At 53.8% G+C, this 69292-nt stretch overlaps 8 long non-coding RNA genes across 20 annotated transcripts; all 8 read right to left on the bottom strand.

Annotated features, from left to right (window-relative positions):
- Window positions 1-3549: 3549 nt before the first annotated feature.
- Window positions 3550-8700, bottom strand: LOC143173731 (uncharacterized). 4 transcript variants are annotated; one of them, XR_012997737.1, is made up of 4 exons: window positions 8647-8700; window positions 7802-8153; window positions 7602-7711; window positions 3550-4119 (listed from the first exon to the last, which is right to left on the bottom strand). It is a non-coding gene; the product is annotated as an uncharacterized LOC143173731 (long non-coding RNA). The 4 variants fall into 4 exon arrangements; XR_012997738.1 differs by lacking the exon at window positions 3550-4119 and adding an exon at window positions 5804-5824; XR_012997739.1 differs by lacking the exon at window positions 3550-4119 and adding an exon at window positions 7303-7412.
- A 2271-nt stretch (window positions 8701-10971) lies between these two features.
- Window positions 10972-13595, bottom strand: LOC143173732 (uncharacterized). 2 transcript variants are annotated; one of them, XR_012997742.1, is made up of 2 exons: window positions 13375-13595; window positions 10972-11185 (listed from the first exon to the last, which is right to left on the bottom strand). It is a non-coding gene; the product is annotated as an uncharacterized LOC143173732 (long non-coding RNA). The 2 variants fall into 2 exon arrangements; XR_012997741.1 differs by lacking the exon at window positions 13375-13595 and adding an exon at window positions 13083-13180.
- Window positions 13596-21329: 7734 nt separating this feature from the next.
- Window positions 21330-26480, bottom strand: LOC143173734 (uncharacterized). Of its 4 annotated transcripts, none has more exons than XR_012997743.1 (4): window positions 26427-26480; window positions 25582-25933; window positions 25382-25491; window positions 21330-21899 (listed from the first exon to the last, which is right to left on the bottom strand). It is a non-coding gene; the product is annotated as an uncharacterized LOC143173734 (long non-coding RNA). The 4 variants fall into 4 exon arrangements; XR_012997744.1 differs by lacking the exon at window positions 21330-21899 and adding an exon at window positions 23584-23604; XR_012997745.1 differs by lacking the exon at window positions 21330-21899 and adding an exon at window positions 25083-25192.
- A 2271-nt stretch (window positions 26481-28751) lies between these two features.
- Window positions 28752-31001, bottom strand: LOC143173737 (uncharacterized). The gene is made up of 2 exons (XR_012997753.1): window positions 30904-31001; window positions 28752-28965 (listed from the first exon to the last, which is right to left on the bottom strand). It is a non-coding gene; the product is annotated as an uncharacterized LOC143173737 (long non-coding RNA).
- Window positions 31002-39168: 8167 nt separating this feature from the next.
- Window positions 39169-43641, bottom strand: LOC143173738 (uncharacterized). 2 transcript variants are annotated; one of them, XR_012997754.1, is made up of 3 exons: window positions 43402-43641; window positions 43202-43311; window positions 39169-39719 (listed from the first exon to the last, which is right to left on the bottom strand). It is a non-coding gene; the product is annotated as an uncharacterized LOC143173738 (long non-coding RNA). The 2 variants fall into 2 exon arrangements; XR_012997755.1 differs by lacking the exon at window positions 39169-39719 and adding an exon at window positions 41404-41424.
- Window positions 43642-46571: 2930 nt separating this feature from the next.
- On the bottom strand, window positions 46572-49195 carry LOC143173735 (uncharacterized). Of its 2 annotated transcripts, none has more exons than XR_012997748.1 (2): window positions 48975-49195; window positions 46572-46785 (listed from the first exon to the last, which is right to left on the bottom strand). It is a non-coding gene; the product is annotated as an uncharacterized LOC143173735 (long non-coding RNA). The 2 variants fall into 2 exon arrangements; XR_012997747.1 differs by lacking the exon at window positions 48975-49195 and adding an exon at window positions 48683-48780.
- Window positions 49196-56948: 7753 nt separating this feature from the next.
- LOC143173736 (uncharacterized) lies at window positions 56949-62080 on the bottom strand. Of its 4 annotated transcripts, none has more exons than XR_012997749.1 (4): window positions 62027-62080; window positions 61182-61533; window positions 60982-61091; window positions 56949-57499 (listed from the first exon to the last, which is right to left on the bottom strand). It is a non-coding gene; the product is annotated as an uncharacterized LOC143173736 (long non-coding RNA). The 4 variants fall into 4 exon arrangements; XR_012997750.1 differs by lacking the exon at window positions 56949-57499 and adding an exon at window positions 59184-59204; XR_012997751.1 differs by lacking the exon at window positions 56949-57499 and adding an exon at window positions 60683-60792.
- A 2271-nt stretch (window positions 62081-64351) lies between these two features.
- Window positions 64352-66598, bottom strand: LOC143173739 (uncharacterized). The gene is made up of 2 exons (XR_012997756.1): window positions 66501-66598; window positions 64352-64565 (listed from the first exon to the last, which is right to left on the bottom strand). It is a non-coding gene; the product is annotated as an uncharacterized LOC143173739 (long non-coding RNA).
- Between the last annotated feature and the right edge of the window lie 2694 nt (window positions 66599-69292).

The following is a 69292-nucleotide window of genomic DNA, read 5'->3' as shown; positions in this document are numbered from 1 at the left end:
AAGAAATGATGAAGAAATAAAAACAGCAAACAGGATAAAGGAAGAAAGAAAGAAAGATTAAGGAAATAAGGAAAAAATTTAAAGATAGCAACAGCGAACTACAACAGAGACGTAGAAAGAAAATCTAAAAAGCGACAGCACTAAGGAAAGAAGAGAAAAAATTAAAAGAAAAGAGAGAGAACTAAATAAAGCCAACGGCATAAAGGTAGAAAATATGAAAAAGCAACAGGGATTAGGGAAATAAATGGAAAACATTGAAAATAGGGACAGCGAACTAAAACACAGATGTAGAAATAAAATTCAAAAAGCGAGGGCACTAAGGAAAGACAAGAAGTAATTAAAAAATAAAGACAGTGAATGGAATAAAAGCAGACAGAAAATTTTAGAAGCAAATAGGATTAAGGAAATAGGAAAAAGTTAAAAGTAGCGATGGCAAACTAAAACAGAGTCATAGGAAAAAAAATTAAAAAGCGACAGCACTGAGGAAAGACAAGAAATAATTTTAAGAAAACAGCAAATGGAATAAAAGTAGGCACAGAACGAACATTTAAAAAGCAATAGGCATTAGGGAGATAAAGGAAAAAATATGAAATAGGGACAGCAAACTAGAACAGAGACATAGAAAGAAAATTTTAAAAGGGCTGCACTAAGGAAAGACAAGAAATAACTAAAAAATAAAGACAGTGAATGGAATGAAAGCAGACAGAAAATTTTAAAGGTGATGGGGATTAAGGAAATTAAAAAACCCTAAAATGTAGCAACGGCAAACTAAAACAGAGACGTAGAAAGAAAATTTAAAAAGCAAAGGGATTAAGAACAGAGAGAAATAACATAAAATACAGGGTCAGCAAACTAAATAAATGAAGACATGAAAACAAAATTTAAGAAGTGATGAAGTAGAGGACAGGCAGGAAAAAATAAAAAACACAGACGAGGAACTGGATAAATGGAGACAGAGGGAGAAAATTTAGAAAGCGACGGGGTAATGGCCACAGGGCTAAGAAGTGAAATATTGGTAAAGGGAGCCGGATAGACAGCCACAGGGAAAGGACATGGGAAGAGTGACAGGGTGCAGAGCAGAAGACGACACTGACAGCAGAGACAGGCGGCCGGGTAGAGGGAGACCTGGAAATGCAATCTTCACAAGCAATGGGGAAGAAGGCAGCATGGGAAGAATGAAACGATAGCGGGTGGGGAGCCGGAAAGGGAGATGATGGAGGACAAGAGAAATATATTTAGACAAATAATTAGACAATTATTGTGAACCAGGTGTTTACGTAAATCATTACTCTGTCATGTATATGTAGATAATTTGTGTTACATTTATATTCTGTCATGTGTTTGATAAAGAGCAGATGTTTGTGCATACCAATTAGTCCTGACCCTCTAAAGATAAAGAACCCTGACCTTCTGAAGATAGAAGACACAGGAACTATAAAAACAGTTTGTTGTAAGGTGGATAATGAGACGGTCTGATAAGCATAAAGGACCTTCAAGCTGTCAGCAATATATTCAAAGATCAGCGAAACCTGGCGCCAACTAGGTGAAAGGGGATGAGGAAGACTACCAGCCTTCACCGCAAGGACCCCGGCCCAGAATTATTTGGAAGATCTGCGCAGACGCAACTAATTAGCAGCTAATTAGCATGAGGAGCGAGGATAGGCGTGGTTAGATAATGAATATGTATAGGCATTATTAGAATATTCATTACTCAATTGTATAAATGAGATGTAACTTTTGTTGTGGCCATGCATGATAGGTGGAGAGATCCCCCGTGCATCCAGCACGCTGCAAATAAAGAATATACTACTTGGACAAATTCGTGAATCAGAGAGGCAGAGGAAGGAAACGAGGAAGGTAACGGTGTACAGGGCAGTGCTGGCAGAAGAGCAAAAAGCTTTGGGGAACCGGACAGCCCGAAAGGGAGACGGAGGCAGGGACAGGCAAGGAGGCAGGCAGAAGTCTGGAGAAGCGTGGCAGAGATGGGCCGGGACACAAGCGAGGGGACTCACGACTCACCACAGTTCCTGGCACCAGCAGGAGACCAATACCACCCTGAGGCTTCTCTCTCTGCCTCTGCCTCCTCTGCAGTGCCGGCTGCCCGACCCTCACCCACCCAGGAGGAGGAGGCGGGTGCCTCGACGCTCCTCTCCCACGAGGCTTTCCGGATGCAAGGTGGCTTACACTTGCAGCCAACAGAGGCACTGAGCTCCCAGCGCCATGTCCCGGAAGTGTGCTCTGTCGGGAACGGCTGGGAGGGATCCTTCCTCGCTGTAGGGACCAACCGTTCCCTGCTGGAGGCAGCTGCCTGTGGAAGCCCCTTGGTTTCACTCCTCAACCAACTCCTGCAAGCAGGCATGCCCAGACAGCCCCCTCAGCAGACAGACCCCTTGACACAGCAGGGCCAGCCCCATCCTCAGCCTCATGGGCGGCACCTGGGGCTGCCCTGGCCCATCCCCACCTGCAGCCTTTTTAAACCCTTGGCCCAGCCCCATCCTTACCTCATGGGTCTCACCTGGGCTGCCCCAGCCCACAGCTAGAGCCCATTGGGAACAGGGGGCCATCACCCCCTCCCCTGTACCAGTCCACAGGCACAAGCTCTGCACCCAGGGGCTGCAAACACATCCAGGGGAAGCAGGAAAAGTTTATTCGTTAATGCGCATAATAAATCCTGGCAGTAAGTTGGCTACAAGGCTCAGTGCCCAAATGCAGCAGGACAGAGGGAGACAAGGGAAGAGAAAAACAGGAGGAAGGACAGAGCGACATAGATAAGAGGTGTGGGACAGGGAGCCAGAAAGCAGGACTGTGTGAACAAGAAAGGGACAGGGAGCAGGACAACGGTGTAGAGAGGGGAGAGCAGAGAGATTGCGGGAAAAACACAGGGAGAAAGAGACAGAGGAATAAATAAGAGAGACAGGGAGCAGGAGAAAGAGGCGGAAGGGACCAGCAAGACAACAAGATAGAGACAAGACAAGGGATGGGGAAAAATTCTAAAGTGGTAGGGGAAAAGAAACATAGGCAAGAAATAAAAAATAGAAACAGGGAGCCAGATAGAGGTAGACATAGAAAGAAAATTTCAAAAAGCAACAGGGTACAAGAAACGTAGGCAAGAACTAGCAAATAGGAACAGGGAGATAGAAAGAGGGAGATGTAGAAAGTAAGTCTAAAAAGTGACAGGGTACAGAACAGAGAGGGAAGAATTAATTACAGACAGGGAGACGGATAGAGGGAGACAGAAAATTTTGCAAGCGACAGGATACAAGTATCTTCCACAAGAATTAAAAGATAGGTACATGGAGCTGCACAGAGGGAAGCGTAAGAAGAAAATTTGAAAAGTGACGGGGTACAAGAAACACCGGCAAGAAATTAAAATTAGGTCAGGGAGACAGAGAGAGGGAAAGGTAGCAAGAAAATGTAACAAGTGACTGGGTCCAAGAAACATATGTGAGAATTAAAAAGATAGGGATGGAGTGGTAGAAAGGAAGTTTCAAAAGAAACAGGGTACAAGAAATATAGGCAAGAATTAAAAATTAGAGACAGGGAGCCTGATGGAAGGAAACTGTGGTGGGTTGACCTTGGCTGGCTGCCAGGTGCTCACCGAGCCGCTCTGTCACTGCCCCTCCTCAACAAGACAGGGGGAGAAAATACAACAAAAAAGCTTGTGGGTCGAGATAAGGACAAAGAGATCACTCACCAATTCCTGTCACAGGCAAAACAGACTCGACTTGGGGAAATTAATTTAATTTACTGTCATTCAAAAATCAAAGTAGGATAATGAGAAAAAACAACAAATCTAAAACACACCTTCCCCCCTCCCCCCTCTTTTACCCTGGGCTCATCTTCACTCCTGACTTCTCTACATCCTACCCCCAAGCAGCGCAGGGGGACAGGGAGCGGGGGTTGCAGTCACACATTGTCTCTGCCACTCCTTCCTCCTCAAGCTCTTTTTCTGCTCCAGTGTGGGCTCCTCTCCATGGGACCACAGCTGCTGACAGGAGCCTGCTCCAGTGCAGGCTCTCCACGGGGGTCACAGCTTCCTTCAGGCGCATCCACCTGCTCTGGCATGGGGTCCTCCACAGGCTGCAGGTGCATGTCTGCTCCACCGTGGACCTCCATGGGCTGCAGGAGGACAACCTGCGTCACCATGGTCTTCACCACGGGCTGCAGGGGAATCTCTGCTCTGGTGCCTGGAGCACCTCCTCGCCCTCCTTCTTCACTGACCTTGGTGTCTACAGGGCTGTTTCACACTCACATTTTCTCTATCACAGCTTCTGCACAGCACTTTTTAGCCTTTCTTAAATGTCCCATCACAGATGCACTACCAGCGTTACTGATGGGCTCAGCTTTGACCAGCAGCAGATCCATCTTGGAGCTGGAGCCAGCTGTGCCTGACATGGGGGTAACTCCTGGTGTCTTCTCACAGAACCCACCCCTGCAGCCCCTGCCCCCCCACCCCAGCTAACAAAACCTTGCCACGTAAACCCAATACAACAGCGACCGGCTACAGGGCAGAGAGGGGGGATTGAAAAATAGGGAAAGGGAGCCACGGGGAGACAGGAAGAGGGGAAAAAAATAGCAACGAGCTATAGGCCAGAGAGGAGGAAGGGACAGGGAACCAGACAGAGAGATGGAGAAAAACAAAGAATAGTGATAGGCCACAAGGCAGAGAGGGAGGAATTAAAGAAGGGAACAGTGAGGTGGACAGAGATAAACTGAGAAATACCAAAAAACCTCCATGAGCTGAAGGGGAGAAACAGAGGAATTAAAGAATAGGGACAGGGAGAGAACAATAAAGACAAAAATGGGCTATGGGACAGAGAGGGAAGAAATTAAAACATAGGGACCGGCACCTGGAATGGAGAATCTAAGAAAGACAACATATATCTAGAATACAGGGCAGAGAAAGAGGGATTTAAAAATAGGGACATGGAGCCAGAGGCTGGGGGGGGGGGGAATTGTGAAGGGCTAAAGGGCAGGCAGGGAGGAATTAAAAAAAATTGGGATAGGAAGACAGACAGATAGATGGAGAAAGACAAAAATAGTGATGGGCTGCAGGACAGAGAATGACCAAAAAAAAAAAAAAGAGGGACAGGGAACAGGACAGAAGTGCAGAGAGAAAAAGCAAACTGAGAGGTAGAACAACAGAGAAAGAGGGGGACTTGCAGAATGAGAGAGGGAGAGGTGCAGGGAAACAAAAAAATTACAGCAGTGAAAGAGAAGAGGGGGCAGAGAGTCACCGGGATGCAGAAGGGGGACGACACGGCTCCAAGGGTCCAGGATTCTCCACAGCTCCTACTCTTGGAGCTGCAGGGAGAATTTGACAGTTTGGTCATGTCTTCCTCTCCCTCCCCCTCTCTTCCTCCTCTGTAGCTCCAGTCACTTGACTGTCATCCACCTAAGAGAATAGATTGCTGTCTTACAATATGAGGCTTCCCAGATATGCAGCCTCACATGTGCACACACTACATGGCCGTACTGTGCTTTTGGTTACGCATACAGACCCTGCTGTGCACATTGGTGATCGGATCTGCTGAGGACTATGCTAAAAGGGATCCTTCCTCACCTGGAGAGAGGCAGGCTGTCTCCTATCTGCAGGAGGAGGCAGCTGCCAGCTGGATCCTTTTTATTTTATGCTTTACCTTTTTCTGGCCTCTCCAGCTTCAGCCACAGCAGTTCCTGTCCACAGCCAGTAAGTGCTCCGCCTGTCCCTTTTCGCCCATGCCACTAGGAGAATGAGGCCAAAAGCAACACACACAAACCTGAGCCGGCTGCAGTCAACAGCATCCCCAGAAAGGAACTGACAACTGAGTCCTCAGTACTACCTCTGGGAGAGGAAAAAAACCAAGCAACTGTTAGCAGAGTGATGACTGTAGGAACCCCTCCTTCTGCAGGAGCTGCTGGAGACGCCGCTCTTTCCCCAAACTGATGCTAATGGCACCTGCATTTATGGAGAATAAAGCATATTCAAGGGCCAGCGTGCTGCTGTGAGGACAGGGTTTGGGGGCAGTCTGTGGCTATAGGACAGGCTTCAGGGGAGGTGCTGGAGCTGGGGGCAGCTGCACGGGGTGAGTAGGGCTGGAGGAGCTTTGTTGAGTTGGGGAGGCACCCAGCGCCTTTCCAGGGGGTGGGAAGGCCTCCAGGTACCCGGGGTTGGGGTGGGCAGCCATCTCCTGCCCCTCTTCCTCCTTCCTCTCCACCAGCTCTCAGAAAATCCCTGGGAGGTGCCCTGATGGGGCCTGACTCCAACTGACCATGAACCTCTCAGCTGGAAACATCCTTGCAGCTCGTCAGCATTCTCAGACAGGCATGGCCCAGCAGGACCACCTCCTGGGGCTGCAGCCCTTTTACACAGAGGGGCCATCACCATCAGCCTCACTGGCCCCACCTGGGGCTCCTCCAGCTGCAGCCATGGCCCCTTACACCCAATATGTAACCTGCTCCACTGGACTCTCTGACAGCCCCTCACCAAGTACAAAGGACTACAAACGCAGCCATGAGTGCAAAGGAGACAGCAAGTGTTTTATTCATTAATGTGTATAATTCCTAGGAGTGAGTCTGCTCCAGAGCTCAGTGCCTGTACACTCACCCTTGCCCTGGGACAACTCGGCTGTCGTTACTGGAGCAGCAAATACAGAGAACAAAAATACAGCAAAGGGGAGCAGGACAGAGGAACAGAAAGAGAAAAATAAAATGAGGGAGAAGGACTGAGGAGCAGAGAAAGAAAGGTACAGGGAAAAGGACAGTGAGATGGAGAAATCAATAAAAAAAGAGATGAGGAGCCCTGCAGTGACATGGCGGAAGAAAAACAGGATCAGGGAGCAGGACAGAGGGAAAGAGAGAGAAAATAATGAACAGGGAGCAGAACAGATGGATTGGGAGAGAAATTGAATGAGAGGAATAAGGAAGGAGGGAGGGAGAGAAAAAGATAGGGAACAAGCCAGAGGGACTGAGGGAAAAGAAGAGGGAGACAGATCAGGATAAAGAGACGGAGAAAGAAAAAACAGTGACGGACTGCAGGATGAGAAAAAGGGCCAGGGAGCAGGACAGAGGGGAATAACGGGGCAGCGAGCTGGGCAGGGGGATATAGCGAGACAGGCAGTGGTATGGAGATATACAGACAAAAATGTTAGGGGGAGAACGGAGGACAGAATAAAAGAAAAGGGACAGGGAGCGGGGCAGAGATGGAGAAAGAAACATTCGAGGCAGAGAAAGAGGGACAGGTAAGACAACAGATAACTGGAGGAAGAAAGGAAAGGGAACAGCACAGAAGGTCACAGACAAAAAGAGAGGGATGGGAGAAAGAGAAAAAGAAGACAAGGGAAAAGGACTGAGGAGCAGAGAGAAAAAGGTACGGGGAAAAGGACAGAGGTGGAGAAAACAAAGACAGGCTAGAGGCAGAACAAAGAGAAAGACTGACAAGGACAGGGAGCAGGACAAAGTGATGGAGGAGGAAAAAAAATAGTGATGGACAGCGAATAGGACAGAGGAAGAGAGAGAGAAAGAGAAATAAACAAAGAAACAAAGAAATAAAGAAATAAAAATCACAGCAGCGTGGGAAAGAGGGGGGGCCAGGGGAGGGGCAGGGAGGGCCCAGGACTCACCGCAGCGCTCGCTCTCGGCGCTGCCAGGAGAATTTGCCAGTTCGGACGCTTCTTTCTCCTTCCCTCCTCCCTTCCTCTTCCGTAACTCTGGTCGCTTGGCTGTCCTCCACCTAAGAGAATACATGGGTGTCTTACAGCTCTCACAAGATGAGGCTTCCTAGACATGTAGCCTCGCTCACTCACGCACTACGCGGCCGTACCATGCTGCTGGTGACGCATACAGACCCTGCGGTGCATGTGGGCAGCCTGACCTGCTGCGGACTACAAAGAAGGATCCTTCCTCACCCGGAGAGGCAGGCTGTCTCTTGCCTGCAGCGGGAGGCAGCTGCCACCTGGATGTCCTTCAGTTTCTTCTTCTTAACCTTTCTCTGGCCTCTCCAGCTTCAGCTGCGGCAGCTCCTGTCCACAGCCAGTAAGCGCTCCGCCTGTCCCTTTTCGCCCCCACGCCGCGAGGAAAGCGAGGCCGGGCAGACAACCCACGCAAGCCTGAGGCAGGTGCAGTCAACGGCATCCCCAAGGGAGGAATGGAAAACTGCGTCCTCAGCACGGCCTCTGGGAGAGGGAAAGAAGAAGCAGCACCCGTTATTACCGTAGATGGCCCCTGGCCAGACCCCCTGCTTCCGCAGGGGCTTCTGGAGATGCCGCTCTTTCCTCGCGCTGGTAACAGCACCCGCGTTAAGGGAGAATCACGCACATTCGAGGGCCAGCTTGCGGCCTTCACTACAGGGCTTGGGGGCGGCCTGGGGCTATGGGACAGGCTTCAGGGGAAGTGCTGGAGCTGGGGGCAGCTACACAGAGCGAGCGGGGCCGGGGGAGGCTCAGAGGGAGCTCTGGTGAGTTGGGCAGGTGCCCTGCGCCTGGGAGGGTGTCCACCTCCTTCCCCTCTTCCCTTCTGTCAGCTCTCGGGTAAGTCCCTGGGGCTGACCTGACCCGGCTCGCCTGCAGTGGATCGGGAGCCTGCCGCAGCAGGCGGTTTGAAGCTTCCCGTCCCGCCACCCTCGGGCAGCCATCGGGCAAGAGACACGCGCCGAAGGGGCTCACTCACCTCACCGGTTGCCAGCGCGCCGCCATGCTGCTGCCGGGCAGTGCGCATGCGCAGGACGCCGACGGCGCGCCGGAGGGATCAGAGCCGGCGTGCGATCGCCGGGCTGCAGTACCGCATTTCGGCCACCAGGGGCAGCAGGGAAGGCGGCGGCGGCGCTGCTGCGTACCTGGGCAGTGGCGGCGCTGCAGTACCGGGCTGCGGCCACCAGGCGGCAGCAGCAGGGAGAACCCGCCGGGCGGCGCGTGCCCGGGGCCGGCACCGGCGCCGCGGTCCCGCGCTTTGCGCGCCGAGCGGCCGCCGACGCTGCGCACGTGGGGCGGCAGCGGCGTTTCCTTACCGGGAGGCAGCAACGAGCGCGGCGGCATCGCCTCGCGAGCACCGCAGCGTCGCATCGCCGTTACCGGCGGACGGCAACGTGGAGCGCGGTGGCGCCGCCGCCCATGCGCAGCGCCTACCCGCAGTACCGCTCCTTGGTTGTCGGGCGGCAACAGCGAACGCAGCGGGGGCGCGCACCACCGCCCATGTGCGGCACCCGTGCTGCAGTCCCGCATCTTGGTCTCTGGGCGGCAGCAGCGAGAGCGCAGTTTAGCGACCCACCCACCGCGCGCCACTGCGCATGCGTAGCACCCGGGCTGCACTACCGCGCTTCGGTTGCCCGGCGGCAGCAGCCAGCGCGGCAGCGTGCTCAAGCGCACATGCGCGGCGCCCGTTCTGCAGTACCGACTTTTGGTCACCAGGTGGCGGCAGCATGCGCGGCGTTCCACCTGCAGTACCACGTTCCTGTCACCGGGAGGCAGCAGCGAGCACGGGGGAACGAGCCATTGCGCATGCGCGGCACCCGAGCTGCAGTACCGACCTGTGGTCGCTGGGAGGCAGTAGCGAGCGCGGCGTGGCACCCCCACCGCGCATGCGCGCCGTTCCACCTGCAGTACCACGTTCCTGTCACCGGGAGGCAGGAGCGAGCACGGGAACGAGCCACCGCGCATGTGCGGCACCTGAGCTGCAGTACCGATTCTTGGTCGCTGGGAGGCAGTAGCGAGCGCGGCGTGACACCCCCACCGCGCATGCGCGCCGTTCCACCTGCAGTACCGCATTTTGGCCGCCCGGCGGCAGCAGCGAGCACGAGGGCATGCGCCACCCCGCATATACAGCGCCGCACCTGCAGTGCCGCAAGTTGCTCATCAGGGGGCAGCAGCGAGCACGGGGGGGGGTCGCGCGCCATCGGGCATGCACGGTTCCCCACCTGCAGTACCGCATTATTGTCGCCCGGCGGCAGCAGCGAGCCGGGCGTCGCGGCGCTCGTTCTGCAGTACCGGCTTTGGATCGCCGGGCAGCAGGAGCGAACGCGGTGTAGCACTCAACTCCGCGTGAGCGGCGCCCCTGCTGCAGTGCTGCGTTTCGGTCGCCGGGCGGCATTGCGAGCGGGGCGGCCTCGCGACAGCGCATTCGCGGCGCTGGAGCTGAAGTACCACATTTTGGTCGCTGGGCGGCAGCAGCAAGGGCAGGGGCATGCGCTCGCGAGGCGCGGCCGCACGGCTTGTCGGGGACCGGGCGCAGCGGGAAGGCCGCAGAAAACCACACGAAACCAGCAACAAAACTACACCTCGTGCCCCACCGCGGGAGCCGCGGCGGTAGCAAGGGCTACGCCGCGCCGCACGCGCCCGAGAGCCATGCGACTGCCCGGCAGCCGCGTCCGCGAAAACTACACCTCCCGGCAAGCACCGGCAGACACAGCACGGCCGCCCGGTCCCCGAGTGACGGAAGACTACACCTCCCGGCATGCTCCGGGGAACAAACATGGCCGACCGGAAGTCCGTGCCCCAGGACTACAGCTCCCGGCATGCCGCGGGAGGCAGCCGTCCCCGCTCCCTCACCCTGCGGGGACACCGTTCTCCCCCCGCCGACGCACCCGGAAGCCCCGCCCAGCCCCCAGCGCAGCCCCGCGTTCCCCAGCGGGGCTCCGGACGGCCGCTGCCGCCCGGCTCCGAGGCGGCGCGACCCTCCTGCCGGCCTCGCCGCCCCCCTCGCTCAGCGACCGCTCCGCTCCTCCCTTGGCTCACACCGGCCCCTCCACGGCCACCCGGGGCACAGCAGCCCCACCACCAGCCCCACAGCCTGCAGCTACTCTGGCAACACAGCCCCTTTACAGGGAGGGGCCGTCGCCATCAGCCTCACTGCCCGCACCTGGGGCTCCCCTGGCCCAAGCCCAGAGCTGGAGCCCGGCAGGAACAGGCAGCCATCACCCAGCCCCCACCGTGCGTCACCCCCGCCCCTGGGCTCCATCACAGCCCCTCGCCCGGTGCAAAGGAAATGCAAACGCAGCCGTGAGGGCAAAGGAGGCGGCGAGTGTTTATTCAGTCATGCACGTAACAAGTCCCGGGAGCAAGTCTGCTCCGGGGCTTGGAGCCTCCAATGCTCCCCCTGCCCCTGGGACACCTCAGCAGTCATTCCTGGAGCCGTGCTCGTCAGTCCGGCGGGGAACAGACAGTCGGTCGGTCAGCTCCTGGAGCGATGGAACGCTGGGCAGAGGCGGAGGCCACTAGAAAAGAAAAGCGGCAGCCTGTTGGACAGCGGGGGTGTAGTGAGAAAGCGTGAGGCAGGGAACAGGACAGCCAAAGAAAGATAGGGACAAGGAGCCTGACAGAGATGGAGAAAGAAGCAACAGGGAGAGAGGAAGGGAGTCAGCAGAAAGAGGGAGAAGGAGCAGGACAGAGACCGATAAAGAAGGGTGGGGAGCAGGATGGAGATGCAGAAAAAAACAGGGATGGGCAGCATGACAGAGAGGGAGGAAACAAGCATAGGGGCAGGGAGCCAGGACAGCAAAGGATGGAGGGAAGGGAAGGGGCAAGGGGAACAACACAAAACAAACCACATAGCTACACGCTACAGGGCAGAGAGGGAAGAATTAAGAAACAGGGACAAGGAGCCGGAAAAAAGAGAGCTGGAGAGCAAAAGGAAGAGCAATGTGTACAGAAAGAAGAGGGGGGAAATTCTAAAATAGGGTCAGAGCCAGAGACAGTGAGATGGAGAAAGGACAAAAGCAACAGGCTACAGGGCGGAGAGGGAGGAATTAACGAATAGGGACAGAGAGCTGGCCAGAGAGAGACGGAGAAAAGCAAAAGATCACACGGGTGACAGGGCAGAGAGGGAGGAATTAAAAAACCAGGGACAGGGAGCCAGACAGAGAGAAAGGCAGAAATAAAATGGGGAAAAGAGACGGGCCACAGGGCAGAGAGGGAGGAATTGATAAATATGGACAGGGGACCAGACAGAGCACGATCATGACTGAGAACAGAAAAAACGGGGGCAGCAGCCAGTTGCGACCCCCCCAACACGGGGCAGCAGCCACTCGCGCCCCCCCCCCCAACACGGGGCAGCAGCCAGTCGCGTCCCCCCTGACACGGTGCAGCAGCCAGTCGCGTCCCCCCCCCAACACCGGGCAGCAGCCACGCACGTCCCCCCCCCCGACACGGGGCAGCAGCCACTCGCGACCCCCCCGACACGGCGCAGCAGCCACTCACGTCCCCCCTGACACGGTGCAGCAGCCACTCGTGCCCCCCCCGAACACGGTGCAGCAGCCACTCGCGCCCCCCCCCCCCCCGACACGGTGCAGCAGCCAGTCGCGTCCCCCCGACACGGTGCAGCAGCCAGTCGCGTCCCCCCTGACACGGTGCAGCAGCCAGTCGCGTCCCCCCCCCAACACCGGGCAGCAGCCACGCACGTCCCCCCCAAACACGGGGCAGCACCCACGCACGTCCCCCCCCCGACACGGGGCAGCAGCCACTCGCGCCCCCCCCCCCGACACGGGGCAGCAGCCACTCGCGTCCCCCCCCCCGACACGGGGCAGCAGCCACTCGCGACCCCCCCGACACGGGGCAGCAGCCACTCGCGACCCCCCCCGGACACGGGGCAGCAGCCACTCGCGACCCCCCCCCCCGACACGGGGCAGCAGCCACTCGCGACCCCCCCCCCCGACACGGGGCAGCAGCCACTCGCGACCCCCCCCCCCCCGACACGGGGCAGCAGCCACTCGCGACCCCCCCCCCCCCGACACGGGGCAGCAGCCACTCGCGACCCCCCTGACACGGTGCAGCAGCCAGTCGCGTCCCCCCCCCAACACCGGGCAGCAGCCACGCACGTCCCCCCCAAACACGGGGCAGCACCCACGCACGTCCCCCCCCCGACACGGGGCAGCAGCCACTCGCGACCCCCCCGACACGGGGCAGCAGCCACTCGCGACCCCCCCCGGACACGGGGCAGCAGCCACTCGCGACCCCCCCCCCCGACACGGGGCAGCAGCCACTCGCGACCCCCCCCCCCCGACACGGGGCAGCAGCCACTCGCGACCCCCCCCCCCCCGACACGGGGCAGCAGCCACTCGCGACCCCCCCCCCCCCCGACACGGGGCAGCAGCCACTCGCGTCCCCAAAATATACCAGGACGAGCTCCCTTCTCCCCAAAAGAAAACAACACCAGCTCTCCTCCCCCCAACACAGCAGCAACTCAAGCCAAAAACAGAGCAGCAACTCTTCCCCCGCACCAGAACAGGAACACTCGCGTCCCCCCCGACACGGTGGAGCAGCCACGCGCGTCCCCAAAATATACCGCCCCTCTTCTCCCCAAACACACGGAGCCACCGCCCCTCTTCTCCCCAAACACACGGAGCCAAATCCTTACCATCTAACACCCTCCAAAAGGGATTAGTACACCCACATAACATATACATACAGAACCGAGCCATGTACTTGACATCCTCAGGATCAGCCCTGCAAAGGTGAAAGGAAGTCTGATGCTATGTCCCTGGATGCTCCAGCGCTCAGCTCCTCTCTCTGGTGCTCTCATTGTGGCAAAACACTGGTGAAGGTATCTAGCAAAAAGCAGAGAGCACTACAGGGACCTGGAAACCAAAAAGAAGACTAGACTCTATCTGCAAGAATGAACTACAGAAACCCTACCAAGAAGACTTGTAACCAGGAAACAGAAAATATGAAAAGCCCAGAAAGCTCAAAAAGACAGGACAGAGTACCATACAGCAACTGAGATTACCCAATAAACGAAGCTGTAAAGACAAAAGGTCCCAAATACCTTAACCCACTCAAACGCTGCAACCGACTGAAGGAATAGCAGATCGCTGACCCCATGGAAACCCAGGAGCAGAATGAGGCCCCTGACCAGAGGCTGTGGCTCATATATGCTGGGACCCACCCACCACCCTTTCCACAATCCCCTGGGAAAGGGGGGGGGGACAAACCACCCAACGACATAAAGGCGGCCGGAGGAGCGGAAGGGAGTTTTCTCATCTATCTTAAGTTTACAGCCTACAAAGCGCTGAACAAAGGCGGCAACCCTTACTAGAAATGACATCTATTGCATCAGCAACGTGACCAGGTAGGGAATTTAGCTTAATTTTTCTGGGGCGCAGATACAGTAAGATAGATGTCATACTAAGCTATGTGGGAAAGTAGCTCGTTAAATGCAATAACAATATCATTATCAAAAATTACATACGTTAGGTTCGTATTTAAACAAAAAAACCAAAATGCTGTGGGGTTATACTTCATTTCTAGCAAGACCGCACGTGCTACCTAACTGCTACCGGAACTACTTTCTGGATAGGACTGAATGACAAAGCAGAACCAGATCCCGTAAGAATCCCTTCTCAAAAATATCTCTGGCTGCAAAGTAAATTATTTACTGTAAATGACCGACGATTCAGAGTCGCCTCGACGGCCTCTCCGACTGACTCCCTTAACAGAACTGGATGAGTCCCAAAGGACAGAAAACACAAAAAGCCCATGGAAATACAAGAAGTGTATCAGAAGCTGTATGAAGCAGCATAATTAACACCTAAGCAGCTAGAACAAAAGTGAATTGCAAAACGCAACAAAAAACCACCCCAGGAGCTGCGTTGAGAAGAAGAGATGGAGGCTATCGCCTCTGCTGAAAAACTCAAGAGACCATCCGAGCCGACAACAGACATCTCTGGGTACCAGATACCAAACAGAAACAGACTATAAGACAGAAAACAGACTGCTGCGGAGCACCAAGGTGGGTTCGGAAAAGGTTGTGACAGAACAAGAGGCATCGTCACAGGGATTAGAGAGGTCCCGAAGGGGGCGGAGAGACTAAAGAAGTCTCGGGGATGCAATGAGCTCAAAAGGGAATAGAAGAAAGCACAGATGTCCTCAGGGGACCGAACAGAGGTGCACCAAACGGGTGAGAGAACAGACAGACCGACCGGGGTAACAGATGCGGACTCAGGAAGGGGTCTGAGGGGAAAAGAGGGGTGCAAAGTGCCCTCCCGAGCTAGAGCGGGTCTCTGGGGCGTAGGGGATGTCTCACGAGAGCTCGGCAACAGGGAGCGGAGAAGTCCTGAGGGGGCCTGAGAGACCAAAGAAGCCTCACAGGTAACAGTGAGGAACTCTGCAGGGATTTCAACAAAGTACAGATGTCGTCACGGGGCTGGGGGGTGAACGAAGGCATCCTAAATGGCAAAGAGTAAGACAGTGCTCTGAAGCACACACAAAAAAAGTCTAAAGGGACCTACAAGAGTGCTGTGGAGTATAAGAAAGGACTCAGATGACGTTGTTATAGAGAGCAGAGGAATCGGGGGGGTCAGGGTAAGAAAAGAAGGCTTGGAGATACAGCGAGGGCCTTGGAGTCTCGGGGGGGCATCTAGGCAAACTACAGATGACCGACTGAGGAACCAAACAGAGACACCCTCGATGACAGAGAGAAAGATAAATGAGCGCTACGTACCAAAGAAAGATGGCAAGCCCTGATGGAACAAGAGAGATGGAAAGGGAGATGAAGAGCTACAAGGTGCTGTGGAGAATGAGGAGGGTCTCGGGAGGCATCGTGACTAGGAGAAAAAAATGTCCCGAGGGAGCCAGAGAGACCCAAAAAGGACTGGGGACATGATGAAATCCAGAGGGGACGTGAACCGAGAAAACATGTCATCAGAAGGCCAGGGAACGACTAGAGGCACGGCTAGAGGGAAGAGAGGACCAAATAACTGGGCTGGCTCACGGATATGGACTCAAGAAGTCTTCTGAGGGAATGAGAGGGGTGCGAGGTCTCCTACAAAGCTAAAAGCGTGCTAAGGGCAACGTCAAAGGCATCGATAGGCATCGTGACACCATTAGAGGGCTCCTGAATGGGCCAGAGAGACCAAAGAAGGCCCAGGGACACAAGGAGGAAGTCTGGAGGGGATCTGAACAGAGTACAGATGTCCTCAGGAGGCCAAGGACCGAACAGAGGCATCCGACGTGGCGGAGGGAAGGTAAGAGTGCTCTCAGGCAAAATGAAATCCTGAGGAAAAGTTGTCTCTGAATAAGGAAGATACAAATGCTGCTGCAGAACTCAAGGATGGCCACGGAACACAAGGACGCTCGCAGGAAGCATCGTGACAGAAATAGAGGGTGCTGAGGTGGCCGGAGAGATAGAAGGGGGCTCGAGGGCACAAAGGTACTCGGGAGGGGATTTGAACAGAGTACAGATGTCGCAAGGGAGACGCTGACCCATTGGAGGCGAGCGAGATGGAGGAGAGGACAAAAAGACTGCTCTGAGGAGATGTTTTGACAAAATGAGAGGGGTACAAATTACACTCCAGAGACAAAACCGTGCCGAGGAGACCCTCTAAAGCCTCGGAATGAACTGAGAGAAGAGAAAAAAAAATAAGAGACACAAAGAAAATATCAAAACTGACACGGTATGTGACAGACAAGAAAGAACTACAAAATAGGGATAGACAGCTGGATAGAAGATGTAGAAAGAAAATTTAAAAAGCAAAAGGGCACAAAGTAGAGGAGAAAAAAATTTAAAAAGAGGGACAGAAAACTAGACAAAAGTATACATAGAAAAAAATTGGGAAACGAAGGCAACAAAGGAGGAAAAATTTAAAATACAGGGACAGCAAACTAAATAAACGGAGACATAGAAGGAAAATTGAAAAATTGAGAGAGTACCCAACAGACAAGAAAGATTTAAAAAATAGGGATGGGAACTAAATAAAAGCAGATGTAGAAAAAAAAAATAAAACCCAACAAGATTAAGGAAATAAAGGGAAAAATTAAAAAATAGGGACAGCGAACTAAAATGGAGACATATAAAGTAAATTTAAAAATGAACAGGGTACACAACAGACAAGAAAGAATTAAAAAACAGGGAGTTGGATAAAAGTAGACATAGAAAAAAAATTTTAAAGTGACAGCAGTAAAGAAAGACAAGAAACGATTAAAAATAAAGACAGTGAATGGGATAAAAGTAGACAAAGAGAGGGCATTTTAAAAAAGGATTAAGAAAATAAAGGAAAAAATTTAAAAAGAAGGACAACTAACTAAAACGCAGACAGAAAGAAAATTTAAAAAGCAAAGGTGTAAAGGACAGACAAGAAAAAAATTAAAATACAGACAGTGAACTGGATAAGCGGAGACACAGACAATATTAAAAGCAACTGGTATTAGGGAAATAAAGGCAAAAAATTTAAAAAATAAGGACAGCTAACTAAACAGAAACATAGAAAGTAAATTTTAAAAGCGATGGCGATTAAGAGAGGAAAAGATAAAAAATAGAGGCAGAAAACTAAATAAGAATAGATGTAAAAAATTTTAAAAGCAACGGGAATAAGAGAGGAAAAGATTAAAAAACAGGGACAGCAAACTAGAATGGAGACTAAGAGAAAATATTTAAAAAGGTGGCACTAAGGAAAGACAAGAAATAATTCAAAACTTAAGACATCAAAGGGGGTAAAAGTAGACACAGAACATTGTAAAAGCAACAAGGACTAGGAGAAGTGAAGAAAAAAAATTAAAGAATAGGGACAACAAACTAAATAAATGGAGACATACAAAGTAAATTTTTAAAGTGATGGGATACATGACAGGCAGGAAATAAAAAAATCCAGATAGGGAGCTTGACAAAAGTAGGCATAGAAGGAAAACATAAAAAGGGATGAGGTACAGGACGGACGGGAAAGAACTAAAAATAAAGACAGCAAACTAGATAAAGAAAGACAGAGAAGCAACATCTTAAAAGCCAAGGGATTAAGAGAGGAAACAATTAAACAATAATGATAGCAAATGAAAACACAGCCATGGAAACAAAATTTTAAAATGTGAGCACTAAGGCAAGACAAGAAATGATGAAGAAATAAAAACAGCAAACAGGATAAAGGAAGAAAGAAAGAAAGATTAAGGAAATAAGGAAAAAATTTAAAGATAGCAACAGCGAACTACAACAGAGACGTAGAAAGAAAATCTAAAAAGCGACAGCACTAAGGAAAGAAGAGAAAAAATTAAAAGAAAAGAGAGAGAACTAAATAAAGCCAACGGCATAAAGGTAGAAAATATGAAAAAGCAACAGGGATTAGGGAAATAAATGGAAAACATTGAAAATAGGGACAGCGAACTAAAACACAGATGTAGAAATAAAATTCAAAAAGCGAGGGCACTAAGGAAAGACAAGAAGTAATTAAAAAATAAAGACAGTGAATGGAATAAAAGCAGACAGAAAATTTTAGAAGCAAATAGGATTAAGGAAATAGGAAAAAGTTAAAAGTAGCGATGGCAAACTAAAACAGAGTCATAGGAAAAAAAATTAAAAAGCGACAGCACTGAGGAAAGACAAGAAATAATTTTAAGAAAACAGCAAATGGAATAAAAGTAGGCACAGAACGAACATTTAAAAAGCAATAGGCATTAGGGAGATAAAGGAAAAAATATGAAATAGGGACAGCAAACTAGAACAGAGACATAGAAAGAAAATTTTAAAAGGGCTGCACTAAGGAAAGACAAGAAATAACTAAAAAATAAAGACAGTGAATGGAATGAAAGCAGACAGAAAATTTTAAAGGTGATGGGGATTAAGGAAATTAAAAAACCCTAAAATGTAGCAACGGCAAACTAAAACAGAGACGTAGAAAGAAAATTTAAAAAGCAAAGGGATTAAGAACAGAGAGAAATAACATAAAATACAGGGTCAGCAAACTAAATAAATGAAGACATGAAAACAAAATTTAAGAAGTGATGAAGTAGAGGACAGGCAGGAAAAAATAAAAAACACAGACGAGGAACTGGATAAATGGAGACAGAGGGAGAAAATTTAGAAAGCGACGGGGTAATGGCCACAGGGCTAAGAAGTGAAATATTGGTAAAGGGAGCCGGATAGACAGCCACAGGGAAAGGACATGGGAAGAGTGACAGGGTGCAGAGCAGAAGACGACACTGACAGCAGAGACAGGCGGCCGGGTAGAGGGAGACCTGGAAATGCAATCTTCACAAGCAATGGGGAAGAAGGCAGCATGGGAAGAATGAAACGATAGCGGGTGGGGAGCCGGAAAGGGAGATGATGGAGGACAAGAGAAATATATTTAGACAAATAATTAGACAATTATTGTGAACCAGGTGTTTACGTAAATCATTACTCTGTCATGTATATGTAGATAATTTGTGTTACATTTATATTCTGTCATGTGTTTGATAAAGAGCAGATGTTTGTGCATACCAATTAGTCCTGACCCTCTAAAGATAAAGAACCCTGACCTTCTGAAGATAGAAGACACAGGAACTATAAAAACAGTTTGTTGTAAGGTGGATAATGAGACGGTCTGATAAGCATAAAGGACCTTCAAGCTGTCAGCAATATATTCAAAGATCAGCGAAACCTGGCGCCAACTAGGTGAAAGGGGATGAGGAAGACTACCAGCCTTCACCGCAAGGACCCCGGCCCAGAATTATTTGGAAGATCTGCGCAGACGCAACTAATTAGCAGCTAATTAGCATGAGGAGCGAGGATAGGCGTGGTTAGATAATGAATATGTATAGGCATTATTAGAATATTCATTACTCAATTGTATAAATGAGATGTAACTTTTGTTGTGGCCATGCATGATAGGTGGAGAGATCCCCCGTGCATCCAGCACGCTGCAAATAAAGAATATACTACTTGGACAAATTCGTGAATCAGAGAGGCAGAGGAAGGAAACGAGGAAGGTAACGGTGTACAGGGCAGTGCTGGCAGAAGAGCAAAAAGCTTTGGGGAACCGGACAGCCCGAAAGGGAGACGGAGGCAGGGACAGGCAAGGAGGCAGGCAGAAGTCTGGAGAAGCGTGGCAGAGATGGGCCGGGACACAAGCGAGGGGACTCACGACTCACCACAGTTCCTGGCACCAGCAGGAGACCAATACCACCCTGAGGCTTCTCTCTCTGCCTCTGCCTCCTCTGCAGTGCCGGCTGCCCGACCCTCACCCACCCAGGAGGAGGAGGCGGGTGCCTCGACGCTCCTCTCCCACGAGGCTTTCCGGATGCAAGGTGGCTTACACTTGCAGCCAACAGAGGCACTGAGCTCCCAGCGCCATGTCCCGGAAGTGTGCTCTGTCGGGAACGGCTGGGAGGGATCCTTCCTCGCTGTAGGGACCAACCGTTCCCTGCTGGAGGCAGCTGCCTGTGGAAGCCCCTTGGTTTCACTCCTCAACCAACTCCTGCAAGCAGGCATGCCCAGACAGCCCCCTCAGCAGACAGACCCCTTGACACAGCAGGGCCAGCCCCATCCTCAGCCTCATGGGCGGCACCTGGGGCTGCCCTGGCCCATCCCCACCTGCAGCCTTTTTAAACCCTTGGCCCAGCCCCATCCTTACCTCATGGGTCTCACCTGGGCTGCCCCAGCCCACAGCTAGAGCCCATTGGGAACAGGGGGCCATCACCCCCTCCCCTGTACCAGTCCACAGGCACAAGCTCTGCACCCAGGGGCTGCAAACACATCCAGGGGAAGCAGGAAAAGTTTATTCGTTAATGCGCATAATAAATCCTGGCAGTAAGTTGGCTACAAGGCTCAGTGCCCAAATGCAGCAGGACAGAGGGAGACAAGGGAAGAGAAAAACAGGAGGAAGGACAGAGCGACATAGATAAGAGGTGTGGGACAGGGAGCCAGAAAGCAGGACTGTGTGAACAAGAAAGGGACAGGGAGCAGGACAACGGTGTAGAGAGGGGAGAGCAGAGAGATTGCGGGAAAAACACAGGGAGAAAGAGACAGAGGAATAAATAAGAGAGACAGGGAGCAGGAGAAAGAGGCGGAAGGGACCAGCAAGACAACAAGATAGAGACAAGACAAGGGATGGGGAAAAATTCTAAAGTGGTAGGGGAAAAGAAACATAGGCAAGAAATAAAAAATAGAAACAGGGAGCCAGATAGAGGTAGACATAGAAAGAAAATTTCAAAAAGCAACAGGGTACAAGAAACGTAGGCAAGAACTAGCAAATAGGAACAGGGAGATAGAAAGAGGGAGATGTAGAAAGTAAGTCTAAAAAGTGACAGGGTACAGAACAGAGAGGGAAGAATTAATTACAGACAGGGAGACGGATAGAGGGAGACAGAAAATTTTGCAAGCGACAGGATACAAGTATCTTCCACAAGAATTAAAAGATAGGTACATGGAGCTGCACAGAGGGAAGCGTAAGAAGAAAATTTGAAAAGTGACGGGGTACAAGAAACACCGGCAAGAAATTAAAATTAGGTCAGGGAGACAGAGAGAGGGAAAGGTAGCAAGAAAATGTAACAAGTGACTGGGTCCAAGAAACATATGTGAGAATTAAAAAGATAGGGATGGAGTGGTAGAAAGGAAGTTTCAAAAGAAACAGGGTACAAGAAATATAGGCAAGAATTAAAAATTAGAGACAGGGAGCCTGATGGAAGGAAACTGTGGTGGGTTGACCTTGGCTGGCTGCCAGGTGCTCACCGAGCCGCTCTGTCACTGCCCCTCCTCAACAAGACAGGGGGAGAAAATACAACAAAAAAGCTTGTGGGTCGAGATAAGGACAAAGAGATCACTCACCAATTCCTGTCACAGGCAAAACAGACTCGACTTGGGGAAATTAATTTAATTTACTGTCATTCAAAAATCAAAGTAGGATAATGAGAAAAAACAACAAATCTAAAACACACCTTCCCCCCTCCCCCCTCTTTTACCCTGGGCTCATCTTCACTCCTGACTTCTCTACATCCTACCCCCAAGCAGCGCAGGGGGACAGGGAGCGGGGGTTGCAGTCACACATTGTCTCTGCCACTCCTTCCTCCTCAAGCTCTTTTTCTGCTCCAGTGTGGGCTCCTCTCCATGGGACCACAGCTGCTGACAGGAGCCTGCTCCAGTGCAGGCTCTCCACGGGGGTCACAGCTTCCTTCAGGCGCATCCACCTGCTCTGGCATGGGGTCCTCCACAGGCTGCAGGTGCATGTCTGCTCCACCGTGGACCTCCATGGGCTGCAGGAGGACAACCTGCGTCACCATGGTCTTCACCACGGGCTGCAGGGGAATCTCTGCTCTGGTGCCTGGAGCACCTCCTCGCCCTCCTTCTTCACTGACCTTGGTGTCTACAGGGCTGTTTCACACTCACATTTTCTCTATCACAGCTTCTGCACAGCACTTTTTAGCCTTTCTTAAATGTCCCATCACAGATGCACTACCAGCGTTACTGATGGGCTCAGCTTTGACCAGCAGCAGATCCATCTTGGAGCTGGAGCCAGCTGTGCCTGACATGGGGGTAACTCCTGGTGTCTTCTCACAGAACCCACCCCTGCAGCCCCTGCCCCCCCACCCCAGCTAACAAAACCTTGCCACGTAAACCCAATACAACAGCGACCGGCTACAGGGCAGAGAGGGGGGATTGAAAAATAGGGAAAGGGAGCCACGGGGAGACAGGAAGAGGGGAAAAAAATAGCAACGAGCTATAGGCCAGAGAGGAGGAAGGGACAGGGAACCAGACAGAGAGATGGAGAAAAACAAAGAATAGTGATAGGCCACAAGGCAGAGAGGGAGGAATTAAAGAAGGGAACAGTGAGGTGGACAGAGATAAACTGAGAAATACCAAAAAACCTCCATGAGCTGAAGGGGAGAAACAGAGGAATTAAAGAATAGGGACAGGGAGAGAACAATAAAGACAAAAATGGGCTATGGGACAGAGAGGGAAGAAATTAAAACATAGGGACCGGCACCTGGAATGGAGAATCTAAGAAAGACAACATATATCTAGAATACAGGGCAGAGAAAGAGGGATTTAAAAATAGGGACATGGAGCCAGAGGCTGGGGGGGGGGGGAATTGTGAAGGGCTAAAGGGCAGGCAGGGAGGAATTAAAAAAAATTGGGATAGGAAGACAGACAGATAGATGGAGAAAGACAAAAATAGTGATGGGCTGCAGGACAGAGAATGACCAAAAAAAAAAAAAAGAGGGACAGGGAACAGGACAGAAGTGCAGAGAGAAAAAGCAAACTGAGAGGTAGAACAACAGAGAAAGAGGGGGACTTGCAGAATGAGAGAGGGAGAGGTGCAGGGAAACAAAAAAATTACAGCAGTGAAAGAGAAGAGGGGGCAGAGAGTCACCGGGATGCAGAAGGGGGACGACACGGCTCCAAGGGTCCAGGATTCTCCACAGCTCCTACTCTTGGAGCTGCAGGGAGAATTTGACAGTTTGGTCATGTCTTCCTCTCCCTCCCCCTCTCTTCCTCCTCTGTAGCTCCAGTCACTTGACTGTCATCCACCTAAGAGAATAGATTGCTGTCTTACAATATGAGGCTTCCCAGATATGCAGCCTCACATGTGCACACACTACATGGCCGTACTGTGCTTTTGGTTACGCATACAGACCCTGCTGTGCACATTGGTGATCGGATCTGCTGAGGACTATGCTAAAAGGGATCCTTCCTCACCTGGAGAGAGGCAGGCTGTCTCCTATCTGCAGGAGGAGGCAGCTGCCAGCTGGATCCTTTTTATTTTATGCTTTACCTTTTTCTGGCCTCTCCAGCTTCAGCCACAGCAGTTCCTGTCCACAGCCAGTAAGTGCTCCGCCTGTCCCTTTTCGCCCATGCCACTAGGAGAATGAGGCCAAAAGCAACACACACAAACCTGAGCCGGCTGCAGTCAACAGCATCCCCAGAAAGGAACTGACAACTGAGTCCTCAGTACTACCTCTGGGAGAGGAAAAAAACCAAGCAACTGTTAGCAGAGTGATGACTGTAGGAACCCCTCCTTCTGCAGGAGCTGCTGGAGACGCCGCTCTTTCCCCAAACTGATGCTAATGGCACCTGCATTTATGGAGAATAAAGCATATTCAAGGGCCAGCGTGCTGCTGTGAGGACAGGGTTTGGGGGCAGTCTGTGGCTATAGGACAGGCTTCAGGGGAGGTGCTGGAGCTGGGGGCAGCTGCACGGGGTGAGTAGGGCTGGAGGAGCTTTGTTGAGTTGGGGAGGCACCCAGCGCCTTTCCAGGGGGTGGGAAGGCCTCCAGGTACCCGGGGTTGGGGTGGGCAGCCATCTCCTGCCCCTCTTCCTCCTTCCTCTCCACCAGCTCTCAGAAAATCCCTGGGAGGTGCCCTGATGGGGCCTGACTCCAACTGACCATGAACCTCTCAGCTGGAAACATCCTTGCAGCTCGTCAGCATTCTCAGACAGGCATGGCCCAGCAGGACCACCTCCTGGGGCTGCAGCCCTTTTACACAGAGGGGCCATCACCATCAGCCTCACTGGCCCCACCTGGGGCTCCTCCAGCTGCAGCCATGGCCCCTTACACCCAATATGTAACCTGCTCCACTGGACTCTCTGACAGCCCCTCACCAAGTACAAAGGACTACAAACGCAGCCATGAGTGCAAAGGAGACAGCAAGTGTTTTATTCATTAATGTGTATAATTCCTAGGAGTGAGTCTGCTCCAGAGCTCAGTGCCTGTACACTCACCCTTGCCCTGGGACAACTCGGCTGTCGTTACTGGAGCAGCAAATACAGAGAACAAAAATACAGCAAAGGGGAGCAGGACAGAGGAACAGAAAGAGAAAAATAAAATGAGGGAGAAGGACTGAGGAGCAGAGAAAGAAAGGTACAGGGAAAAGGACAGTGAGATGGAGAAATCAATAAAAAAAGAGATGAGGAGCCCTGCAGTGACATGGCGGAAGAAAAACAGGATCAGGGAGCAGGACAGAGGGAAAGAGAGAGAAAATAATGAACAGGGAGCAGAACAGATGGATTGGGAGAGAAATTGAATGAGAGGAATAAGGAAGGAGGGAGGGAGAGAAAAAGATAGGGAACAAGCCAGAGGGACTGAGGGAAAAGAAGAGGGAGACAGATCAGGATAAAGAGACGGAGAAAGAAAAAACAGTGACGGACTGCAGGATGAGAAAAAGGGCCAGGGAGCAGGACAGAGGGGAATAACGGGGCAGCGAGCTGGGCAGGGGGATATAGCGAGACAGGCAGTGGTATGGAGATATACAGACAAAAATGTTAGGGGGAGAACGGAGGACAGAATAAAAGAAAAGGGACAGGGAGCGGGGCAGAGATGGAGAAAGAAACATTCGAGGCAGAGAAAGAGGGACAGGTAAGACAACAGATAACTGGAGGAAGAAAGGAAAGGGAACAGCACAGAAGGTCACAGACAAAAAGAGAGGGATGGGAGAAAGAGAAAAAGAAGACAAGGGAAAAGGACTGAGGAGCAGAGAGAAAAAGGTACGGGGAAAAGGACAGAGGTGGAGAAAACAAAGACAGGCTAGAGGCAGAACAAAGAGAAAGACTGACAAGGACAGGGAGCAGGACAAAGTGATGGAGGAGGAAAAAAAATAGTGATGGACAGCGAATAGGACAGAGGAAGAGAGAGAGAAAGAGAAATAAACAAAGAAACAAAGAAATAAAGAAATAAAAATCACAGCAGCGTGGGAAAGAGGGGGGGCCAGGGGAGGGGCAGGGAGGGCCCAGGACTCACCGCAGCGCTCGCTCTCGGCGCTGCCAGGAGAATTTGCCAGTTCGGACGCTTCTTTCTCCTTCCCTCCTCCCTTCCTCTTCCGTAACTCTGGTCGCTTGGCTGTCCTCCACCTAAGAGAATACATGGGTGTCTTACAGCTCTCACAAGATGAGGCTTCCTAGACATGTAGCCTCGCTCACTCACGCACTACGCGGCCGTACCATGCTGCTGGTGACGCATACAGACCCTGCGGTGCATGTGGGCAGCCTGACCTGCTGCGGACTACAAAGAAGGATCCTTCCTCACCCGGAGAGGCAGGCTGTCTCTTGCCTGCAGCGGGAGGCAGCTGCCACCTGGATGTCCTTCAGTTTCTTCTTCTTAACCTTTCTCTGGCCTCTCCAGCTTCAGCTGCGGCAGCTCCTGTCCACAGCCAGTAAGCGCTCCGCCTGTCCCTTTTCGCCCCCACGCCGCGAGGAAAGCGAGGCCGGGCAGACAACCCACGCAAGCCTGAGGCAGGTGCAGTCAACGGCATCCCCAAGGGAGGAATGGAAAACTGCGTCCTCAGCACGGCCTCTGGGAGAGGGAAAGAAGAAGCAGCACCCGTTATTACCGTAGATGGCCCCTGGCCAGACCCCCTGCTTCCGCAGGGGCTTCTGGAGATGCCGCTCTTTCCTCGCGCTGGTAACAGCACCCGCGTTAAGGGAGAATCACGCACATTCGAGGGCCAGCTTGCGGCCTTCACTACAGGGCTTGGGGGCGGCCTGGGGCTATGGGACAGGCTTCAGGGGAAGTGCTGGAGCTGGGGGCAGCTACACAGAGCGAGCGGGGCCGGGGGAGGCTCAGAGGGAGCTCTGGTGAGTTGGGCAGGTGCCCTGCGCCTGGGAGGGTGTCCACCTCCTTCCCCTCTTCCCTTCTGTCAGCTCTCGGGTAAGTCCCTGGGGCTGACCTGACCCGGCTCGCCTGCAGTGGATCGGGAGCCTGCCGCAGCAGGCGGTTTGAAGCTTCCCGTCCCGCCACCCTCGGGCAGCCATCGGGCAAGAGACACGCGCCGAAGGGGCTCACTCACCTCACCGGTTGCCAGCGCGCCGCCATGCTGCTGCCGGGCAGTGCGCATGCGCAGGACGCCGACGGCGCGCCGGAGGGATCAGAGCCGGCGTGCGATCGCCGGGCTGCAGTACCGCATTTCGGCCACCAGGGGCAGCAGGGAAGGCGGCGGCGGCGCTGCTGCGTACCTGGGCAGTGGCGGCGCTGCAGTACCGGGCTGCGGCCACCAGGCGGCAGCAGCAGGGAGAACCCGCCGGGCGGCGCGTGCCCGGGGCCGGCACCGGCGCCGCGGTCCCGCGCTTTGCGCGCCGAGCGGCCGCCGACGCTGCGCACGTGGGGCGGCAGCGGCGTTTCCTTACCGGGAGGCAGCAACGAGCGCGGCGGCATCGCCTCGCGAGCACCGCAGCGTCGCATCGCCGTTACCGGCGGACGGCAACGTGGAGCGCGATGGCGCCGCCGCCCATGCGCAGCGCCTACCCGCAGTACCGCTCCTTGGTTGTCGGGCGGCAACAGCGAACGCAGCGGGGGCGCGCACCACCGCCCATGTGCGGCACCCGTGCTGCAGTCCCGCATCTTGGTCTCTGGGCGGCAGCAGCGAGAGCGCAGTTTAGCGACCCACCCACCGCGCGCCACTGCGCATGCGTAGCACCCGGGCTGCACTACCGCGCTTCGGTTGCCCGGCGGCAGCAGCCAGCGCGGCAGCGTGCTCAAGCGCACATGCGCGGCGCCCGTTCTGCAGTACCGACTTTTGGTCACCAGGTGGCGGCAGCATGCGCGGCGTTCCACCTGCAGTACCACGTTCCTGTCACCGGGAGGCAGCAGCGAGCACGGGGGAACGAGCCATTGCGCATGCGCGGCACCCGAGCTGCAGTACCGACCTGTGGTCGCTGGGAGGCAGTAGCGAGCGCGGCGTGGCACCCCCACCGCGCATGCGCGCCGTTCCACCTGCAGTACCACGTTCCTGTCACCGGGAGGCAGGAGCGAGCACGGGAACGAGCCACCGCGCATGTGCGGCACCTGAGCTGCAGTACCGATTCTTGGTCGCTGGGAGGCAGTAGCGAGCGCGGCGTGACACCCCCACCGCGCATGCGCGCCGTTCCACCTGCAGTACCGCATTTTGGCCGCCCGGCGGCAGCAGCGAGCACGAGGGCATGCGCCACCCCGCATATACAGCGCCGCACCTGCAGTGCCGCAAGTTGCTCATCAGGGGGCAGCAGCGAGCACGGGGGGGGGTCGCGCGCCATCGGGCATGCACGGTTCCCCACCTGCAGTACCGCATTATTGTCGCCCGGCGGCAGCAGCGAGCCGGGCGTCGCGGCGCTCGTTCTGCAGTACCGGCTTTGGATCGCCGGGCAGCAGGAGCGAACGCGGTGTAGCACTCAACTCCGCGTGAGCGGCGCCCCTGCTGCAGTGCTGCGTTTCGGTCGCCGGGCGGCATTGCGAGCGGGGCGGCCTCGCGACAGCGCATTCGCGGCGCTGGAGCTGAAGTACCACATTTTGGTCGCTGGGCGGCAGCAGCAAGGGCAGGGGCATGCGCTCGCGAGGCGCGGCCGCACGGCTTGTCGGGGACCGGGCGCAGCGGGAAGGCCGCAGAAAACCACACGAAACCAGCAACAAAACTACACCTCGTGCCCCACCGCGGGAGCCGCGGCGGTAGCAAGGGCTACGCCGCGCCGCACGCGCCCGAGAGCCATGCGACTGCCCGGCAGCCGCGTCCGCGAAAACTACACCTCCCGGCAAGCACCGGCAGACACAGCACGGCCGCCCGGTCCCCGAGTGACGGAAGACTACACCTCCCGGCATGCTCCGGGGAACAAACATGGCCGACCGGAAGTCCGTGCCCCAGGACTACAGCTCCCGGCATGCCGCGGGAGGCAGCCGTCCCCGCTCCCTCACCCTGCGGGGACACCGTTCTCCCCCCGCCGACGCACCCGGAAGCCCCGCCCAGCCCCCAGCGCAGCCCCGCGTTCCCCAGCGGGGCTCCGGACGGCCGCTGCCGCCCGGCTCCGAGGCGGCGCGACCCTCCTGCCGGCCTCGCCGCCCCCCTCGCTCAGCGACCGCTCCGCTCCTCCCTTGGCTCACACCGGCCCCTCCACGGCCACCCGGGGCACAGCAGCCCCACCACCAGCCCCACAGCCTGCAGCTACTCTGGCAACACAGCCCTTTTACAGGGAGGGGCCGTCGCCATCAGCCTCACTGCCCGCACCTGGGGCTCCCCTGGCCCAAGCCCAGAGCTGGAGCCCGGCAGGAACAGGCAGCCATCACCCAGCCCCCACCGTGCGTCACCCCCGCCCCTGGGCTCCATCACAGCCCCTCGCCCGGTGCAAAGGAAATGCAAACGCAGCCGTGAGGGCAAAGGAGGCGGCGAGTGTTTATTCAGTCATGCACGTAACAAGTCCCGGGAGCAAGTCTGCTCCGGGGCTTGGAGCCTCCAATGCTCCCCCTGCCCCTGGGACACCTCAGCAGTCATTCCTGGAGCCGTGCTCGTCAGTCCGGCGGGGAACAGACAGTCGGTCGGTCAGCTCCTGGAGCGATGGAACGCTGGGCAGAGGCGGAGGCCACTAGAAAAGAAAAGCGGCAGCCTGTTGGACAGCGGGGGTGTAGTGAGAAAGCGTGAGGCAGGGAACAGGACAGCCAAAGAAAGATAGGGACAAGGAGCCTGACAGAGATGGAGAAAGAAGCAACAGGGAGAGAGGAAGGGAGTCAGCAGAAAGAGGGAGAAGGAGCAGGACAGAGACCGATAAAGAAGGGTGGGGAGCAGGATGGAGATGCAGAAAAAAACAGGGATGGGCAGCATGACAGAGAGGGAGGAAACAAGCATAGGGGCAGGGAGCCAGGACAGCAAAGGATGGAGGGAAGGGAAGGGGCAAGGGGAACAACACAAAACAAACCACATAGCTACACGCTACAGGGCAGAGAGGGAAGAATTAAGAAACAGGGACAAGGAGCCGGAAAAAAGAGAGCTGGAGAGCAAAAGGAAGAGCAATGTGTACAGAAAGAAGAGGGGGGAAATTCTAAAATAGGGTCAGAGCCAGAGACAGTGAGATGGAGAAAGGACAAAAGCAACAGGCTACAGGGCGGAGAGGGAGGAATTAACGAATAGGGACAGAGAGCTGGCCAGAGAGAGACGGAGAAAAGCAAAAGATCACACGGGTGACAGGGCAGAGAGGGAGGAATTAAAAAACCAGGGACAGGGAGCCAGACAGAGAGAAAGGCAGAAATAAAATGGGGAAAAGAGACGGGCCACAGGGCAGAGAGGGAGGAATTGATAAATATGGACAGGGGACCAGACAGAGCACGATCATGACTGAGAACAGAAAAAACGGGGGCAGCAGCCAGTTGCGACCCCCCCAACACGGGGCAGCAGCCACTCGCGCCCCCCCCCCCCCCCGACACGGTGCAGCAGCCACTCGCGCCCCCCCCCCCAACACGGGGCAGCAGCCAGTCGCGTCCCCCCTGACACGGTGCAGCAGCCAGTCGCGTCCCCCCCCCAACACCGGGCAGCAGCCACGCACGTCCCCCCCCCCGACACGGGGCAGCAGCCACTCGCGACCCCCCCGACACGGCGCAGCAGCCACTCACGTCCCCCCTGACACGGTGCAGCAGCCACTCGTGCCCCCCCCGAACACGGTGCAGCAGCCACTCGCGCCCCCCCCCCCCCCGACACGGTGCAGCAGCCAGTCGCGTCCCCCCGACACGGTGCAGCAGCCAGTCGCGTCCCCCCTGACACGGTGCAGCAGCCAGTCGCGTCCCCCCCCCAACACCGGGCAGCAGCCACGCACGTCCCCCCCAAACACGGGGCAGCACCCACGCACGTCCCCCCCCCGACACGGGGCAGCAGCCACTCGCGCCCCCCCCCCCGACACGGGGCAGCAGCCACTCGCGTCCCCCCCCCCGACACGGGGCAGCAGCCACTCGCGACTCCCCCGACACGGGGCAGCAGCCACTCGCGACCCCCCCCGGACACGGGGCAGCAGCCACTCGCGACCCCCCCCCCCGACACGGGGCAGCAGCCACTCGCGACCCCCCCCCCCCGACACGGGGCAGCAGCCACTCGCGACCCCCCCCCCCCCCGACACGGGGCAGCAGCCACTCGCGACCCCCCCCCCCCCCGACACGGGGCAGCAGCCACTCGCGACCCCCCTGACACGGTGCAGCAGCCAGTCGCGTCCCCCCCCCAACACCGGGCAGCAGCCACGCACGTCCCCCCCAAACACGGGGCAGCACCCACGCACGTCCCCCCCCCGACACGGGGCAGCAGCCACTCGCGACCCCCCCGACACGGGGCAGCAGCCACTCGCGACCCCCCCCGGACACGGGGCAGCAGCCACTCGCGACCCCCCCCCCCGACACGGGGCAGCAGCCACTCGCGACCCCCCCCCCCCGACACGGGGCAGCAGCCACTCGCGACCCCCCCCCCCCCGACACGGGGCAGCAGCCACTCGCGACCCCCCCCCCCCCGACACGGGGCAGCAGCCACTCGCGTCCCCAAAATATACCAGGACGAGCTCCCTTCTCCCCAAAAGAAAACAACACCAGCTCTCCTCCCCCCAACACAGCAGCAACTCAAGCCAAAAACAGAGCAGCAACTCTTCCCCCGCACCAGAACAGGAACACTCGCGTCCCCCCGACACGGTGGAGCAGCCACGCGCGTCCCCAAAATATACCGCCCCTCTTCTCCCCAAACACACGGAGCCACCGCCCCTCTTCTCCCCAAACACACGGAGCCAAATCCTTACCATCTAACACCCTCCAAAAGGGATTAGTACACCCACATAACATATACATACAGAACCGAGCCATGTACTTGACATCCTCAGGATCAGCCCTGCAAAGGTGAAAGGAAGTCTGATGCTATGTCCCTGGATGCTCCAGCGCTCAGCTCCTCTCTCTGGTGCTCTCATTGTGGCAAAACACTGGTGAAGATATCTAGCAAAAAGCAGAGAGCACTACAGGGACCTGGAAACCAAAAAGAAGACTAGACTCTATCTGCAAGAATGAACTACAGAAACCCTACCAAGAAGACTTGTAACCAGGAAACAGAAAATATGAAAAGCCCAGAAAGCTCAAAAAGACAGGACAGAGTACCATACAGCAACTGAGATTACCCAATAAACGAAGCTGTAAAGACAAAAGGTCCCAAATACCTTAACCCACTCAAACGCTGCAACCGACTGAAGGAATAGCAGATCGCTGACCCCATGGAAACCCAGGAGCAGAATGAGGCCCCTGACCAGAGGCTGTGGCTCATATATGCTGGGACCCACCCACCACCCTTTCCACAATCCCCTGGGAAAGGGGGGGGGGACAAACCACCCAACGACATAAAGGCGGCCGGAGGAGCGGAAGGGAGTTTTCTCATCTATCTTAAGTTTACAGCCTACAAAGCGCTGAACAAAGGCGGCAACCCTTACTAGAAATGACATCTATTGCATCAGCAACGTGACCAGGTAGGGAATTTAGCTTAATTTTTCTGGGGCGCAGATACAGTAAGATAGATGTCATACTAAGCTATGTGGGAAAGTAGCTCGTTAAATGCAATAACAATATCATTATCAAAAATTACATACGTTAGGTTCGTATTTAAACAAAAAAACCAAAATGCTGTGGGGTTATACTTCATTTCTAGCAAGACCGCACGTGCTACCTAACTGCTACCGGAACTACTTTCTGGATAGGACTGAATGACAAAGCAGAACCAGATCCCGTAAGAATCCCTTCTCAAAAATATCTCTGGCTGCAAAGTAAATTATTTACTGTAAATGACCGACGATTCAGAGTCGCCTCGACGGCCTCTCCGACTGACTCCCTTAACAGAACTGGATGAGTCCCAAAGGACAGAAAACACAAAAAGCCCATGGAAATACAAGAAGTGTATCAGAAGCTGTATGAAGCAGCATAATTAACACCTAAGCAGCTAGAACAAAAGTGAATTGCAAAACGCAACAAAAAACCACCCCAGGAGCTGCGTTGAGAAGAAGAGATGGAGGCTATCGCCTCTGCTGAAAAACTCAAGAGACCATCCGAGCCGACAACAGACATCTCTGGGTACCAGATACCAAACAGAAACAGACTATAAGACAGAAAACAGACTGCTGCGGAGCACCAAGGTGGGTTCGGAAAAGGTTGTGACAGAACAAGAGGCATCGTCACAGGGATTAGAGAGGTCCCGAAGGGGGCGGAGAGACTAAAGAAGTCTCGGGGATGCAATGAGCTCAAAAGGGAATAGAAGAAAGCACAGATGTCCTCAGGGGACCGAACAGAGGTGCACCAAACGGGTGAGAGAACAGACAGACCGACCGGGGTAACAGATGCGGACTCAGGAAGGGGTCTGAGGGGAAAAGAGGGGTGCAAAGTGCCCTCCCGAGCTAGAGCGGGTCTCTGGGGCGTAGGGGATGTCTCACGAGAGCTCGGCAACAGGGAGCGGAGAAGTCCTGAGGGGGCCTGAGAGACCAAAGAAGCCTCACAGGTAACAGTGAGGAACTCTGCAGGGATTTCAACAAAGTACAGATGTCGTCACGGGGCTGGGGGGTGAACGAAGGCATCCTAAATGGCAAAGAGTAAGACAGTGCTCTGAAGCACACACAAAAAAAGTCTAAAGGGACCTACAAGAGTGCTGTGGAGTATAAGAAAGGACTCAGATGATGTTGTTATAGAGAGCAGAGGAATCGGGGGGGTCAGGGTAAGAAAAGAAGGCTTGGAGATACAGCGAGGGCCTTGGAGTCTCGGGGGGGCATCTAGGCAAACTACAGATGACCGACTGAGGAACCAAACAGAGACACCCTCGATGACAGAGAGAAAGATAAATGAGCGCTACGTACCAAAGAAAGATGGCAAGCCCTGATGGAACAAGAGAGATGGAAAGGGAGATGAAGAGCTACAAGGTGCTGTGGAGAATGAGGAGGGTCTCGGGAGGCATCGTGACTAGGAGAAAAAAATGTCCCGAGGGAGCCAGAGAGACCCAAAAAGGACTGGGGACATGATGAAATCCAGAGGGGACGTGAACCGAGAAAACATGTCATCAGAAGGCCAGGGAACGACTAGAGGCACGGCTAGAGGGAAGAGAGGACCAAATAACTGGGCTGGCTCACGGATATGGACTCAAGAAGTCTTCTGAGGGAATGAGAGGGGTGCGAGGTCTCCTACAAAGCTAAAAGCGTGCTAAGGGCAACGTCAAAGGCATCGATAGGCATCGTGACACCATTAGAGGGCTCCTGAATGGGCCAGAGAGACCAAAGAAGGCCCAGGGACACAAGGAGGAAGTCTGGAGGGGATCTGAACAGAGTACAGATGTCCTCAGGAGGCCAAGGACCGAACAGAGGCATCCGACGTGGCGGAGGGAAGGTAAGAGTGCTCTCAGGCAAAATGAAATCCTGAGGAAAAGTTGTCTCTGAATAAGGAAGATACAAATGCTGCTGCAGAACTCAAGGATGGCCACGGAACACAAGGACGCTCGCAGGAAGCATCGTGACAGAAATAGAGGGTGCTGAGGTGGCCGGAGAGATAGAAGGGGGCTCGAGGGCACAAAGGTACTCGGGAGGGGATTTGAACAGAGTACAGATGTCGCAAGGGAGACGCTGACCCATTGGAGGCGAGCGAGATGGAGGAGAGGACAAAAAGACTGCTCTGAGGAGATGTTTTGACAAAATGAGAGGGGTACAAATTACACTCCAGAGACAAAACCGTGCCGAGGAGACCCTCTAAAGCCTCGGAATGAACTGAGAGAAGAGAAAAAAAAATAAGAGACACAAAGAAAATATCAAAACTGACACGGTATGTGACAGACAAGAAAGAACTACAAAATAGGGATAGACAGCTGGATAGAAGATGTAGAAAGAAAATTTAAAAAGCAAAAGGGCACAAAGTAGAGGAGAAAAAAATTTAAAAAGAGGGACAGAAAACTAGACAAAAGTATACATAGAAAAAAATTGGGAAACGAAGGCAACAAAGGAGGAAAAATTTAAAATACAGGGACAGCAAACTAAATAAACGGAGACATAGAAGGAAAATTGAAAAATTGAGAGAGTACCCAACAGACAAGAAAGATTTAAAAAATAGGGATGGGAACTAAATAAAAGCAGATGTAGAAAAAAAAAATAAAACCCAACAAGATTAAGGAAATAAAGGGAAAAATTAAAAAATAGGGACAGCGAACTAAAATGGAGACATATAAAGTAAATTTAAAAATGAACAGGGTACACAACAGACAAGAAAGAATTAAAAAACAGGGAGTTGGATAAAAGTAGACATAGAAAAAAAATTTTAAAGTGACAGCAGTAAAGAAAGACAAGAAACGATTAAAAATAAAGACAGTGAATGGGATAAAAGTAGACAAAGAGAGGGCATTTTAAAAAAGGATTAAGAAAATAAAGGAAAAAATTTAAAAAGAAGGACAACTAACTAAAACGCAGACAGAAAGAAAATTTAAAAAGCAAAGGTGTAAAGGACAGACAAGAAAAAAATTAAAATACAGACAGTGAACTGGATAAGCGGAGACACAGACAATATTAAAAGCAACTGGTATTAGGGAAATAAAGGCAAAAAATTTAAAAAATAAGGACAGCTAACTAAACAGAAACATAGAAAGTAAATTTTAAAAGCGATGGCGATTAAGAGAGGAAAAGATAAAAAATAGAGGCAGAAAACTAAATAAGAATAGATGTAAAAAATTTTAAAAGCAACGGGAATAAGAGAGGAAAAGATTAAAAAACAGGGACAGCAAACTAGAATGGAGACTAAGAGAAAATATTTAAAAAGGTGGCACTAAGGAAAGACAAGAAATAATTCAAAACTTAAGACATCAAAGGGGGTAAAAGTAGACACAGAACATTGTAAAAGCAACAAGGACTAGGAGAAGTGAAGAAAAAAAATTAAAGAATAGGGACAACAAACTAAATAAATGGAGACATACAAAGTAAATTTTTAAAGTGATGGGATACATGACAGGCAGGAAATAAAAAAATCCAGATAGGGAGCTTGACAAAAGTAGGCATAGAAGGAAAACATAAAAAGGGATGAGGTACAGGACGGACGGGAAAGAACTAAAAATAAAGACAGCAAACTAGATAAAGAAAGACAGAGAAGCAACATCTTAAAAGCCAAGGGATTAAGAGAGGAAACAATTAAACAATAATGATAGCAAATGAAAACACAGCCATGGAAACAAAATTTTAAAATGTGAGCACTAAGGCAAGACAAGAAATGATGAAGAAATAAAAACAGCAAACAGGATAAAGGAAGAAAGAAAGAAAGATTAAGGAAATAAGGAAAAAATTTAAAGATAGCAACAGCGAACTACAACAGAGACGTAGAAAGAAAATCTAAAAAGCGACAGCACTAAGGAAAGAAGAGAAAAAATTAAAAGAAAAGAGAGAGAACTAAATAAAGCCAACGGCATAAAGGTAGAAAATATGAAAAAGCAACAGGGATTAGGGAAATAAATGGAAAACATTGAAAATAGGGACAGCGAACTAAAACACAGATGTAGAAATAAAATTCAAAAAGCGAGGGCACTAAGGAAAGACAAGAAGTAATTAAAAAATAAAGACAGTGAATGGAATAAAAGCAGACAGAAAATTTTAGAAGCAAATAGGATTAAGGAAATAGGAAAAAGTTAAAAGTAGCGATGGCAAACTAAAACAGAGTCATAGGAAAAAAAATTAAAAAGCGACAGCACTGAGGAAAGACAAGAAATAATTTTAAGAAAACAGCAAATGGAATAAAAGTAGGCACAGAACGAACATTTAAAAAGCAATAGGCATTAGGGAGATAAAGGAAAAAATATGAAATAGGGACAGCAAACTAGAACAGAGACATAGAAAGAAAATTTTAAAAGGGCTGCACTAAGGAAAGACAAGAAATAACTAAAAAATAAAGACAGTGAATGGAATGAAAGCAGACAGAAAATTTTAAAGGTGATGGGGATTAAGGAAATTAAAAAACCCTAAAATGTAGCAACGGCAAACTAAAACAGAGACGTAGAAAGAAAATTTAAAAAGCAAAGGGATTAAGAACAGAGAGAAATAACATAAAATACAGGGTCAGCAAACTAAATAAATGAAGACATGAAAACAAAATTTAAGAAGTGATGAAGTAGAGGACAGGCAGGAAAAAATAAAAAACACAGACGAGGAACTGGATAAATGGAGACAGAGGGAGAAAATTTAGAAAGCGACGGGGTAATGGCCACAGGGCTAAGAAGTGAAATATTGGTAAAGGGAGCCGGATAGACAGCCACAGGGAAAGGACATGGGAAGAGTGACAGGGTGCAGAGCAGAAGACGACACTGACAGCAGAGACAGGCGGCCGGGTAGAGGGAGACCTGGAAATGCAATCTTCACAAGCAATGGGGAAGAAGGCAGCATGGGAAGAATGAAACGATAGCGGGTGGGGAGCCGGAAAGGGAGATGATGGAGGACAAGAGAAATATATTTAGACAAATAATTAGACAATTATTGTGAACCAGGTGTTTACGTAAATCATTACTCTGTCATGTATATGTAGATAATTTGTGTTACATTTATATTCTGTCATGTGTTTGATAAAGAGCAGATGTTTGTGCATACCAATTAGTCCTGACCCTCTAAAGATAAAGAACCCTGACCTTCTGAAGATAGAAGACACAGGAACTATAAAAACAGTTTGTTGTAAGGTGGATAATGAGACGGTCTGATAAGCATAAAGGACCTTCAAGCTGTCAGCAATATATTCAAAGATCAGCGAAACCTGGCGCCAACTAGGTGAAAGGGGATGAGGAAGACTACCAGCCTTCACCGCAAGGACCCCGGCCCAGAATTATTTGGAAGATCTGCGCAGACGCAACTAATTAGCAGCTAATTAGCATGAGGAGCGAGGATAGGCGTGGTTAGATAATGAATATGTATAGGCATTATTAGAATATTCATTACTCAATTGTATAAATGAGATGTAACTTTTGTTGTGGCCATGCATGATAGGTGGAGAGATCCCCCGTGCATCCAGCACGCTGCAAATAAAGAATATACTACTTGGACAAATTCGTGAATCAGAGAGGCAGAGGAAGGAAACGAGGAAGGTAACGGTGTACAGGGCAGTGCTGGCAGAAGAGCAAAAAGCTTTGGGGAACCGGACAGCCCGAAAGGGAGACGGAGGCAGGGACAGGCAAGGAGGCAGGCAGAAGTCTGGAGAAGCGTGGCAGAGATGGGCCGGGACACAAGCGAGGGGACTCACGACTCACCACAGTTCCTGGCACCAGCAGGAGACCAATACCACCCTGAGGCTTCTCTCTCTGCCTCTGCCTCCTCTGCAGTGCCGGCTGCCCGACCCTCACCCACCCAGGAGGAGGAGGCGGGTGCCTCGACGCTCCTCTCCCACGAGGCTTTCCGGATGCAAGGTGGCTTACACTTGCAGCCAACAGAGGCACTGAGCTCCCAGCGCCATGTCCCGGAAGTGTGCTCTGTCGGGAACGGCTGGGAGGGATCCTTCCTCGCTGTAGGGACCAACCGTTCCCTGCTGGAGGCAGCTGCCTGTGGAAGCCCCTTGGTTTCACTCCTCAACCAACTCCTGCAAGCAGGCATGCCCAGACAGCCCCCTCAGCAGACAGACCCCTTGACACAGCAGGGCCAGCCCCATCCTCAGCCTCATGGGCGGCACCTGGGGCTGCCCTGGCCCATCCCCACCTGCAGCCTTTTTAAACCCTTGGCCCAGCCCCATCCTTACCTCATGGGTCTCACCTGGGCTGCCCCAGCCCACAGCTAGAGCCCATTGGGAACAGGGGGCCATCACCCCCTCCCCTGTACCAGTCCACAGGCACAAGCTCTGCACCCAGGGGCTGCAAACACATCCAGGGGAAGCAGGAAAAGTTTATTCGTTAATGCGCATAATAAATCCTGGCAGTAAGTTGGCTACAAGGCTCAGTGCCCAAATGCAGCAGGACAGAGGGAGACAAGGGAAGAGAAAAACAGGAGGAAGGACAGAGCGACATAGATAAGAGGTGTGGGACAGGGAGCCAGAAAGCAGGACTGTGTGAACAAGAAAGGGACAGGGAGCAGGACAACGGTGTAGAGAGGGGAGAGCAGAGAGATTGCGGGAAAAACACAGGGAGAAAGAGACAGAGGAATAAATAAGAGAGACAGGGAGCAGGAGAAAGAGGCGGAAGGGACCAGCAAGACAACAAGATAGAGACAAGACAAGGGATGGGGAAAAATTCTAAAGTGGTAGGGGAAAAGAAACATAGGCAAGAAATAAAAAATAGAAACAGGGAGCCAGATAGAGGTAGACATAGAAAGAAAATTTCAAAAAGCAACAGGGTACAAGAAACGTAGGCAAGAACTAGCAAATAGGAACAGGGAGATAGAAAGAGGGAGATGTAGAAAGTAAGTCTAAAAAGTGACAGGGTACAGAACAGAGAGGGAAGAATTAATTACAGACAGGGAGACGGATAGAGGGAGACAGAAAATTTTGCAAGCGACAGGATACAAGTATCTTCCACAAGAATTAAAAGATAGGTACATGGAGCTGCACAGAGGGAAGCGTAAGAAGAAAATTTGAAAAGTGACGGGGTACAAGAAACACCGGCAAGAAATTAAAATTAGGTCAGGGAGACAGAGAGAGGGAAAGGTAGCAAGAAAATGTAACAAGTGACTGGGTCCAAGAAACATATGTGAGAATTAAAAAGATAGGCATGGAGTGGTAGAAAGGAAGTTTCAAAAGAAACAGGGTACAAGAAATATAGGCAAGAATTAAAAATTAGAGACAGGGAGCCTGATGGAAGGAAACTGTGGTGGGTTGACCTTGGCTGGCTGCCAGGTGCTCACCGAGCCGCTCTGTCACTGCCCCTCCTCAACAAGACAGGGGGAGAAAATACAACAAAAAAGCTTGTGGGTCGAGATAAGGACAAAGAGATCACTCACCAATTCCTGTCACAGGCAAAACAGACTCGACTTGGGGAAATTAATTTAATTTACTGTCATTCAAAAATCAAAGTAGGATAATGAGAAAAAACAACAAATCTAAAACACACCTTCCCCCCTCCCCCCTCTTTTACCCTGGGCTCATCTTCACTCCTGACTTCTCTACATCCTACCCCCAAGCAGCGCAGGGGGACAGGGAGCGGGGGTTGCAGTCACACATTGTCTCTGCCACTCCTTCCTCCTCAAGCTCTTTTTCTGCTCCAGTGTGGGCTCCTCTCCATGGGACCACAGCTGCTGACAGGAGCCTGCTCCAGTGCAGGCTCTCCACGGGGGTCACAGCTTCCTTCAGGCGCATCCACCTGCTCTGGCATGGGGTCCTCCACAGGCTGCAGGTGCATGTCTGCTCCACCGTGGACCTCCATGGGCTGCAGGAGGACAACCTGCGTCACCATGGTCTTCACCACGGGCTGCAGGGGAATCTCTGCTCTGGTGCCTGGAGCACCTCCTCGCCCTCCTTCTTCACTGACCTTGGTGTCTACAGGGCTGTTTCACACTCACATTTTCTCTATCACAGCTTCTGCACAGCACTTTTTAGCCTTTCTTAAATGTCCCATCACAGATGCACTACCAGCGTTACTGATGGGCTCAGCTTTGACCAGCAGCAGATCCATCTTGGAGCTGGAGCCAGCTGTGCCTGACATGGGGGTAACTCCTGGTGTCTTCTCACAGAACCCACCCCTGCAGCCCCTGCCCCCCCACCCCAGCTAACAAAACCTTGCCACGTAAACCCAATACAACAGCGACCGGCTACAGGGCAGAGAGGGGGGATTGAAAAATAGGGAAAGGGAGCCACGGGGAGACAGGAAGAGGGGAAAAAAATAGCAACGAGCTATAGGCCAGAGAGGAGGAAGGGACAGGGAACCAGACAGAGAGATGGAGAAAAACAAAGAATAGTGATAGGCCACAAGGCAGAGAGGGAGGAATTAAAGAAGGGAACAGTGAGGTGGACAGAGATAAACTGAGAAATACCAAAAAACCTCCATGAGCTGAAGGGGAGAAACAGAGGAATTAAAGAATAGGGACAGGGAGAGAACAATAAAGACAAAAATGGGCTATGGGACAGAGAGGGAAGAAATTAAAACATAGGGACCGGCACCTGGAATGGAGAATCTAAGAAAGACAACATATATCTAGAATACAGGGCAGAGAAAGAGGGATTTAAAAATAGGGACATGGAGCCAGAGGCTGGGGGGGGGGGGAATTGTGAAGGGCTAAAGGGCAGGCAGGGAGGAATTAAAAAAAATTGGGATAGGAAGACAGACAGATAGATGGAGAAAGACAAAAATAGTGATGGGCTGCAGGACAGAGAATGACCAAAAAAAAAAAAAAGAGGGACAGGGAACAGGACAGAAGTGCAGAGAGAAAAAGCAAACTGAGAGGTAGAACAACAGAGAAAGAGGGGGACTTGCAGAATGAGAGAGGGAGAGGTGCAGGGAAACAAAAAAATTACAGCAGTGAAAGAGAAGAGGGGGCAGAGAGTCACCGGGATGCAGAAGGGGGACGACACGGCTCCAAGGGTCCAGGATTCTCCACAGCTCCTACTCTTGGAGCTGCAGGGAGAATTTGACAGTTTGGTCATGTCTTCCTCTCCCTCCCCCTCTCTTCCTCCTCTGTAGCTCCAGTCACTTGACTGTCATCCACCTAAGAGAATAGATTGCTGTCTTACAATATGAGGCTTCCCAGATATGCAGCCTCACATGTGCACACACTACATGGCCGTACTGTGCTTTTGGTTACGCATACAGACCCTGCTGTGCACATTGGTGATCGGATCTGCTGAGGACTATGCTAAAAGGGATCCTTCCTCACCTGGAGAGAGGCAGGCTGTCTCCTATCTGCAGGAGGAGGCAGCTGCCAGCTGGATCCTTTTTATTTTATGCTTTACCTTTTTCTGGCCTCTCCAGCTTCAGCCACAGCAGTTCCTGTCCACAGCCAGTAAGTGCTCCGCCTGTCCCTTTTCGCCCATGCCACTAGGAGAATGAGGCCAAAAGCAACACACACAAACCTGAGCCGGCTGCAGTCAACAGCATCCCCAGAAAGGAACTGACAACTGAGTCCTCAGTACTACCTCTGGGAGAGGAAAAAAACCAAGCAACTGTTAGCAGAGTGATGACTGTAGGAACCCCTCCTTCTGCAGGAGCTGCTGGAGACGCCGCTCTTTCCCCAAACTGATGCTAATGGCACCTGCATTTATGGAGAATAAAGCATATTCAAGGGCCAGCGTGCTGCTGTGAGGACAGGGTTTGGGGGCAGTCTGTGGCTATAGGACAGGCTTCAGGGGAGGTGCTGGAGCTGGGGGCAGCTGCACGGGGTGAGTAGGGCTGGAGGAGCTTTGTTGAGTTGGGGAGGCACCCAGCGCCTTTCCAGGGGGTGGGAAGGCCTCCAGGTACCCGGGGTTGGGGTGGGCAGCCATCTCCTGCCCCTCTTCCTCCTTCCTCTCCACCAGCTCTCAGAAAATCCCTGGGAGGTGCCCTGATGGGGCCTGACTCCAACTGACCATGAACCTCTCAGCTGGAAACATCCTTGCAGCTCGTCAGCATTCTCAGACAGGCATGGCCCAGCAGGACCACCTCCTGGGGCTGCAGCCCTTTTACACAGAGGGGCCATCACCATCAGCCTCACTGGCCCCACCTGGGGCTCCTCCAGCTGCAGCCATGGCCCCTTACACCCAATATGTAACCTGCTCCACTGGACTCTCTGACAGCCCCTCACCAAGTACAAAGGACTACAAACGCAGCCATGAGTGCAAAGGAGACAGCAAGTGTTTTATTCATTAATGTGTATAATTCCTAGGAGTGAGTCTGCTCCAGAGCTCAGTGCCTGTACACTCACCCTTGCCCTGGGACAACTCGGCTGTCGTTACTGGAGCAGCAAATACAGAGAACAAAAATACAGCAAAGGGGAGCAGGACAGAGGAACAGAAAGAGAAAAATAAAATGAGGGAGAAGGACTGAGGAGCAGAGAAAGAAAGGTACAGGGAAAAGGACAGTGAGATGGAGAAATCAATAAAAAAAGAGATGAGGAGCCCTGCAGTGACATGGCGGAAGAAAAACAGGATCAGGGAGCAGGACAGAGGGAAAGAGAGAGAAAATAATGAACAGGGAGCAGAACAGATGGATTGGGAGAGAAATTGAATGAGAGGAATAAGGAAGGAGGGAGGGAGAGAAAAAGATAGGGAACAAGCCAGAGGGACTGAGGGAAAAGAAGAGGGAGACAGATCAGGATAAAGAGACGGAGAAAGAAAAAACAGTGACGGACTGCAGGATGAGAAAAAGGGCCAGGGAGCAGGACAGAGGGGAATAACGGGGCAGCGAGCTGGGCAGGGGGATATAGCGAGACAGGCAGTGGTATGGAGATATACAGACAAAAATGTTAGGGGGAGAACGGAGGACAGAATAAAAGAAAAGGGACAGGGAGCGGGGCAGAGATGGAGAAAGAAACATTCGAGGCAGAGAAAGAGGGACAGGTAAGACAACAGATAACTGGAGGAAGAAAGGAAAGGGAACAGCACAGAAGGTCACAGACAAAAAGAGAGGGATGGGAGAAAGAGAAAAAGAAGACAAGGGAAAAGGACTGAGGAGCAGAGAGAAAAAGGTACGGGGAAAAGGACAGAGGTGGAGAAAACAAAGACAGGCTAGAGGCAGAACAAAGAGAAAGACTGACAAGGACAGGGAGCAGGACAAAGTGATGGAGGAGGAAAAAAAATAGTGATGGACAGCGAATAGGACAGAGGAAGAGAGAGAGAAAGAGAAATAAACAAAGAAACAAAGAAATAAAGAAATAAAAATCACAGCAGCGTGGGAAAGAGGGGGGGCCAGGGGAGGGGCAGGGAGGGCCCAGGACTCACCGCAGCGCTCGCTCTCGGCGCTGCCAGGAGAATTTGCCAGTTCGGACGCTTCTTTCTCCTTCCCTCCTCCCTTCCTCTTCCGTAACTCTGGTCGCTTGGCTGTCCTCCACCTAAGAGAATACATGGGTGTCTTACAGCTCTCACAAGATGAGGCTTCCTAGACATGTAGCCTCGCTCACTCACGCACTACGCGGCCGTACCATGCTGCTGGTGACGCATACAGACCCTGCGGTGCATGTGGGCAGCCTGACCTGCTGCGGACTACAAAGAAGGATCCTTCCTCACCCGGAGAGGCAGGCTGTCTCTTGCCTGCAGCGGGAGGCAGCTGCCACCTGGATGTCCTTCAGTTTCTTCTTCTTAACCTTTCTCTGGCCTCTCCAGCTTCAGCTGCGGCAGCTCCTGTCCACAGCCAGTAAGCGCTCCGCCTGTCCCTTTTCGCCCCCACGCCACGAGGAAAGCGAGGCCGGGCAGACAACCCACGCAAGCCTGAGGCAGGTGCAGTCAACGGCATCCCCAAGGGAGGAATGGAAAACTGCGTCCTCAGCACGGCCTCTGGGAGAGGGAAAGAAGAAGCAGCACCCGTTATTACCGTAGATGGCCCCTGGCCAGACCCCCTGCTTCCGCAGGGGCTTCTGGAGATGCCGCTCTTTCCTCGCACTGGTAACAGCACCCGCGTTAAGGGAGAATCACGCACATTCGAGGGCCAGCTTGCGGCCTTCACTACAGGGCTTGGGGGCGGCCTGGGGCTATGGGACAGGCTTCAGGGGAAGTGCTGGAGCTGGGGGCAGCTACACAGAGCGAGCGGGGCCGGGGGAGGCTCAGAGGGAGCTCTGGTGAGTTGGGCAGGTGCCCTGCGCCTGGGAGGGTGTCCACCTCCTTCCCCTCTTCCCTTCTGTCAGCTCTCGGGTAAGTCCCTGGGGCTGACCTGACCCGGCTCGCCTGCAGTGGATCGGGAGCCTGCCGCAGCAGGCGGTTTGAAGCTTCCCGTCCCGCCACCCTCGGGCAGCCATCGGGCAAGAGACACGCGCCGAAGGGGCTCACTCACCTCACCGGTTGCCAGCGCGCCGCCATGCTGCTGCCGGGCAGTGCGCATGCGCAGGACGCCGACGGCGCGCCGGAGGGATCAGAGCCGGCGTGCGATCGCCGGGCTGCAGTACCGCATTTCGGCCACCAGGGGCAGCAGGGAAGGCGGCGGCGGCGCTGCTGCGTACCTGGGCAGTGGCGGCGCTGCAGTACCGGGCTGCGGCCACCAGGCGGCAGCAGCAGGGAGAACCCGCCGGGCGGCGCGTGCCCGGGGCCGGCACCGGCGCCGCGGTCCCGCGCTTTGCGCGCCGAGCGGCCGCCGACGCTGCGCACGTGGGGCGGCAGCGGCGTTTCCTTACCGGGAGGCAGCAACGAGCGCGGCGGCATCGCCTCGCGAGCACCGCAGCGTCGCATCGCCGTTACCGGCGGACGGCAACGTGGAGCGCGGTGGCGCCGCCGCCCATGCGCAGCGCCTACCCGCAGTACCGCTCCTTGGTTGTCGGGCGGCAACAGCGAACGCAGCGGGGGCGCGCACCACCGCCCATGTGCGGCACCCGTGCTGCAGTCCCGCATCTTGGTCTCTGGGCGGCAGCAGCGAGAGCGCAGTTTAGCGACCCACCCACCGCGCGCCACTGCGCATGCGTAGCACCCGGGCTGCACTACCGCGCTTCGGTTGCCCGGCGGCAGCAGCCAGCGCGGCAGCGTGCTCAAGCGCACATGCGCGGCGCCCGTTCTGCAGTACCGACTTTTGGTCACCAGGTGGCGGCAGCATGCGCGGCGTTCCACCTGCAGTACCACGTTCCTGTCACCGGGAGGCAGCAGCGAGCACGGGGGAACGAGCCATTGCGCATGCGCGGCACCCGAGCTGCAGTACCGACCTGTGGTCGCTGGGAGGCAGTAGCGAGCGCGGCGTGGCACCCCCACCGCGCATGCGCGCCGTTCCACCTGCAGTACCACGTTCCTGTCACCGGGAGGCAGGAGCGAGCACGGGAACGAGCCACCGCGCATGTGCGGCACCTGAGCTGCAGTACCGATTCTTGGTCGCTGGGAGGCAGTAGCGAGCGCGGCGTGACACCCCCACCGCGCATGCGCGCCGTTCCACCTGCAGTACCGCATTTTGGCCGCCCGGCGGCAGCAGCGAGCACGAGGGCATGCGCCACCCCGCATATACAGCGCCGCACCTGCAGTGCCGCAAGTTGCTCATCAGGGGGCAGCAGCGAGCACGGGGGGGGGTCGCGCGCCATCGGGCATGCACGGTTCCCCACCTGCAGTACCGCATTATTGTCGCCCGGCGGCAGCAGCGAGCCGGGCGTCGCGGCGCTCGTTCTGCAGTACCGGCTTTGGATCGCCGGGCAGCAGGAGCGAACGCGGTGTAGCACTCAACTCCGCGTGAGCGGCGCCCCTGCTGCAGTGCTGCGTTTCGGTCGCCGGGCGGCATTGCGAGCGGGGCGGCCTCGCGACAGCGCATTCGCGGCGCTGGAGCTGAAGTACCACATTTTGGTCGCTGGGCGGCAGCAGCAAGGGCAGGGGCATGCGCTCGCGAGGCGCGGCCGCACGGCTTGTCGGGGACCGGGCGCAGCGGGAAGGCCGCAGAAAACCACACGAAACCAGCAACAAAACTACACCTCGTGCCCCACCGCGGGAGCCGCGGCGGTAGCAAGGGCTACGCCGCGCCGCACGCGCCCGAGAGCCATGCGACTGCCCGGCAGCCGCGTCCGCGAAAACTACACCTCCCGGCAAGCACCGGCAGACACAGCACGGCCGCCCGGTCCCCGAGTGACGGAAGACTACACCTCCCGGCATGCTCCGGGGAACAAACATGGCCGACCGGAAGTCCGTGCCCCAGGACTACAGCTCCCGGCATGCCGCGGGAGGCAGCCGTCCCCGCTCCCTCACCCTGCGGGGACACCGTTCTCCCCCCGCCGACGCACCCGGAAGCCCCGCCCAGCCCCCAGCGCAGCCCCGCGTTCCCCAGCGGGGCTCCGGACGGCCGCTGCCGCCCGGCTCCGAGGCGGCGCGACCCTCCTGCCGGCCTCGCCGCCCCCCTCGCTCAGCGACCGCTCCGCTCCTCCCTTGGCTCACACCGGCCCCTCCACGGCCACCCGGGGCACAGCAGCCCCACCACCAGCCCCACAGCCTGCAGCTACTCTGGCAACACAGCCCCTTTACAGGGAGGGGCCGTCGCCATCAGCCTCACTGCCCGCACCTGGGGCTCCCCTGGCCCAAGCCCAGAGCTGGAGCCCGGCAGGAACAGGCAGCCATCACCCAGCCCCCACCGTGCGTCACCCCCGCCCCTGGGCTCCATCACAGCCCCTCGCCCGGTGCAAAGGAAATGCAAACGCAGCCGTGAGGGCAAAGGAGGCGGCGAGTGTTTATTCAGTCATGCACGTAACAAGTCCCGGGAGCAAGTCTGCTCCGGGGCTTGGAGCCTCCAATGCTCCCCCTGCCCCTGGGACACCTCAGCAGTCATTCCTGGAGCCGTGCTCGTCAGTCCGGCGGGGAACAGACAGTCGGTCGGTCAGCTCCTGGAGCGATGGAACGCTGGGCAGAGGCGGAGGCCACTAGAAAAGAAAAGCGGCAGCCTGTTGGACAGCGGGGGTGTAGTGAGAAAGCGTGAGGCAGGGAACAGGACAGCCAAAGAAAGATAGGGACAAGGAGCCTGACAGAGATGGAGAAAGAAGCAACAGGGAGAGAGGAAGGGAGTCAGCAGAAAGAGGGAGAAGGAGCAGGACAGAGACCGATAAAGAAGGGTGGGGAGCAGGATGGAGATGCAGAAAAAAACAGGGATGGGCAGCATGACAGAGAGGGAGGAAACAAGCATAGGGGCAGGGAGCCAGGACAGCAAAGGATGGAGGGAAGGGAAGGGGCAAGGGGAACAACACAAAACAAACCACATAGCTACACGCTACAGGGCAGAGAGGGAAGAATTAAGAAACAGGGACAAGGAGCCGGAAAAAAGAGAGCTGGAGAGCAAAAGGAAGAGCAATGTGTACAGAAAGAAGAGGGGGGAAATTCTAAAATAGGGTCAGAGCCAGAGACAGTGAGATGGAGAAAGGACAAAAGCAACAGGCTACAGGGCGGAGAGGGAGGAATTAACGAATAGGGACAGAGAGCTGGCCAGAGAGAGACGGAGAAAAGCAAAAGATCACACGGGTGACAGGGCAGAGAGGGAGGAATTAAAAAACCAGGGACAGGGAGCCAGACAGAGAGAAAGGCAGAAATAAAATGGGGAAAAGAGACGGGCCACAGGGCAGAGAGGGAGGAATTGATAAATATGGACAGGGGACCAGACAGAGCACGATCATGACTGAGAACAGAAAAAACGGGGGCAGCAGCCAGTTGCGACCCCCCCAACACGGGGCAGCAGCCACTCGCGCCCCCCCCCCCAACACGGGGCAGCAGCCAGTCGCGTCCCCCCTGACACGGTGCAGCAGCCAGTCGCGTCCCCCCCCCAACACCGGGCAGCAGCCACGCACGTCCCCCCCCCCGACACGGGGCAGCAGCCACTCGCGACCCCCCCGACACGGCGCAGCAGCCACTCACGTCCCCCCTGACACGGTGCAGCAGCCACTCGTGCCCCCCCCGAACACGGTGCAGCAGCCACTCGCGCCCCCCCCCCCCCCGACACGGTGCAGCAGCCAGTCGCGTCCCCCCGACACGGTGCAGCAGCCAGTCGCGTCCCCCCTGACACGGTGCAGCAGCCAGTCGCGTCCCCCCCCCAACACCGGGCAGCAGCCACGCACGTCCCCCCCAAACACGGGGCAGCACCCACGCACGTCCCCCCCCCGACACGGGGCAGCAGCCACTCGCGCCCCCCCCCCCGACACGGGGCAGCAGCCACTCGCGTCCCCCCCCCCGACACGGGGCAGCAGCCACTCGCGACCCCCCCGACACGGGGCAGCAGCCACTCGCGACCCCCCCCGGACACGGGGCAGCAGCCACTCGCGACCCCCCCCCCCGACACGGGGCAGCAGCCACTCGCGACCCCCCCCCCCGACACGGGGCAGCAGCCACTCGCGACCCCCCCCCCCCCGACACGGGGCAGCAGCCACTCGCGACCCCCCCCCCCCCGACACGGGGCAGCAGCCACTCGCGACCCCCCTGACACGGTGCAGCAGCCAGTCGCGTCCCCCCCCCAACACCGGGCAGCAGCCACGCACGTCCCCCCCAAACACGGGGCAGCACCCACGCACGTCCCCCCCCCGACACGGGGCAGCAGCCACTCGCGACCCCCCCGACACGGGGCAGCAGCCACTCGCGACCCCCCCCGGACACGGGGCAGCAGCCACTCGCGACCCCCCCCCCCGACACGGGGCAGCAGCCACTCGCGACCCCCCCCCCCCGACACGGGGCAGCAGCCACTCGCGACCCCCCCCCCCCCGACACGGGGCAGCAGCCACTCGCGACCCCCCCCCCCCCCGACACGGGGCAGCAGCCACTCGCGTCCCCAAAATATACCAGGACGAGCTCCCTTCTCCCCAAAAGAAAACAACACCAGCTCTCCTCCCCCCAACACAGCAGCAACTCAAGCCAAAAACAGAGCAGCAACTCTTCCCCCGCACCAGAACAGGAACACTCGCGTCCCCCCCGACACGGTGGAGCAGCCACGCGCGTCCCCAAAATATACCGCCCCTCTTCTCCCCAAACACACGGAGCCACCGCCCCTCTTCTCCCCAAACACACGGAGCCAAATCCTTACCATCTAACACCCTCCAAAAGGGATTAGTACACCCACATAACATATACATACAGAACCGAGCCATGTACTTGACATCCTCAGGATCAGCCCTGCAAAGGTGAAAGGAAGTCTGATGCTATGTCCCTGGATGCTCCAGCGCTCAGCTCCTCTCTCTGGTGCTCTCATTGTGGCAAAACACTGGTGAAGGTATCTAGCAAAAAGCAGAGAGCACTACAGGGACCTGGAAACCAAAAAGAAGACTAGACTCTATCTGCAAGAATGAACTACAGAAACCCTACCAAGAAGACTTGTAACCAGGAAACAGAAAATATGAAAAGCCCAGAAAGCTCAAAAAGACAGGACAGAGTACCATACAGCAACTGAGATTACCCAATAAACGAAGCTGTAAAGACAAAAGGTCCCAAATACCTTAACCCACTCAAACGCTGCAACCGACTGAAGGAATAGCAGATCGCTGACCCCATGGAAACCCAGGAGCAGAATGAGGCCCCTGACCAGAGGCTGTGGCTCATATATGCTGGGACCCACCCACCACCCTTTCCACAATCCCCTGGGAAAGGGGGGGGGGACAAACCACCCAACGACATAAAGGCGGCCGGAGGAGCGGAAGGGAGTTTTCTCATCTATCTTAAGTTTACAGCCTACAAAGCGCTGAACAAAGGCGGCAACCCTTACTAGAAATGACATCTATTGCATCAGCAACGTGACCAGGTAGGGAATTTAGCTTAATTTTTCTGGGGCGCAGATACAGTAAGATAGATGTCATACTAAGCTATGTGGGAAAGTAGCTCGTTAAATGCAATAACAATATCATTATCAAAAATTACATACGTTAGGTTCGTATTTAAACAAAAAAACCAAAATGCTGTGGGGTTATACTTCATTTCTAGCAAGACCGCACGTGCTACCTAACTGCTACCGGAACTACTTTCTGGATAGGACTGAATGACAAAGCAGAACCAGATCCCGTAAGAATCCCTTCTCAAAAATATCTCTGGCTGCAAAGTAAATTATTTACTGTAAATGACCGACGATTCAGAGTCGCCTCGACGGCCTCTCCGACTGACTCCCTTAACAGAACTGGATGAGTCCCAAAGGACAGAAAACACAAAAAGCCCATGGAAATACAAGAAGTGTATCAGAAGCTGTATGAAGCAGCATAATTAACACCTAAGCAGCTAGAACAAAAGTGAATTGCAAAACGCAACAAAAAACCACCCCAGGAGCTGCGTTGAGAAGAAGAGATGGAGGCTATCGCCTCTGCTGAAAAACTCAAGAGACCATCCGAGCCGACAACAGACATCTCTGGGTACCAGATACCAAACAGAAACAGACTATAAGACAGAAAACAGACTGCTGCGGAGCACCAAGGTGGGTTCGGAAAAGGTTGTGACAGAACAAGAGGCATCGTCACAGGGATTAGAGAGGTCCCGAAGGGGGCGGAGAGACTAAAGAAGTCTCGGGGATGCAATGAGCTCAAAAGGGAATAGAAGAAAGCACAGATGTCCTCAGGGGACCGAACAGAGGTGCACCAAACGGGTGAGAGAACAGACAGACCGACCGGGGTAACAGATGCGGACTCAGGAAGGGGTCTGAGGGGAAAAGAGGGGTGCAAAGTGCCCTCCCGAGCTAGAGCGGGTCTCTGGGGCGTAGGGGATGTCTCACGAGAGCTCGGCAACAGGGAGCGGAGAAGTCCTGAGGGGGCCTGAGAGACCAAAGAAGCCTCACAGGTAACAGTGAGGAACTCTGCAGGGATTTCAACAAAGTACAGATGTCGTCACGGGGCTGGGGGGTGAACGAAGGCATCCTAAATGGCAAAGAGTAAGACAGTGCTCTGAAGCACACACAAAAAAAGTCTAAAGGGACCTACAAGAGTGCTGTGGAGTATAAGAAAGGACTCAGATGACGTTGTTATAGAGAGCAGAGGAATCGGGGGGGTCAGGGTAAGAAAAGAAGGCTTGGAGATACAGCGAGGGCCTTGGAGTCTCGGGGGGGCATCTAGGCAAACTACAGATGACCGACTGAGGAACCAAACAGAGACACCCTCGATGACAGAGAGAAAGATAAATGAGCGCTACGTACCAAAGAAAGATGGCAAGCCCTGATGGAACAAGAGAGATGGAAAGGGAGATGAAGAGCTACAAGGTGCTGTGGAGAATGAGGAGGGTCTCGGGAGGCATCGTGACTAGGAGAAAAAAATGTCCCGAGGGAGCCAGAGAGACCCAAAAAGGACTGGGGACATGATGAAATCCAGAGGGGACGTGAACCGAGAAAACATGTCATCAGAAGGCCAGGGAACGACTAGAGGCACGGCTAGAGGGAAGAGAGGACCAAATAACTGGGCTGGCTCACGGATATGGACTCAAGAAGTCTTCTGAGGGAATGAGAGGGGTGCGAGGTCTCCTACAAAGCTAAAAGCGTGCTAAGGGCAACGTCAAAGGCATCGATAGGCATCGTGACACCATTAGAGGGCTCCTGAATGGGCCAGAGAGACCAAAGAAGGCCCAGGGACACAAGGAGGAAGTCTGGAGGGGATCTGAACAGAGTACAGATGTCCTCAGGAGGCCAAGGACCGAACAGAGGCATCCGACGTGGCGGAGGGAAGGTAAGAGTGCTCTCAGGCAAAATGAAATCCTGAGGAAAAGTTGTCTCTGAATAAGGAAGATACAAATGCTGCTGCAGAACTCAAGGATGGCCACGGAACACAAGGACGCTCGCAGGAAGCATCGTGACAGAAATAGAGGGTGCTGAGGTGGCCGGAGAGATAGAAGGGGGCTCGAGGGCACAAAGGTACTCGGGAGGGGATTTGAACAGAGTACAGATGTCGCAAGGGAGACGCTGACCCATTGGAGGCGAGCGAGATGGAGGAGAGGACAAAAAGACTGCTCTGAGGAGATGTTTTGACAAAATGAGAGGGGTACAAATTACACTCCAGAGACAAAACCGTGCCGAGGAGACCCTCTAAAGCCTCGGAATGAACTGAGAGAAGAGAAAAAAAAATAAGAGACACAAAGAAAATATCAAAACTGACACGGTATGTGACAGACAAGAAAGAACTACAAAATAGGGATAGACAGCTGGATAGAAGATGTAGAAAGAAAATTTAAAAAGCAAAAGGGCACAAAGTAGAGGAGAAAAAAATTTAAAAAGAGGGACAGAAAACTAGACAAAAGTATACATAGAAAAAAATTGGGAAACGAAGGCAACAAAGGAGGAAAAATTTAAAATACAGGGACAGCAAACTAAATAAACGGAGACATAGAAGGAAAATTGAAAAATTGAGAGAGTACCCAACAGACAAGAAAGATTTAAAAAATAGGGATGGGAACTAAATAAAAGCAGATGTAGAAAAAAAAAATAAAACCCAACAAGATTAAGGAAATAAAGGGAAAAATTAAAAAATAGGGACAGCGAACTAAAATGGAGACATATAAAGTAAATTTAAAAATGAACAGGGTACACAACAGACAAGAAAGAATTAAAAAACAGGGAGTTGGATAAAAGTAGACATAGAAAAAAAATTTTAAAGTGACAGCAGTAAAGAAAGACAAGAAACGATTAAAAATAAAGACAGTGAATGGGATAAAAGTAGACAAAGAGAGGGCATTTTAAAAAAGGATTAAGAAAATAAAGGAAAAAATTTAAAAAGAAGGACAACTAACTAAAACGCAGACAGAAAGAAAATTTAAAAAGCAAAGGTGTAAAGGACAGACAAGAAAAAAATTAAAATACAGACAGTGAACTGGATAAGCGGAGACACAGACAATATTAAAAGCAACTGGTATTAGGGAAATAAAGGCAAAAAATTTAAAAAATAAGGACAGCTAACTAAACAGAAACATAGAAAGTAAATTTTAAAAGCGATGGCGATTAAGAGAGGAAAAGATAAAAAATAGAGGCAGAAAACTAAATAAGAATAGATGTAAAAAATTTTAAAAGCAACGGGAATAAGAGAGGAAAAGATTAAAAAACAGGGACAGCAAACTAGAATGGAGACTAAGAGAAAATATTTAAAAAGGTGGCACTAAGGAAAGACAAGAAATAATTCAAAACTTAAGACATCAAAGGGGGTAAAAGTAGACACAGAACATTGTAAAAGCAACAAGGACTAGGAGAAGTGAAGAAAAAAAATTAAAGAATAGGGACAACAAACTAAATAAATGGAGACATACAAAGTAAATTTTTAAAGTGATGGGATACATGACAGGCAGGAAATAAAAAAATCCAGATAGGGAGCTTGACAAAAGTAGGCATAGAAGGAAAACATAAAAAGGGATGAGGTACAGGACGGACGGGAAAGAACTAAAAATAAAGACAGCAAACTAGATAAAGAAAGACAGAGAAGCAACATCTTAAAAGCCAAGGGATTAAGAGAGGAAACAATTAAACAATAATGATAGCAAATGAAAACACAGCCATGGAAACAAAATTTTAAAATGTGAGCACTAAGGCAAGACAAGAAATGATGAAGAAATAAAAACAGCAAACAGGATAAAGGAAGAAAGAAAGAAAGATTAAGGAAATAAGGAAAAAATTTAAAGATAGCAACAGCGAACTACAACAGAGACGTAGAAAGAAAATCTAAAAAGCGACAGCACTAAGGAAAGAAGAGAAAAAATTAAAAGAAAAGAGAGAGAACTAAATAAAGCCAACGGCATAAAGGTAGAAAATATGAAAAAGCAACAGGGATTAGGGAAATAAATGGAAAACATTGAAAATAGGGACAGCGAACTAAAACACAGATGTAGAAATAAAATTCAAAAAGCGAGGGCACTAAGGAAAGACAAGAAGTAATTAAAAAATAAAGACAGTGAATGGAATAAAAGCAGACAGAAAATTTTAGAAGCAAATAGGATTAAGGAAATAGGAAAAAGTTAAAAGTAGCGATGGCAAACTAAAACAGAGTCATAGGAAAAAAAATTAAAAAGCGACAGCACTGAGGAAAGACAAGAAATAATTTTAAGAAAACAGCAAATGGAATAAAAGTAGGCACAGAACGAACATTTAAAAAGCAATAGGCATTAGGGAGATAAAGGAAAAAATATGAAATAGGGACAGCAAACTAGAACAGAGACATAGAAAGAAAATTTTAAAAGGGCTGCACTAAGGAAAGACAAGAAATAACTAAAAAATAAAGACAGTGAATGGAATGAAAGCAGACAGAAAATTTTAAAGGTGATGGGGATTAAGGAAATTAAAAAACCCTAAAATGTAGCAACGGCAAACTAAAACAGAGACGTAGAAAGAAAATTTAAAAAGCAAAGGGATTAAGAACAGAGAGAAATAACATAAAATACAGGGTCAGCAAACTAAATAAATGAAGACATGAAAACAAAATTTAAGAAGTGATGAAGTAGAGGACAGGCAGGAAAAAATAAAAAACACAGACGAGGAACTGGATAAATGGAGACAGAGGGAGAAAATTTAGAAAGCGACGGGGTAATGGCCACAGGGCTAAGAAGTGAAATATTGGTAAAGGGAGCCGGATAGACAGCCACAGGGAAAGGACATGGGAAGAGTGACAGGGTGCAGAGCAGAAGACGACACTGACAGCAGAGACAGGCGGCCGGGTAGAGGGAGACCTGGAAATGCAATCTTCACAAGCAATGGGGAAGAAGGCAGCATGGGAAGAATGAAACGATAGCGGGTGGGGAGCCGGAAAGGGAGATGATGGAGGACAAGAGAAATATATTTAGACAAATAATTAGACAATTATTGTGAACCAGGTGTTTACGTAAATCATTACTCTGTCATGTATATGTAGATAATTTGTGTTACATTTATATTCTGTCATGTGTTTGATAAAGAGCAGATGTTTGTGCATACCAATTAGTCCTGACCCTCTAAAGATAAAGAACCCTGACCTTCTGAAGATAGAAGACACAGGAACTATAAAAACAGTTTGTTGTAAGGTGGATAATGAGACGGTCTGATAAGCATAAAGGACCTTCAAGCTGTCAGCAATATATTCAAAGATCAGCGAAACCTGGCGCCAACTAGGTGAAAGGGGATGAGGAAGACTACCAGCCTTCACCGCAAGGACCCCGGCCCAGAATTATTTGGAAGATCTGCGCAGACGCAACTAATTAGCAGCTAATTAGCATGAGGAGCGAGGATAGGCGTGGTTAGATAATGAATATGTATAGGCATTATTAGAATATTCATTACTCAATTGTATAAATGAGATGTAACTTTTGTTGTGGCCATGCATGATAGGTGGAGAGATCCCCCGTGCATCCAGCACGCTGCAAATAAAGAATATACTACTTGGACAAATTCGTGAATCAGAGAGGCAGAGGAAGGAAACGAGGAAGGTAACGGTGTACAGGGCAGTGCTGGCAGAAGAGCAAAAAGCTTTGGGGAACCGGACAGCCCGAAAGGGAGACGGAGGCAGGGACAGGCAAGGAGGCAGGCAGAAGTCTGGAGAAGCGTGGCAGAGATGGGCCGGGACACAAGCGAGGGGACTCACGACTCACCACAGTTCCTGGCACCAGCAGGAGACCAATACCACCCTGAGGCTTCTCTCTCTGCCTCTGCCTCCTCTGCAGTGCCGGCTGCCCGACCCTCACCCACCCAGGAGGAGGAGGCGGGTGCCTCGACGCTCCTCTCCCACGAGGCTTTCCGGATGCAAGGTGGCTTACACTTGCAGCCAACAGAGGCACTGAGCTCCCAGCGCCATGTCCCGGAAGTGTGCTCTGTCGGGAACGGCTGGGAGGGATCCTTCCTCGCTGTAGGGACCAACCGTTCCCTGCTGGAGGCAGCTGCCTGTGGAAGCCCCTTGGTTTCACTCCTCAACCAACTCCTGCAAGCAGGCATGCCCAGACAGCCCCCTCAGCAGACAGACCCCTTGACACAGCAGGGCCAGCCCCATCCTCAGCCTCATGGGCGGCACCTGGGGCTGCCCTGGCCCATCCCCACCTGCAGCCTTTTTAAACCCTTGGCCCAGCCCCATCCTTACCTCATGGGTCTCACCTGGGCTGCCCCAGCCCACAGCTAGAGCCCATTGGGAACAGGGGGCCATCACCCCCTCCCCTGTACCAGTCCACAGGCACAAGCTCTGCACCCAGGGGCTGCAAACACATCCAGGGGAAGCAGGAAAAGTTTATTCGTTAATGCGCATAATAAATCCTGGCAGTAAGTTGGCTACAAGGCTCAGTGCCCAAATGCAGCAGGACAGAGGGAGACAAGGGAAGAGAAAAACAGGAGGAAGGACAGAGCGACATAGATAAGAGGTGTGGGACAGGGAGCCAGAAAGCAGGACTGTGTGAACAAGAAAGGGACAGGGAGCAGGACAACGGTGTAGAGAGGGGAGAGCAGAGAGATTGCGGGAAAAACACAGGGAGAAAGAGACAGAGGAATAAATAAGAGAGACAGGGAGCAGGAGAAAGAGGCGGAAGGGACCAGCAAGACAACAAGATAGAGACAAGACAAGGGATGGGGAAAAATTCTAAAGTGGTAGGGGAAAAGAAACATAGGCAAGAAATAAAAAATAGAAACAGGGAGCCAGATAGAGGTAGACATAGAAAGAAAATTTCAAAAAGCAACAGGGTACAAGAAACGTAGGCAAGAACTAGCAAATAGGAACAGGGAGATAGAAAGAGGGAGATGTAGAAAGTAAGTCTAAAAAGTGACAGGGTACAGAACAGAGAGGGAAGAATTAATTACAGACAGGGAGACGGATAGAGGGAGACAGAAAATTTTGCAAGCGACAGGATACAAGTATCTTCCACAAGAATTAAAAGATAGGTACATGGAGCTGCACAGAGGGAAGCGTAAGAAGAAAATTTGAAAAGTGACGGGGTACAAGAAACACCGGCAAGAAATTAAAATTAGGTCAGGGAGACAGAGAGAGGGAAAGGTAGCAAGAAAATGTAACAAGTGACTGGGTCCAAGAAACATATGTGAGAATTAAAAAGATAGGCATGGAGTGGTAGAAAGGAAGTTTCAAAAGAAACAGGGTACAAGAAATATAGGCAAGAATTAAAAATTAGAGACAGGGAGCCTGATGGAAGGAAACTGTGGTGGGTTGACCTTGGCTGGCTGCCAGGTGCTCACCGAGCCGCTCTGTCACTGCCCCTCCTCAACAAGACAGGGGGAGAAAATACAACAAAAAAGCTTGTGGGTCGAGATAAGGACAAAGAGATCACTCACCAATTCCTGTCACAGGCAAAACAGACTCGACTTGGGGAAATTAATTTAATTTACTGTCATTCAAAAATCAAAGTAGGATAATGAGAAAAAACAACAAATCTAAAACACACCTTCCCCCCTCCCCCCTCTTTTACCCTGGGCTCATCTTCACTCCTGACTTCTCTACATCCTACCCCCAAGCAGCGCAGGGGGACAGGGAGCGGGGGTTGCAGTCACACATTGTCTCTGCCACTCCTTCCTCCTCAAGCTCTTTTTCTGCTCCAGTGTGGGCTCCTCTCCATGGGACCACAGCTGCTGACAGGAGCCTGCTCCAGTGCAGGCTCTCCACGGGGGTCACAGCTTCCTTCAGGCGCATCCACCTGCTCTGGCATGGGGTCCTCCACAGGCTGCAGGTGCATGTCTGCTCCACCGTGGACCTCCATGGGCTGCAGGAGGACAACCTGCGTCACCATGGTCTTCACCACGGGCTGCAGGGGAATCTCTGCTCTGGTGCCTGGAGCACCTCCTCGCCCTCCTTCTTCACTGACCTTGGTGTCTACAGGGCTGTTTCACACTCACATTTTCTCTATCACAGCTTCTGCACAGCACTTTTTAGCCTTTCTTAAATGTCCCATCACAGATGCACTACCAGCGTTACTGATGGGCTCAGCTTTGACCAGCAGCAGATCCATCTTGGAGCTGGAGCCAGCTGTGCCTGACATGGGGGTAACTCCTGGTGTCTTCTCACAGAACCCACCCCTGCAGCCCCTGCCCCCCCACCCCAGCTAACAAAACCTTGCCACGTAAACCCAATACAACAGCGACCGGCTACAGGGCAGAGAGGGGGGATTGAAAAATAGGGAAAGGGAGCCACGGGGAGACAGGAAGAGGGGAAAAAAATAGCAACGAGCTATAGGCCAGAGAGGAGGAAGGGACAGGGAACCAGACAGAGAGATGGAGAAAAACAAAGAATAGTGATAGGCCACAAGGCAGAGAGGGAGGAATTAAAGAAGGGAACAGTGAGGTGGACAGAGATAAACTGAGAAATACCAAAAAACCTCCATGAGCTGAAGGGGAGAAACAGAGGAATTAAAGAATAGGGACAGGGAGAGAACAATAAAGACAAAAATGGGCTATGGGACAGAGAGGGAAGAAATTAAAACATAGGGACCGGCACCTGGAATGGAGAATCTAAGAAAGACAACATATATCTAGAATACAGGGCAGAGAAAGAGGGATTTAAAAATAGGGACATGGAGCCAGAGGCTGGGGGGGGGGGGAATTGTGAAGGGCTAAAGGGCAGGCAGGGAGGAATTAAAAAAAATTGGGATAGGAAGACAGACAGATAGATGGAGAAAGACAAAAATAGTGATGGGCTGCAGGACAGAGAATGACCAAAAAAAAAAAAAAGAGGGACAGGGAACAGGACAGAAGTGCAGAGAGAAAAAGCAAACTGAGAGGTAGAACAACAGAGAAAGAGGGGGACTTGCAGAATGAGAGAGGGAGAGGTGCAGGGAAACAAAAAAATTACAGCAGTGAAAGAGAAGAGGGGGCAGAGAGTCACCGGGATGCAGAAGGGGGACGACACGGCTCCAAGGGTCCAGGATTCTCCACAGCTCCTACTCTTGGAGCTGCAGGGAGAATTTGACAGTTTGGTCATGTCTTCCTCTCCCTCCCCCTCTCTTCCTCCTCTGTAGCTCCAGTCACTTGACTGTCATCCACCTAAGAGAATAGATTGCTGTCTTACAATATGAGGCTTCCCAGATATGCAGCCTCACATGTGCACACACTACATGGCCGTACTGTGCTTTTGGTTACGCATACAGACCCTGCCGTGCACATTGGTGATCGGATCTGCTGAGGACTATGCTAAAAGGGATCCTTCCTCACCTGGAGAGAGGCAGGCTGTCTCCTATCTGCAGGAGGAGGCAGCTGCCAGCTGGATCCTTTTTATTTTATGCTTTACCTTTTTCTGGCCTCTCCAGCTTCAGCCACAGCAGTTCCTGTCCACAGCCAGTAAGTGCTCCGCCTGTCCCTTTTCGCCCATGCCACTAGGAGAATGAGGCCAAAAGCAACACACACAAACCTGAGCCGGCTGCAGTCAACAGCATCCCCAGAAAGGAACTGACAACTGAGTCCTCAGTACTACCTCTGGGAGAGGAAAAAAACCAAGCAACTGTTAGCAGAGTGATGACTGTAGGAACCCCTCCTTCTGCAGGAGCTGCTGGAGACGCCGCTCTTTCCCCAAACTGATGCTAATGGCACCTGCATTTATGGAGAATAAAGCATATTCAAGGGCCAGCGTGCTGCTGTGAGGACAGGGTTTGGGGGCAGTCTGTGGCTATAGGACAGGCTTCAGGGGAGGTGCTGGAGCTGGGGGCAGCTGCACGGGGTGAGTAGGGCTGGAGGAGCTTTGTTGAGTTGGGGAGGCACCCAGCGCCTTTCCAGGGGGTGGGAAGGCCTCCAGGTACCCGGGGTTGGGGTGGGCAGCCATCTCCTGCCCCTCTTCCTCCTTCCTCTCCACCAGCTCTCAGAAAATCCCTGGGAGGTGCCCTGATGGGGCCTGACTCCAACTGACCATGAACCTCTCAGCTGGAAACATCCTTGCAGCTCGTCAGCATTCTCAGACAGGCATGGCCCAGCAGGACCACCTCCTGGGGCTGCAGCCCTTTTACACAGAGGGGCCATCACCATCAGCCTCACTGGCCCCACCTGGGGCTCCTCCAGCTGCAGCCATGGCCCCTTACACCCAATATGTAACCTGCTCCACTGGACTCTCTGACAGCCCCTCACCAAGTACAAAGGACTACAAACGCAGCCATGAGTGCAAAGGAGACAGCAAGTGTTTTATTCATTAATGTGTATAATTCCTAGGAGTGAGTCTGCTCCAGAGCTCAGTGCCTGTACACTCACCCTTGCCCTGGGACAACTCGGCTGTCGTTACTGGAGCAGCAAATACAGAGAACAAAAATACAGCAAAGGGGAGCAGGACAGAGGAACAGAAAGAGAAAAATAAAATGAGGGAGAAGGACTGAGGAGCAGAGAAAGAAAGGTACAGGGAAAAGGACAGTGAGATGGAGAAATCAATAAAAAAAGAGATGAGGAGCCCTGCAGTGACATGGCGGAAGAAAAACAGGATCAGGGAGCAGGACAGAGGGAAAGAGAGAGAAAATAATGAACAGGGAGCAGAACAGATGGATTGGGAGAGAAATTGAATGAGAGGAATAAGGAAGGAGGGAGGGAGAGAAAAAGATAGGGAACAAGCCAGAGGGACTGAGGGAAAAGAAGAGGGAGACAGATCAGGATAAAGAGACGGAGAAAGAAAAAACAGTGACGGACTGCAGGATGAGAAAAAGGGCCAGGGAGCAGGACAGAGGGGAATAACGGGGCAGCGAGCTGGGCAGGGGGATATAGCGAGACAGGCAGTGGTATGGAGATATACAGACAAAAATGTTAGGGGGAGAACGGAGGACAGAATAAAAGAAAAGGGACAGGGAGCGGGGCAGAGATGGAGAAAGAAACATTCGAGGCAGAGAAAGAGGGACAGGTAAGACAACAGATAACTGGAGGAAGAAAGGAAAGGGAACAGCACAGAAGGTCACAGACAAAAAGAGAGGGATGGGAGAAAGAGAAAAAGAAGACAAGGGAAAAGGACTGAGGAGCAGAGAGAAAAAGGTACGGGGAAAAGGACAGAGGTGGAGAAAACAAAGACAGGCTAGAGGCAGAACAAAGAGAAAGACTGACAAGGACAGGGAGCAGGACAAAGTGATGGAGGAGGAAAAAAAATAGTGATGGACAGCGAATAGGACAGAGGAAGAGAGAGAGAAAGAGAAATAAACAAAGAAACAAAGAAATAAAGAAATAAAAATCACAGCAGCGTGGGAAAGAGGGGGGGCCAGGGGAGGGGCAGGGAGGGCCCAGGACTCACCGCAGCGCTCGCTCTCGGCGCTGCCAGGAGAATTTGCCAGTTCGGACGCTTCTTTCTCCTTCCCTCCTCCCTTCCTCTTCCGTAACTCTGGTCGCTTGGCTGTCCTCCACCTAAGAGAATACATGGGTGTCTTACAGCTCTCACAAGATGAGGCTTCCTAGACATGTAGCCTCGCTCACTCACGCACTACGCGGCCGTACCATGCTGCTGGTGACGCATACAGACCCTGCGGTGCATGTGGGCAGCCTGACCTGCTGCGGACTACAAAGAAGGATCCTTCCTCACCCGGAGAGGCAGGCTGTCTCTTGCCTGCAGCGGGAGGCAGCTGCCACCTGGATGTCCTTCAGTTTCTTCTTCTTAACCTTTCTCTGGCCTCTCCAGCTTCAGCTGCGGCAGCTCCTGTCCACAGCCAGTAAGCGCTCCGCCTGTCCCTTTTCGCCCCCACGCCGCGAGGAAAGCGAGGCCGGGCAGACAACCCACGCAAGCCTGAGGCAGGTGCAGTCAACGGCATCCCCAAGGGAGGAATGGAAAACTGCGTCCTCAGCACGGCCTCTGGGAGAGGGAAAGAAGAAGCAGCACCCGTTATTACCGTAGATGGCCCCTGGCCAGACCCCCTGCTTCCGCAGGGGCTTCTGGAGATGCCGCTCTTTCCTCGCGCTGGTAACAGCACCCGCGTTAAGGGAGAATCACGCACATTCGAGGGCCAGCTTGCGGCCTTCACTACAGGGCTTGGGGGCGGCCTGGGGCTATGGGACAGGCTTCAGGGGAAGTGCTGGAGCTGGGGGCAGCTACACAGAGCGAGCGGGGCCGGGGGAGGCTCAGAGGGAGCTCTGGTGAGTTGGGCAGGTGCCCTGCGCCTGGGAGGGTGTCCACCTCCTTCCCCTCTTCCCTTCTGTCAGCTCTCGGGTAAGTCCCTGGGGCTGACCTGACCCGGCTCGCCTGCAGTGGATCGGGAGCCTGCCGCAGCAGGCGGTTTGAAGCTTCCCGTCCCGCCACCCTCGGGCAGCCATCGGGCAAGAGACACGCGCCGAAGGGGCTCACTCACCTCACCGGTTGCCAGCGCGCCGCCATGCTGCTGCCGGGCAGTGCGCATGCGCAGGACGCCGACGGCGCGCCGGAGGGATCAGAGCCGGCGTGCGATCGCCGGGCTGCAGTACCGCATTTCGGCCACCAGGGGCAGCAGGGAAGGCGGCGGCGGCGCTGCTGCGTACCTGGGCAGTGGCGGCGCTGCAGTACCGGGCTGCGGCCACCAGGCGGCAGCAGCAGGGAGAACCCGCCGGGCGGCGCGTGCCCGGGGCCGGCACCGGCGCCGCGGTCCCGCGCTTTGCGCGCCGAGCGGCCGCCGACGCTGCGCACGTGGGGCGGCAGCGGCGTTTCCTTACCGGGAGGCAGCAACGAGCGCGGCGGCATCGCCTCGCGAGCACCGCAGCGTCGCATCGCCGTTACCGGCGGACGGCAACGTGGAGCGCGGTGGCGCCGCCGCCCATGCGCAGCGCCTACCCGCAGTACCGCTCCTTGGTTGTCGGGCGGCAACAGCGAACGCAGCGGGGGCGCGCACCACCGCCCATGTGCGGCACCCGTGCTGCAGTCCCGCATCTTGGTCTCTGGGCGGCAGCAGCGAGAGCGCAGTTTAGCGACCCACCCACCGCGCGCCACTGCGCATGCGTAGCACCCGGGCTGCACTACCGCGCTTCGGTTGCCCGGCGGCAGCAGCCAGCGCGGCAGCGTGCTCAAGCGCACATGCGCGGCGCCCGTTCTGCAGTACCGACTTTTGGTCACCAGGTGGCGGCAGCATGCGCGGCGTTCCACCTGCAGTACCACGTTCCTGTCACCGGGAGGCAGCAGCGAGCACGGGGGAACGAGCCATTGCGCATGCGCGGCACCCGAGCTGCAGTACCGACCTGTGGTCGCTGGGAGGCAGTAGCGAGCGCGGCGTGGCACCCCCACCGCGCATGCGCGCCGTTCCACCTGCAGTACCACGTTCCTGTCACCGGGAGGCAGGAGCGAGCACGGGAACGAGCCACCGCGCATGTGCGGCACCTGAGCTGCAGTACCGATTCTTGGTCGCTGGGAGGCAGTAGCGAGCGCGGCGTGACACCCCCACCGCGCATGCGCGCCGTTCCACCTGCAGTACCGCATTTTGGCCGCCCGGCGGCAGCAGCGAGCACGAGGGCATGCGCCACCCCGCATATACAGCGCCGCACCTGCAGTGCCGCAAGTTGCTCATCAGGGGGCAGCAGCGAGCACGGGGGGGGGTCGCGCGCCATCGGGCATGCACGGTTCCCCACCTGCAGTACCGCATTATTGTCGCCCGGCGGCAGCAGCGAGCCGGGCGTCGCGGCGCTCGTTCTGCAGTACCGGCTTTGGATCGCCGGGCAGCAGGAGCGAACGCGGTGTAGCACTCAACTCCGCGTGAGCGGCGCCCCTGCTGCAGTGCTGCGTTTCGGTCGCCGGGCGGCATTGCGAGCGGGGCGGCCTCGCGACAGCGCATTCGCGGCGCTGGAGCTGAAGTACCACATTTTGGTCGCTGGGCGGCAGCAGCAAGGGCAGGGGCATGCGCTCGCGAGGCGCGGCCGCACGGCTTGTCGGGGACCGGGCGCAGCGGGAAGGCCGCAGAAAACCACACGAAACCAGCAACAAAACTACACCTCGTGCCCCACCGCGGGAGCCGCGGCGGTAGCAAGGGCTACGCCGCGCCGCACGCGCCCGAGAGCCATGCGACTGCCCGGCAGCCGCGTCCGCGAAAACTACACCTCCCGGCAAGCACCGGCAGACACAGCACGGCCGCCCGGTCCCCGAGTGACGGAAGACTACACCTCCCGGCATGCTCCGGGGAACAAACATGGCCGACCGGAAGTCCGTGCCCCAGGACTACAGCTCCCGGCATGCCGCGGGAGGCAGCCGTCCCCGCTCCCTCACCCTGCGGGGACACCGTTCTCCCCCCGCCGACGCACCCGGAAGCCCCGCCCAGCCCCCAGCGCAGCCCCGCGTTCCCCAGCGGGGCTCCGGACGGCCGCTGCCGCCCGGCTCCGAGGCGGCGCGACCCTCCTGCCGGCCTCGCCGCCCCCCTCGCTCAGCGACCGCTCCGCTCCTCCCTTGGCTCACACCGGCCCCTCCACGGCCACCCGGGGCACAGCAGCCCCACCACCAGCCCCACAGCCTGCAGCTACTCTGGCAACACAGCCCCTTTACAGGGAGGGGCCGTCGCCATCAGCCTCACTGCCCGCACCTGGGGCTCCCCTGGCCCAAGCCCAGAGCTGGAGCCCGGCAGGAACAGGCAGCCATCACCCAGCCCCCACCGTGCGTCACCCCCGCCCCTGGGCTCCATCACAGCCCCTCGCCCGGTGCAAAGGAAATGCAAACGCAGCCGTGAGGGCAAAGGAGGCGGCGAGTGTTTATTCAGTCATGCACGTAACAAGTCCCGGGAGCAAGTCTGCTCCGGGGCTTGGAGCCTCCAATGCTCCCCCTGCCCCTGGGACACCTCAGCAGTCATTCCTGGAGCCGTGCTCGTCAGTCCGGCGGGGAACAGACAGTCGGTCGGTCAGCTCCTGGAGCGATGGAACGCTGGGCAGAGGCGGAGGCCACTAGAAAAGAAAAGCGGCAGCCTGTTGGACAGCGGGGGTGTAGTGAGAAAGCGTGAGGCAGGGAACAGGACAGCCAAAGAAAGATAGGGACAAGGAGCCTGACAGAGATGGAGAAAGAAGCAACAGGGAGAGAGGAAGGGAGTCAGCAGAAAGAGGGAGAAGGAGCAGGACAGAGACCGATAAAGAAGGGTGGGGAGCAGGATGGAGATGCAGAAAAAAACAGGGATGGGCAGCATGACAGAGAGGGAGGAAACAAGCATAGGGGCAGGGAGCCAGGACAGCAAAGGATGGAGGGAAGGGAAGGGGCAAGGGGAACAACACAAAACAAACCACATAGCTACACGCTACAGGGCAGAGAGGGAAGAATTAAGAAACAGGGACAAGGAGCCGGAAAAAAGAGAGCTGGAGAGCAAAAGGAAGAGCAATGTGTACAGAAAGAAGAGGGGGGAAATTCTAAAATAGGGTCAGAGCCAGAGACAGTGAGATGGAGAAAGGACAAAAGCAACAGGCTACAGGGCGGAGAGGGAGGAATTAACGAATAGGGACAGAGAGCTGGCCAGAGAGAGACGGAGAAAAGCAAAAGATCACACGGGTGACAGGGCAGAGAGGGAGGAATTAAAAAACCAGGGACAGGGAGCCAGACAGAGAGAAAGGCAGAAATAAAATGGGGAAAAGAGACGGGCCACAGGGCAGAGAGGGAGGAATTGATAAATATGGACAGGGGACCAGACAGAGCACGATCATGACTGAGAACAGAAAAAACGGGGGCAGCAGCCAGTTGCGACCCCCCCAACACGGGGCAGCAGCCACTCGCGCCCCCCCCCCCCCCGACACGGTGCAGCAGCCACTCGCGCCCCCCCCCCCAACACGGGGCAGCAGCCAGTCGCGTCCCCCCTGACACGGTGCAGCAGCCAGTCGCGTCCCCCCCCCAACACCGGGCAGCAGCCACGCACGTCCCCCCCCCCGACACGGGGCAGCAGCCACTCGCGACCCCCCCGACACGGCGCAGCAGCCACTCACGTCCCCCCTGACACGGTGCAGCAGCCACTCGTGCCCCCCCCGAACACGGTGCAGCAGCCACTCGCGCCCCCCCCCCCCCCGACACGGTGCAGCAGCCAGTCGCGTCCCCCCGACACGGTGCAGCAGCCAGTCGCGTCCCCCCTGACACGGTGCAGCAGCCAGTCGCGTCCCCCCCCCAACACCGGGCAGCAGCCACGCACGTCCCCCCCAAACACGGGGCAGCACCCACGCACGTCCCCCCCCCGACACGGGGCAGCAGCCACTCGCGCCCCCCCCCCCGACACGGGGCAGCAGCCACTCGCGTCCCCCCCCCCGACACGGGGCAGCAGCCACTCGCGACCCCCCCGACACGGGGCAGCAGCCACTCGCGACCCCCCCCGGACACGGGGCAGCAGCCACTCGCGACCCCCCCCCCCGACACGGGGCAGCAGCCACTCGCGACCCCCCCCCCCGACACGGGGCAGCAGCCACTCGCGACCCCCCCCCCCCCGACACGGGGCAGCAGCCACTCGCGACCCCCCCCCCCCCGACACGGGGCAGCAGCCACTCGCGACCCCCCTGACACGGTGCAGCAGCCAGTCGCGTCCCCCCCCCAACACCGGGCAGCAGCCACGCACGTCCCCCCCAAACACGGGGCAGCACCCACGCACGTCCCCCCCCCGACACGGGGCAGCAGCCACTCGCGACCCCCCCGACACGGGGCAGCAGCCACTCGCGACCCCCCCCGGACACGGGGCAGCAGCCACTCGCGACCCCCCCCCCCGACACGGGGCAGCAGCCACTCGCGACCCCCCCCCCCCGACACGGGGCAGCAGCCACTCGCGACCCCCCCCCCCCCGACACGGGGCAGCAGCCACTCGCGACCCCCCCCCCCCCCGACACGGGGCAGCAGCCACTCGCGTCCCCAAAATATACCAGGACGAGCTCCCTTCTCCCCAAAAGAAAACAACACCAGCTCTCCTCCCCCCAACACAGCAGCAACTCAAGCCAAAAACAGAGCAGCAACTCTTCCCCCGCACCAGAACAGGAACACTCGCGTCCCCCCCGACACGGTGGAGCAGCCACGCGCGTCCCCAAAATATACCGCCCCTCTTCTCCCCAAACACACGGAGCCACCGCCCCTCTTCTCCCCAAACACACGGAGCCAAATCCTTACCATCTAACACCCTCCAAAAGGGATTAGTACACCCACATAACATATACATACAGAACCGAGCCATGTACTTGACATCCTCAGGATCAGCCCTGCAAAGGTGAAAGGAAGTCTGATGCTATGTCCCTGGATGCTCCAGCGCTCAGCTCCTCTCTCTGGTGCTCTCATTGTGGCAAAACACTGGTGAAGGTATCTAGCAAAAAGCAGAGAGCACTACAGGGACCTGGAAACCAAAAAGAAGACTAGACTCTATCTGCAAGAATGAACTACAGAAACCCTACCAAGAAGACTTGTAACCAGGAAACAGAAAATATGAAAAGCCCAGAAAGCTCAAAAAGACAGGACAGAGTACCATACAGCAACTGAGATTACCCAATAAACGAAGCTGTAAAGACAAAAGGTCCCAAATACCTTAACCCACTCAAACGCTGCAACCGACTGAAGGAATAGCAGATCGCTGACCCCATGGAAACCCAGGAGCAGAATGAGGCCCCTGACCAGAGGCTGTGGCTCATATATGCTGGGACCCACCCACCACCCTTTCCACAATCCCCTGGGAAAGGGGGGGGGGACAAACCACCCAACGACATAAAGGCGGCCGGAGGAGCGGAAGGGAGTTTTCTCATCTATCTTAAGTTTACAGCCTACAAAGCGCTGAACAAAGGCGGCAACCCTTACTAGAAATGACATCTATTGCATCAGCAACGTGACCAGGTAGGGAATTTAGCTTAATTTTTCTGGGGCGCAGATACAGTAAGATAGATGTCATACTAAGCTATGTGGGAAAGTAGCTCGTTAAATGCAATAACAATATCATTATCAAAAATTACATACGTTAGGTTCGTATTTAAACAAAAAAACCAAAATGCTGTGGGGTTATACTTCATTTCTAGCAAGACCGCACGTGCTACCTAACTGCTACCGGAACTACTTTCTGGATAGGACTGAATGACAAAGCAGAACCAGATCCCGTAAGAATCCCTTCTCAAAAATATCTCTGGCTGCAAAGTAAATTATTTACTGTAAATGACCGACGATTCAGAGTCGCCTCGACGGCCTCTCCGACTGACTCCCTTAACAGAACTGGATGAGTCCCAAAGGACAGAAAACACAAAAAGCCCATGGAAATACAAGAAGTGTATCAGAAGCTGTATGAAGCAGCATAATTAACACCTAAGCAGCTAGAACAAAAGTGAATTGCAAAACGCAACAAAAAACCACCCCAGGAGCTGCGTTGAGAAGAAGAGATGGAGGCTATCGCCTCTGCTGAAAAACTCAAGAGACCATCCGAGCCGACAACAGACATCTCTGGGTACCAGATACCAAACAGAAACAGACTATAAGACAGAAAACAGACTGCTGCGGAGCACCAAGGTGGGTTCGGAAAAGGTTGTGACAGAACAAGAGGCATCGTCACAGGGATTAGAGAGGTCCCGAAGGGGGCGGAGAGACTAAAGAAGTCTCGGGGATGCAATGAGCTCAAAAGGGAATAGAAGAAAGCACAGATGTCCTCAGGGGACCGAACAGAGGTGCACCAAACGGGTGAGAGAACAGACAGACCGACCGGGGTAACAGATGCGGACTCAGGAAGGGGTCTGAGGGGAAAAGAGGGGTGCAAAGTGCCCTCCCGAGCTAGAGCGGGTCTCTGGGGCGTAGGGGATGTCTCACGAGAGCTCGGCAACAGGGAGCGGAGAAGTCCTGAGGGGGCCTGAGAGACCAAAGAAGCCTCACAGGTAACAGTGAGGAACTCTGCAGGGATTTCAACAAAGTACAGATGTCGTCACGGGGCTGGGGGGTGAACGAAGGCATCCTAAATGGCAAAGAGTAAGACAGTGCTCTGAAGCACACACAAAAAAAGTCTAAAGGGACCTACAAGAGTGCTGTGGAGTATAAGAAAGGACTCAGATGACGTTGTTATAGAGAGCAGAGGAATCGGGGGGGTCAGGGTAAGAAAAGAAGGCTTGGAGATACAGCGAGGGCCTTGGAGTCTCGGGGGGGCATCTAGGCAAACTACAGATGACCGACTGAGGAACCAAACAGAGACACCCTCGATGACAGAGAGAAAGATAAATGAGCGCTACGTACCAAAGAAAGATGGCAAGCCCTGATGGAACAAGAGAGATGGAAAGGGAGATGAAGAGCTACAAGGTGCTGTGGAGAATGAGGAGGGTCTCGGGAGGCATCGTGACTAGGAGAAAAAAATGTCCCGAGGGAGCCAGAGAGACCCAAAAAGGACTGGGGACATGATGAAATCCAGAGGGGACGTGAACCGAGAAAACATGTCATCAGAAGGCCAGGGAACGACTAGAGGCACGGCTAGAGGGAAGAGAGGACCAAATAACTGGGCTGGCTCACGGATATGGACTCAAGAAGTCTTCTGAGGGAATGAGAGGGGTGCGAGGTCTCCTACAAAGCTAAAAGCGTGCTAAGGGCAACGTCAAAGGCATCGATAGGCATCGTGACACCATTAGAGGGCTCCTGAATGGGCCAGAGAGACCAAAGAAGGCCCAGGGACACAAGGAGGAAGTCTGGAGGGGATCTGAACAGAGTACAG

This window comes from Aptenodytes patagonicus, unplaced genomic scaffold, assembly GCF_965638725.1.
Source record: "Aptenodytes patagonicus unplaced genomic scaffold, bAptPat1.pri.cur scaffold_195, whole genome shotgun sequence".
In the NCBI taxonomy this organism is placed as follows: Eukaryota; Metazoa; Chordata; class Aves; order Sphenisciformes; family Spheniscidae; genus Aptenodytes; species Aptenodytes patagonicus.
The sequence above is the reverse complement of the archived record's forward strand: the minus strand, read 5'-3'. Positions and strand labels throughout refer to the sequence as shown.